The sequence below is a fragment of the Enhydra lutris genome, unplaced genomic scaffold (assembly GCF_002288905.1).
Source record: "Enhydra lutris kenyoni isolate GAN:26980312 unplaced genomic scaffold, ASM228890v2 scaffoldscaffold21, whole genome shotgun sequence".
NCBI lineage: Eukaryota > Metazoa > Chordata > Mammalia > Carnivora > Mustelidae > Enhydra > Enhydra lutris.
In genome coordinates this window covers 57,690,819-57,762,907 of record NW_019154105.1, presented here as the reverse complement: position 1 = coordinate 57,762,907, position 72,089 = coordinate 57,690,819, and the positions used below count along the sequence as shown (strand labels likewise).

Here is a 72,089-nt window from a genome sequence, read left to right as displayed (position 1 = left end):
ATTCTATGGGACGCATCACGAAAACATCTATCACATAGAACGTCAGGTAACCTTAACCTGCTCCATCCACCAGAAACAATGTGGATCCAATTGTTCTTTTATTTTTTTGAATTTTTGAAAAAGACTTTATTTATTTAAGGGAGCTGAGTGGGCATGAGCAGGGGTAGGAGCAGAGGGAGAGAGAGAAGCAGATCCCCCCACTGAGCGGGGAGCCTGATGCAGGACTCCACCGGGCCCCTGGGATCGTGACCTGAACCAAAGGCAGATGCTTAACTGACTGAGCCACCCAGGAGCCCTCCAACTGTCCTTTTACAAACTGATGAGCCTTATAGTATTGCACACGTCTCACGGCTAAAATTTTATTTTTTTGAATTTATTTTATCTTATTTTTATTTATTTAAAAGATTTTATTTATTTATTTGACACACATACACACACACAGAGAGAGAGAGGGAACACAAGCAGGGGGACTGGGAGAAGGAGAAGCAGGCTTCCCACTGAGCAGGGAGCGAGATGTGGGGCTCGATCCCAGGACCCTGAGATCATGTCCTGAGCATTAGGCAGACTCTTAATGACCAAGCCACTCAGATACCCTAAAACTTTAGAATGAAAACTGTAAGATCTCTTTTTGTGTCTGCGTGGTTTATATATATTTCTATATGTATGTTAGAGATGTGTGGTATTTTTCTGCCTCTGGATGGTATTACCAGTTCTTGTCTGTTTTGTTTTCCAGATTAAGGAAATTTTTTTTTTCTCTTTTCTCTCAAGCTATCTATAACTTACCTTAAGTTGGCAAATCACACTTCTGTAAACAGAAACAGAAAGTAGAAAAGTGGTTGCCAGGGGCCACAGGTTAAAAGGGTATAAACTTTCAGTTTTGAGATGAATGAGGTCTGAAGACCTAAAAAATACATGGTGAGTATAGTCCTTAATATTGTATTCTACAACTGAAATTTTCCAAGAGAGTAGACTTAAATGTTCTCACGCACAAAATAGGTAACTATGTGAGGTGATGGGGTGTTAATTCGCTTGATTGGGGAATCGTCACAATGTATCTGTGTATCCAAGCAACACCTGTATACTTTAAATGCCTTATGATGTGTCAGTTATATCTCTATAAAGCTGACCACAAAATCACAAGACAATCTTACCAATGGGGGAAAACACTGACTTAAATCTGCATCGCAAACTTTGCTCTTATTTACTGTGCTTTCCCTGGTAACTTTCCATCCCTGGCCTCCTCCCTCCCCTTTCCCTATTCAGGTAGTATTTAATACTGAATTTTGAGTCCCCTTAGGGAGTTACTCTTTTTTTCTTTCCCCTGGGAATCTCCCATGTCCTTATGGAGGTATACATGTTAATACATCTGTTTATTTTTCTCTCTTTTATTACAGGGACCTCAGTCAAAAACTCAGAAGGGTAGAGGAAAACTGTTTTCCCTTCACTGTACTAGCCTTTAGAGAGAGCCCTACGTTGGTTTAGCCAGAATGCCCCCTTGCCCTTGATGTCGCTCTTAGTAATCTTCTACTCACTGACCTCCCCGCTGTTCTTCCTTGGCTGTGAATCCCCACTCGTCCATGCTCTATTGGAACTGAAGCTCAGGTCTACACTCAGGGCTCCTGTTCTCCTATTATAGTAGTTCATAAATGAAATTTGCTGTCACCTCTTTACCCTGTGTCTGATTCTGGTTTTCTTTGACACCAATAACATCTGGAAGTACTTGCTTTCCTTCTTGCCAAGATCTGCTAACCATCTCTTTTTTCCCCTGAATTTGTTTATTTGACTCCTTGTATTTCCTTTCACTCATTCAGCAAATATTGTCCATTGGGAGGAAGAGAATCCATTCCTCCAAAGGTAGGTAGTGTGGGTCCAGGAAGATGGTGGGGGATGGTGGGCACCAGAATAATACACTTCCGAGACACTTGCTCTTCCTTAAACAGGTCACTTTCCTGTCCTTGTCTCTCTTCATCACAGCGAATCAACTCTACTATTTCTTCTTTTTCCTACATTGTACAAGTTTCTCTTTTTTTTTTTTTTTTAAAGATTTTATTTATTTATTTGACAGACAGAGATCACAAGTAGGCAGAGAGGCAGGCAGAGAGGGAGGTGGAGGCAGGCTCCCTGCGGAGCAGAGAGCCCGATGCGGGGCTCGATCCCAGGACCCTGGGATCATGACCTGAGCCGAAGGCAGTGGCTTAACCCACTGAGCCACCCAGGCGCCCCACAAGTTTCTCTTTTATAATAACTCATGGTAATGGGGGAAGTTGGCTTGTGTAAGACCAGAAAGTGAATTACTGCCAGTCTGTAAATATGCTGAAGGAGCTTTAGTTTTGTCCTTAGAGCAATGGGGAGCTATTGACTGAAACACTCTGACAAGAGAGATGCGTGGTCACATTTCTGCTTCAGTCTCGAAGTCATTCAACAAATATCACATGTCTATGTGTCTTATGTTCTAAGCACTGGGATTCCTTCAGTGAAGGGACGGAAGTCTGTGCCTTCTTGGAACACACACACTGGTGGGTGGTGGAGAGAAGCAATATGCAACTGGTATAAAGTAGGAAATTGTGTTTTGGAAGGTGGTGGGGAAAATATGGGAAAAATACAGCAGGGAAGTGCAGAGAAAGCGTTGGGCTGGGCTGTGGTTCGAAATAGCAAGGTCAGCAAAGCGTTCATAGATGATGCTTGAGCAAAGATTCCAAATTGTGGAGGGACCCAGCCGTGCTGATATCTGTGGATATCAGGCATTTAGGTAGAAGAAACAAAAGCAAAGGCCCTGTTGTGGCCACATGGCTGAATTATTCAGCAGTAGCTAGGAGGCCAGGCCAGCAGGATCACTGAGGGGAGGGAAGAGGCCATTTCACAGTCTGTGACTGAGCACATCAACCAAATATAAGTCACCAGGAAGGTAAGGTGCTATCCTGTTAGCATTGCATCCGGTAACAGGTGAAACTCCTCTATATTCAAACTATACCACACCGTACTCTTCTTTTAATAGTCAGACTGTCTCTGGGGCTCAGGTAAGTCTGGGTGGATGGCATGGGGGCTTCCAGAAGTTCATTTGTGGGAGGAAAGGTCAGATAACAAAGGAGTTCTTGAAAGCGGAGAAGAATGAAATGGTCATCATGTCTAGTAGAGACTGGTCTCCGTGTGCACGTGCGTGTGTGCACGTGTGAAGGCCCAACTTCCTTGTTGACCCACAACTGTGGCAATCGGTGTCCTTTGCTCTGGTGTGATTATTGGTAGCATCTGTCTCTGTGAGAGAGGGCCCCAGAGAGAGAGAGAGCTCAGTGAGACCCAGAGCCATGGATGGCATTGTGGGGGGACCCAGCTCTCAAAAAGTGACCTAGCCATGGCAGAGCTGAAGATTCCCAGCGAAGGTAGCCACCAAAGGCAATGATGGGACAAAATCAAACTGCCTTGTGGAAGGACCAGTCCATATCATTTAGGGTCCTAGGAGGACACAGAGGACACGCTCAGATTAGGATACTTTGAGGAGCGCTAAAGCAGGGACCCTTTACAAAGGCATTGAAGGTTTGCAGAGCACACCAAGTCTTGAAGGAATGAGCAGATGGAGTGGCTATAGGGATCTGGAGGGAAAGGGTCCCATGGAGAGACCACCTGGAGAGGAGCAGTGCCCTCTGTCAATGAACCCGCAAGAGTGAGGCAACCTAGCACAGGGGAGCCAGCTGGGGAAATGTTATGGTCTGAATGTTTGTGAATGCCACCCCAAATGAATATCTTGAACTCCTAACTCCTGAAGACAGTGGTGTTGAGACGTGGGCTTGTGAGAGGGGCTTCAGTCTTGAGGGTGGTACCTTATGAATGGGTCTGGTACCTTGTAAAAGAGATTCCTCAGATATCTCTCACTCCTTCCACCTTGTGAACTCACAGCCAGGAGGCCCTGGTTGTGAACCAGGAAGAGGGCCCTCATCAGAACGTGACTGCGCTGGTGCCTTGATCTCAGTCTTCTCAGCCTCCAGAACTGTGGGAAAGGAATTTCAATTGTTTCTAAGCCACTCGATCTTTGGTATTTTGTGATAGCAGCTCTAATGGACCCACTGTCTGTCATCCCTCTGGGAGAGACTGCCGGGGCAGAGAGTCAGATGAAGATAGGTGAAGAATCTAGAAGGCTAGGGGGCGCCTGGTTGGCTCAGTTGGTAGAGCATGCAACTCTTGATCTTAGGGTCATAGGTTTGAGCCCCATGTTGGGTATAGAGATTACTTAAAAAAAAAGAAGAAGAAGAATCTAGAAGCCCAAATGGAAGGTGTCCAGCATGTGGCCTCTTCAGCCTAGTCACCAGTTGTGATAGAACGGGAAAGGAAAATTGTGATGGACACCACAGGGCTGTGTGAGCAGAGAAGAAACATGCCCCATGAGGACCTGCAGAAATAGTGAAGGGGGCCTCTTTGGAAGGGGCCGATGCTCTCCAGACAAGTGGGGGTTTCAAAAGCCACTGAAATGGAGTTTTTTGGAGTCACTGTGACCCCACTGCGAAGGCTCTAAAAGGACCCAGGGAAATGGGGATGTTTATCTGGGAAACATTTCTGAATTTCCAAATAGTCTTCTCTTGGGCATATACATATTCATAAGCGCTCCTCTCTTGGGACCTTATAAATTTTTCACTTCCTGTCTGGAGGCTCCATTCTCAGAGCCACTGGCGGGGGGGCCGCAGTCGGGTCAAGGCATAGAGGAAGGATGTCTTCATTAGCTTTGTGTGGTTTTGAATCATATGAAGAAACAAGGATGCAGCTGCACACAACACTGGGTTCTGTTGATTTCTCCACGGGAGGTGTTTTGATAAGCATGCCTGATAAGATGTGAAATCTCCGTCGTCCCCAGTTGTTCATTTTTGTAATATAAATAGTTATCTTTATTTTAAATGCTATTTGGTGACTTTTATATTATTCCTGAAAAGGCCATATATACCCATAGTTCAGAACTGAAAACAATGTAAAAAGCCTCATTTCCCCTCTGCCATCTTTCTGTTCCCTACCCTTCACACTGATAATCACTTCTTTTCTTTGCTGAACTACAGCACTTGCAAATAAATATTATGACCCTGCCCCCCGTCTTTCCTTACACAAAAGGGAGTATTCAATACACAACACTTCATATCTTGTTCTTTTTCTACTTACTAATATATCCTAGAGATTGCTTCATATCAACACATAGAGAGATTCTCACTTTTCTTTTTCTTTTTTTTTTTATTTTTTAAAGATTTTTATTTATTTATTTGACAGACAGAGATCACGAGTAGGCAGAGAGGCAGGCAGAGAGAGAGAAGGAGAAGCAGGCTCCCCGCTTGAGCAGAGAGCCCAATGCGGGGCTCGATCCCAGGACCCTGAGATCATGACCTGAGCCGAAGGCAGAGGCTTTAACCCACCGAGCCACCCAGGCACCCCCCCCCACTTTTTTTTTCAAGATTTTATTTATTTATTTGACAGAGAGAGACACAGCGAGAGAGGGAACACAAGCAGGGAGAGTGGGAGAGGGAGAAGCAGGCTTCCAGCCAAGCAGGCAGTCAGATGCAGGTTTTAATCCCAGGACCCCAGGATCAGAACCTGAGCCAAAGGCAGACACCTATCTACTGGGCCACCCAAGCACTCCCTAACTTTTTTTTTTTAATAGCTACATAATATTCTGGGGGAAAGATGTTACATAATTGATTTAGCCCACCCCTGTCTAAAAATTCAAGGCCCACTGCATTAAGTTTACAAATCTGTGAAATGAGTGTTGTAGTAGTACCTACCTCTGGGGGGAGGAGGGTTGGTTTTAGGATTTAATAACATGATACATCTCAGAGCCCAGTGGCGTGTTGGGCACCTGCTTAATGCTCAGTTAATATTTCCTCTTCCCCTGTCCCTTTCTTCCTCTTTCTCTTCTCCTTTGCTTTCTTTTATTTTTTAAAAATAATTTATTTATATGAGAGAGAGTGAGTGAGAGAGAACGCTCAGGGTCAGAGGCAGAGGGAGAGGGAGACACAGACTTCCCGCGGAGCAGGGAGATCTACGCAGGGCTGGATCCCAGGACCCTGAGATCATGACTTGAGATGAAAACAGATGTTTAACTGGCAGAGCTATGCAGGTGCCCCTCCTCTACTTCCTTTTAAGCCTCCTTTTCTCCTTTCTCCTTCCCTCATTCTCCTCCTAAGAGCAGGGAAAAGCAGCATATGAACAGTTCTGCCCATGAAAACAATTTTCCCTGTTTCCAGGTCCTGGAGGAGTTATGGAGAACTGTGCCAAAAAGCCACCACAATGTTGGATAGTAACATAAACTAATACATGCTAAATACACCTCTTTCCCCTTGTCTCTTTTTTCCTCTTGGTTTTTTTCCCCTGTGGCATCAAATATGAAATGGGCTGTCTTCATATCAGATCCAGGAGAAATGGGACAGAGTAGCAACTAGATAATGTAAGCTCCATGAGGGCAGGAATTTTATTTTATTTTTTTAATTTTTAAAGAAGATTTTATTTATTTATTTGAGAGAGAGTAAGAGAGTGAATGAGAGAGAGCATGAGTCGGGGAGAGGAGGAGCAGGGTTGGGCAGAGGGAGAGGGAGAAACACACTCCCTGCTTAGCAGGGAGCCTGATGTGGGGCTCGATCCCAGGACCCTGAGATCATGACCTGAGCTGAAGGCAGTTGCTTAACCAACTGAGGCACCCAGGCCCCCCCAAGTGCAGGAATTTTTAGAACATTTCTATTGAGATATAATTCACGTACCATGAAATTTGTCTTTTTAAAGTATATGATTCAATGGTTTTTGGCATACTCAGCTTGGCAACCACCACACAATCCAAATTTAGGACATTTGAATCAACCCCAAAAGAAACCCCATGCCCATTTGTCCTCACTCCTCATGCCCCCAAAATGCAGCCATAGACAACCAGTAATCTACTTTTTGTCTTGATAGATTTGTCAGTTCTAGGCATTTCGTATAAATGGAACTATACAATATATGGTCTTTTGTGATTGACTTTTTTCACTTAGCATAATGTGTGCTGATTATTCATTTTAATATTAACAATGAATTATTAACCAACTATAAATTATTAATAAATCCAACCAACCAAATACCAACCATCTATTAATCAATTTAATTATTAACAATAAATGATCAATTGATAACAGATTAGTAATTAATTAAATAATTATAGGCAGTAATATAATTAATGCATATCCATAAAATGTTATTACATTATTAATATTAATGCAATTTGCTTCTGAGTGATGAAGTTGTGAGTGATGTAATTTTCTTCTTCATACTCTTAGTTTTCTTTTTTTAAAATTATATATATATATAGAGAGAGAGAAAGTGTGTGTGGGATTGAGGTGGGGTGGGAGGAGCATGGAGGGGAAGAGGGAGAGGGAGAATTTTAAGCAGATTCCCCACTCAGGGCAGAGCCAATCCCCAAGCTCCATCTCATGACCCTGAGATCATGACCTGAGCCTACGTCAAGAGTTAGACACTTAACCAACCGAGACACCCAGGTGCCCCATACTCTTAATTTTCAAAATTACATCTGAGCACGTGACTGTTATTATAACTTGAAAAAAGTATGTGTAGAGCTGTCACTTTGCAAGAAGGGCTATCTTTCTAAAATAAATGTTTGGATTTTACTCTGACTACTAATTACTTAGTAAAATTAGCAGAATTTTAAAACTCCTCAGGTTGAAAAAAATCTCGTTTCAGAAAATGCAACAAAATAACCAAAATGTTCTTTAGTAAGTGAATGGATAAGTATACTTCAGTACCTCCAGACAATGGAATATTATTCAGTGCTAAAATGAGCTGTTAAGCCATGAAAAGACATGGTGAAAACTTAGATGCATATTACTGAGAGAAAGAAGCCAATCAAAAGGCTGCACATTGTAGGATTCTAACTATAGGACATTCTGGAAAAGGCAAAATCATGGGGACAGTATAAAGATCAGTGGTTGCCAGAGTTAGGGGGAAGGAGGGATAAAAAGAGGGGCACAGGATTATTTTGGGCGGTGAAACTGTTCTATGCGACACTGTATTGGTGGCTCTACATTCCATTGTCAAAATCCGTGCGATGTACAACACTAAGGGTGAACTCTAAGTGAACTATGGGCTTTGGGTGATCATGATGAATCGATGAATCGATGTCAGTGCACCTATTGTAACAAGTGTATCAGTTCAGGGGGATGTTGATAGTGGGGAGGCTGTGCACGTTGAGGGAAAGTGGGCTTATGGGCACTTTGCATTTTCTGCTTAATTTTGCTGTGAACCTAAAACTGCTCTAAAAGTTAAGTTTATTTAAAAAAAATCAAAATATAAAAGTCAGTGAATAATATTTAGCACCCTTACTTTCAATGAATAACATGTAGGGCTTTGAGCTTTTCGTTTGTTTTGTTTCGAGCCTGCTCTGAAGCACACTCAGTCGGAAAAACATTGCAGTTGGCTCTCAGATGCTCAAGAATGTGTTCCTCCTCCCAGCTGAGCTATTTGACTTTTAGCCTCTTTGTGTGGAATGTTAGAATGGAGAACACAAGAGTCCCAGGAAATCAAAATAAATATCCAGTAAGAAAATCTGTTGAGAAATTTGTGGCATGAATTTTGGGGTTTTCTGGGTGGTTTGAAAAGCATATGTGACTCATCTATAAACTGCTCAAGTTGTTAGGAGTGGGCTACTTCTGACATCAGTCAGTATGCTTTTCTTGTTTTTGAAATTTGGGAACTTTTCAGTTTTCTTCTGGTAAGATAGCCTGACTTTCTTCTGGGGAATGTCCCCTACTCCACTCAGCCCACGTGAGGCTCCAGCCCTACTCAGGTCAGGCAGCAGAACCCTCTGACTTAATCTAATCAGAGTGCGCCAAGACACAGGCAGCAGTGACTGGCTCAGAGCTAAAGGCAGGGTTTTCTTAAGTGACTGGCGTGATGTGGGGTGTGTGTGTTTGCTTGGCTAACAGGTGGCCTGAGGTAGAGGGGCATGCATTCTGGAGTCCACTGTGCAGGTTTAAATCCCACCTCTCCAGTCCCACCACCTACTCACCAGTCACCTTGGGTAAGTCACTCATCCTCTCTGGGCCTCAATTTTACTCTGTAAACTGGGACCAGGTATCTACTCCCAGCCTCGTGCTGATGTTGCTGGGATAGAATGAGTATGATCTGTAAGACCCGAGACAGTCCTTGCCTCCTCATTTTCTCCTGGGTATGTAGTAGGCATCTCAGACTGAACATGCCCCATACGAACTCTCTTTCATTTACTCTTCCTCAACTCAGTTAATGACAACTCCCTCCTTCCAGTTGTCTCAAGCCCACGTCCTTAAAGTTTCCTTTGACCTCTCTTACTGTCTTACAAATTCTCCCAGTTCTGCCTTCGAAATATATCCAGAATTCAACCACATCCACTGATGCCAACCTGGTCCAAACCACTGTCATCTCTTGTCTGGATCATGGCATCATTGCTTCCTGAGCGGTCTCCCTGCTTCTGCCATTGTCCCACTTCGGTTTCTTCTCAACAAGGAAGGAGAGCAAGTCTGAGAAAATGCAAATCAGAAAATGTCATTTCCTGCTGCTGCATCTCTGACCTCAGCTACTTCTTTTCTCCTTGCTCCTCCTGCACCAGCATCCCTTCTTTGACCTTTGCTCCTCTTCCAACACACCAGATTTTCAGCACTTGCTCTTTTTCTCCCTCTCTACTGGAAATGTAGACTCTCTCTCTACTGGAACCGCATGACTGTTTCCAGATGTCATGTGGTTAGGTTACCTCACCTTCCTCAGATCTTTCCTCAGATGCCACCTTCTCAGTGAGAATATCCTGGCCCTCCATCCAATGTTATCACCCTCTCCCCAGTCCTTATCCCATTCCCTCCAGTTTCATTTCTTAGCTCTCATCTCCACCTCACATATACTATGATTTACTTTTTTTATCTTGTCCATTATAGGTCTGTCCACCCTCCCCATATGAGCTCTGTAAGGACTGAATTTTTTTTAAGTTGTTTCATTTTTTGTAGTAATCTCTACACTCAATGTGAGACTCATACCTACGACCCCAAGATCAAGAGTCACTCTCTCTTCTGAAGGAGACAGCCAGTTGCCCCAGGACTGACTTTTTGTAAGCTACTGTATCCCCTGTACCCAAAACAGTCCACAGAACATAGAAGGTGCTTAGTGAACGTGTATGCATGCCTGGAAAAATAAGTGAATGAGAGGAAAAGACTTACGTTAAAGTCTGATATTCATCAACACACAGTTTTCCCGGGTCTACTAGGTACTAGGGACTTGCTAGTCATTGGAATCATTCTCAAGATAAAGACTGTTAAAAACTGTTTCAGAGTCCATGTAGAGGCCGTGTGGAGCAAAAGATGAGGAAGCTATCCAAATCCAAAAATAAAATCAGGAAGTATACAGTGTATGAAAACCTTAGGGAAGGGGCGCCTGGGTGGCTCAGTGGGTTAAAGCCTCTGCCTTTGGCTCAGGTCATGATCTCAGGGTGCTGGGATCGAGCCCTGCATCGGGCTTTCTGCTTAGCGGGGAGCCTGCTCCCACCCCCACTTCTCTGCCTGCCTCTCTGCCTACTTGTGATCTCTGTCAAATAAATGAAAAAAATCTTTAAAAAAAAAAGAAAGAAAACCTCAGGAAAGATAACAAGGAGAACGCTTATAAAAATGTTCAAGGCATGAAGTATCTAAGCTGTTCTCTGGAAGTTCAGGAGGAGCAAGTAAAGGTGAAGAGGTGAGGGGTGAAGAGACAGTAGGGTGGAGAGAGCCAAGAAGTCACTGAATCTGTGAGGCTGAGGTTAGCCCCAACTGGAGGAGCCACTGAGAAGTTGACTTCTGCACTAGAGCCTCCACCCAGATTAAATAAACAAACCAGTGGCTTCCAGTGACGCCCAAGTGAATGAAAAGCATTTCAAGGCATTCTGCAGAGTCCTACTAATTCTTGTGTCATTGAAAATGTAGAATAAAGAGTGAATACAAGGTTCAGCTCTGCTCAGTTTCTGGATGTAGGAGGAGAAATCATGCAGCTTTCCTTTTCACAAGACTGCTAGAAAAAAAAACAGATCACGGGCTACATCAGTGAGTGTGATTTTCTGTTGTTTTGATATTCAGCATTTATTCACCCTTTTTCTGGTGAAGGTTCTTTGAGAGGTATAAAACATGTTGAGACGATAAACACCTTTCTAGGAGAACAGGCCCACTCCAAGCTTTTCAGTGATGCTCAGAACTTCATGGTTGCCACCGACCCACGCCCAAGACCACGTTTCTAGAAGTTTCCACCATAGATCACAAAACCTCATCCAGAACACATAGAGTCTGCCAACTCTGAGCCTGCTCATTGTGGGTGTCCATTAACTATCTGTTGCCTAATCATGTAGAGGTCGCGTTTGACGAACAGACTTTAAAAGAGATTGTCTGGGTTCAAAACCCTTCTTGACTAACTTAATTTTGTCCAAATTGCTTACCTTTTTAAACCTCCATTTCCCTGTTTGTAATATGGAAATGATAAACTACTTCTATGATGGCAATGTTGCAGGGAATTTGTCAAGTGCTTTGTCAAACACTCAGTGATGTTAGCAATTATTGTTGAAGGAGGAAAAAGAAGAATTATGTAATTAATTGTAGCCTCTCCCCTCTTTCCCCCTCAACACTGTACTTCACTAGTCAGCAGATGAGCACCAGGTGCTGGTGGATGAATTTTAGCTGGTAAATCTGTTGAAGACCCTGGACCTATTAGTTTCTCTATCTCTGATGGGTGATCAGTCTGTTGTCACTGGGTTCACACTGTGGGAGAGGGAGTTTGGCAGGCATTGCTTGAATGCATACCAGGCATTGTTCTGGTGGTAGGGGCTCCATGGTGGAGAGATGGGGACTGGCCCTGCTCTCTTGGAGCTGACCTTCTAGCGGGAAGTGTGAAGAGAGGAAGAAGCACCATTACTAAGAGACTATGTCAGGTCTGTTCTTTACTGGTTCTTACAGGTAGCCTGAGACACAGGGAGATTATAGGATAAGATACTCAGCTCAAAGCTGCCACTGGGTACAGACCTGGGATTTGAGCCCAACTCAATGTTTTAGGAGAGGAGACTTGGCCTGGCAAGAACCATGTATGCACAGTGAAGTGGAAAGAGCAAAAATTTAAAAATGTATATATGTATATATAAAATATTAAATAGTATAAAGTATAACTACTTTAAAGCCATCAAAGATCAGAATAAAGGCTGGAAGGAAAGATAACAAATTGTTAGGTAGTGAGGTCAGGATTTTGGAATAAGGGGGGGGCATTTTTCTTCTTTTCCCTTTCCAATTTGTAAAATGTGATTGTATTACTTGAATGATTTAAAAATATCTAAGGAAGTTGACCAAGGAAGGAAGACAACTCGAGAAACTCACATGCTAGGACCCACACTTCCATGAACCAGCTATATATATGGCCCAGAGGTGGTCTCTCCTATGCTGCCTCATATGTCCCAATATCCACCCTGCAGTGTTCCCTACAATTCTGTTTGAATGCCTCCCCCCCACTTTTGTTTGCCCTTCAACAGCCTGATCTAGTGTCACTGTCTTTTAAAAGCCTTCCTAGAATCTACTGACTCTCATTGGGATCTCTCTAGTTTGCACACAACCATCCCAGTACTAGTCAAGTGGTCCCCACTTATCCACAGTTTTACTTTCCATAGTTTCAATTACCAGTGGTCAACTATGGTCTGGAGGGAGATGCTGCTCCTTCTGACAGATGGCCTAAAGGCCAATAGTAGACTAGGGCTATATCACAATGCCTGCATGATTCACCTCTCTTCATCTCTGATCTCAAGCATTTTTATCATTTGTTATCATCATCATCATAAGAAGGGTAAGTTCAGGGGAAACCTCTTACACTGTTGGTGGGAAGGCAAGTTGGTACAGTCACTTTGGAAAAGAGTGTGGAGGTTCCTCAAAAAATTAAAAATTGGGGCACCTGGGTGGCTCAGTGGGTTAAGCCTCTGCCTTTGGCTCAGGTCATGATCTCAGGGTCCTGGGATCAAGCTCCACGTCTGGCTCTCTGCTTGGTGGGGAGCCTACATTCCCCCCGCCCACCACCTGCCTCTCTGCCTACTTGTGATCTCACTCTGTCAAATAAATTAAAAAAAATTAAAAATAAAGCTACCTATGACCCAGCAATTGCACTACTGGGTATTTACCTCAAAGATACAGATGTAGTGAAAAGAGGGGGCCTATGCTTCCCAATGTTCATAGCAGCAATGGCCACAGTTGCCAAGATGCTCTTCAACAGACAGATGGATAAAGAAGATATGGTCCACGCACAACGCAATATTACTCACCGATCAGAAAGGATGAATACCCAACTTTTGCAGCAGCATGGTGGGACTGGGGGAGATTATGCTGAGTGAAATAAGTCAAGCAGAGAAAGTCAGTTATCATATGGTTTCACTTATTTGTGGAACATAAAGAATAGCATGGAGGACATTAGGAGACGGAAGGGAAAAGTGAAGTGGGGGAAACCGGAGTGGAAGATGAACCATGAGAAACTATGGACTCTGGGAAACAAACAGGGTTTTAGAAGGGAGGCGGGGTGAGGGGATGGGTGAGCCTAGTGATGGGTATCAAGGAAGACACAGATTGCATGGAACACTGGGTATTACTCAGAATGAGTCATGGAACACTACATCAAAAACTAATGACATACTGTATGGTGACTACCATTACATAGTAAAAATTAAAAAAAAAAAGAAGGTTAAGTTCAGTATAATATATTGTGAGAGAGAGATCATATTCACATAACTTTTATTACAGTGTGTCATTATAATTATTTTATTATTAATTATTGTTGGTAGTCTCTGACTATGCCTAATTTATAAATTAAATGTTATCATAGGGTCTGTATGTATAGGAACAAACACAGTATATGTAGAATTTGTTGCTAACAGCATCCACTGTGGGTCTTGGAAGGTATGTCCTGTGGTTAAGGAGGGGGGGCACTTAGCTGAGTGCTAAACGTCTGCTAAATGACACTCAGCTAAGTGTCACCTAATTCAATCCTCAAAAGAATTCAATGACACCCGCAGGTATTTTCTTCAGAGAAGTTTTGTTACTTGCCCAAGTGGCACAGCCCACTCAGGTCTACCTGGCCAGAAAGGTTCTTTTCTTGCTGCTCTACTCAGGTATTCCTCATGGTCAGTTTATTTCTGTGCCTTCAGCAAGCTACCATGGTGCCCGGCACATGGTCATTAATGTTGGTTGAATGAACGAAGGTCAGAATATGCCATTTTTGGAGTTTCAGTGTATTGTAACTGTGTACAAATAGGTCCACAACAATACTACCATGTGTTGACTGCTGTACTGTCCTAGGTGTGTCTATTAGCCCAGTTAATTCCCACTTTAACCTGACAAATAGGCATTACACTGTGTCCATTTTGCAGAGATGAAAACTGAAATTGATAAGGTCAACTTGCCTGGAGTGCCTAAGTTAAGTGTCTGACTTCAGCTGAGGTCATGATCTTAGGGTTCTGGGATTGAGCCCCGTGTCTGGCTCTGTGCTCAGTGGGAGTGGGAGTCTGCTTGTCCCTCTCCCTCTCCCATTGCCCCTCTCCCTGCTCATGCTCTCTCTGTCTCTCTCCCAAATAAATAAATAAAATCTTAAAAAAAAAAAAAAGTGCAACTTGCCCCAAATCATAGCACATTTAGATGATGTACTGGGAGAGTGTTCATTTCTTCAGGCATTTGTGATCTTCCCCAAGGGCATACCAGAATGTTTGACATTTGTAGCTAATACAAAGTGAGAGAGTTCACAAACCAAATAACTTTGCAGGAGCAAAGGATTACAGGGTCCTTCTAGATTTTATTTTCCAAGTGTTCATTTTCCAGGCACTCATTACATTTAACAGAAAGAGACACTAAAAGCTGAAGGGCTCCCAAATCAGTCCTGATGAATAATTAGAAATTAAGACAAAGCAAATCTGAAAGTGTAACTCTGTGGATGGGAAAAAAAAAAAACCTCTCTTGGTCACTGTTGTGTAAGTGCCAATTGGCATAACCTCTGATTGTGAGCAAAATTCTAAATGTGTAAGCCCTTTGACACAGGAAACCCATTTTTAGGGCTGTGTATACTTGGAATGTGAAAAAACTTGCTGACACAAAAATATTTATCCCAAAATTTAATGTCATAACAAAGGAGTAGAAAATCTACGTGCCTATTGATCAAGTCTAGTTAAACAAACTTTAGTAGACTATACAATGGAATATAGAAGTCATTTAATGGAATTAAGTAGAGCAATGTGTGGTGATGGAAAATGTCTTCAACATATATCATGATGTGAAGGAAGCCAGGTGTACAACAGGGCATAAAGGATGCTATAATTTTTATGCAACAGTGAAAACTTACTTCTTTCAATGTACAAGTATGAATGCTGCCTGCTCCTTACTATAGTAAGAGGAGAGTCCAGGAAAGGAGAAAGAATGATTTTCTACACATATTACTTTGTTCTATTTGACTTTTATTCCACATATATTTGTTGTATTTATTATCAAAAAATAAATACCCATTTTAAAGGGGTTGTTTTATGGCAGGTCTTTGATGTTTTACCAGCCAGAATAATACCAGTCTGTTCAGTTGGGTAAGGAATGGGTGCCAAGCTCTGTTACACGTTAGGTGATTTTGGACCTTGCACAATATTCAATATAAGAGAAAGTTTGTGCCCAGGATGAGAGGGTGGAGAAAGACCCAAGAAGGTCAGAGAGCAGATAAATGAACCCCTAGCAAAACCAACATTTCTCATCCCATTTCCACATAATTTTGTTTAGATCTGGGATTGTGAGAACAATTCGATGAATTCAGTTTGGAAAGGGTGGAATTTGAATAATGGGTGTCAGAAATAAAACTTCAGTTGGTCATTCATTCATTTATTCATTCAACAACCACTTGTGGATGCCACTTTGAGTCCTGGGATACTAAGAGAATAAACTTCAATTCCTGCCAACCTAGCATCCTAGTCTAGTTGGAAGAGGACATGTAGAAAAAATTTTAGAGGATGTGTTCCAGGGCTGGGCCAGCCAGACCAGAGCTTTTGGGATCCGTATTGTCCTAGGAGATCTACTGGCATCTGTGTTATTCTGCTAGGAAAGTGTTCCGTTTGGAGATTAAACCCAGTTTGGTAGCTACATGGGATCAAAAAAGGCTTCTTTCCTGAAGATGTCACATAGAAGGAGATCTGCAGGAGTTAGGACAGGGAGGAATGACATCTCTGAAGGCCCTATACCAGGGAAGACCTTGGGCTAGTTGGGGTCAGAGATGCCAGGAGGTCTGATGTGCTTTAGGGTTGGGGAGAGACGTGCAGACTTGGGGAGTAGCCAGGAGCTTACATGCTTGCTTGCTAAGTCTAGAGCAAGGGGAGAGGTGAGGTAATCAGAATTCTGTTTCAAAATTTGCTTCTTTACAAAGGTTGGTTTAAAAGGAAACTACCACCCTGTCTGGAGTGGAAAGAATGGATGGAGGAGGTAGGGAGGGTGGATTTGGAGATAATGCTTGGAAACTCTTCATAGGTGAGAAAGAGGGTAGACTTTCTCTTGGACTAAGTCAGTGGTAGTGGAGATGAGCAGAGTGGATACTTAATAAATAATTTTTAGGCAGAAGGAACCAACTTCTAGGTGGATGTGTGAGACGAGGGAGAGGGAAGGAACACAGAAGACTCAGACTCTCTTTGTTTGAACAATGGGATAGATTACAAAAGATTTACCAGATTTCAAAAGATCAGAAAAGAAGGGGTCCTTGGACGGTTCCATCAGTAGAGCATGAGACTTTTGATCTCAGGGTCATGACTTCCAACCCCACACTGGACACAGAGTTTACTAAAACAAATGAACAAAGAGAAAACAAGCTGGTTTGAAGGAGGAAGATTAACAGTTGAGTTTTGGATGGAATGATATTTAAGTGGAGATGTTCCCTCCTCTAGCAATGATCTGGTGAGATGGGTTCTCATCTTTTCAGTGTCTCAGATCCTCCCTCTGCCCTTCCTTTAGTTTGTGTGGGACTTTGGTGTGATGGTCCATTATTAAAATCTCATCTTTGCTTCCTTCCTTCCTTTTCCCTTACTCCATTGTACTTACCAGGTGTGTTGGGCTGAATATTGTCCCCTCCCCCATTCATATGTTGAAGTCCTCACCCCTAGTACTTCAGAATGTGACCAGATTTGGAGACAGGGCCTTAAAAGAGGTAATTCAGTTCCAATGAGGTCATTAGGGTGGGCCTATTCTGATAAAGCTAGTGTCCTTATAAGAAGAAGAAATTGAAATGGAGATATGTGGACACACAAAAGGAAGACCATGTGAGGACACAGAGAGAAGGTAGCCATCTACAAGCCAAGGAGAGAGGACTCAGAGGATATCAGCCCCTTGGATATCTTGATGTCAGCTTCCAGAACTGGGAGACAATAAATTTCTGTTGGCTGAGCCACAACAGAATGTATGGCTTTATTATGTCGGCCCTGGCAAATCCAGCAAACCCCAACCTCCTCAAATCCCACTATCTGCCTACTTTTGCCCTTTTTCCTAGGCAGTGGGGAGTAGCCAGACAAAAGAGCACCCCCTCATTGACTGGCCTTTGTTTAAATTCCTGACTACTTCATGATACCCTGAGAAGCTCTCTGGTTTCCCTGCTTTGTCCACTCTGCTGGAATTCTACCAGCCCTCATCCTCTCTCAGTAGATGGATGACCTCATTTCACTGACAAGCAGTCAAAAGAGGATGCCCATATGTCACTGTCTGCCAACCCACTAACATAACGCCCAAAACTATGGTCTCCACCTTCCTTCTGTGAGGTAGCAGAGCTTCCACACACACATCCCGGTGCCTTGGTTCCCTCTTACCTACACATGAGCTCTTCACAAGTTTTAAGTTTTTTTCCAGCAATTTCCCCCTCTTCTGCATTATCAGCTATTGCCTTTCTCTTGGGCTTTCCAGTCATCCTACAGACATAATGCTATAGGTCTCTCCTAAGAGAGAGAGACTACAAGTTGTCCTCTTGCTATATCCTCATTTCTCTACTCTTTTGACCGAAAACTCTTCAAAACAAGTCATCTCTCTTAAGGACACCAGTCTCTTCATATACACTCTCATGAACCTACTTCATCAGGCTTTGTCCTCCATATTCCTCCAAAAACTGTTCTTGTCAAGAGCACCAATAACTCCCTGTCTGGTCTCAGTTTCTTGTCTCAGGGGTCACTCTGGCCAGGTCCCTTTGCTGGAGCTCTTCTCAACCCTCTGACCTCTGCTACAGGCTCACACCCCCGGTTGAGTCTCTGAAACTGTTGTTTCTGCACACACTCTCTATGTGATCTTATTTATCCTCTTGGCTTTAAAAACTATCTGCATGATAAAGCCTCCCATATTTATGTTTCCAGCACTGACCCCTTGGATTCCAGATATTTATACCCAAGTAGCTACTTGATATCTCCTCCTGGGAGTGTAATAGGCATCCTAAACTTGCCTCCCAAACCAAATTTTTGTTTGGTGACTTTTCTACCAAACCAAATCTTCATTCCCCGGTCTTTCCATCACTCTAAATGGCAATGCTGTCTTTCCTTTGGTCAGTTACTCAGACCAAAATTCTTGGAGTCCTCTTCGACTCCTCTTTCTTGCAAACCCCACATCCAACTCATCAGCAAATCTTGTTGCTTCTATTTTCAAAATGTTTTCAGAATCCAACTGCTTGTTTTCTTTGCCACTTTTGTAACTACTTCCTTTTTAAAGTCACCATAAGTGGTCTCGGCCTTTCCATCCTTGCTTTCTTACAATTTATTCTCAATGCAGAAGCCAGATGGAGCTTATAAAATGTCATGCTTGATCACCTAGTGACCTTGAATAGGTTAAAAATAAAATTTCCTGTCCAAAAAGTCCTTATCCTGTCCTACAGGGCCGTTAGTGATCTGGCCCTCTGCTACCCTCAGAACTTTCCTGTTCTGCCTCCCTTAACCCTGAATTCCAGTTCCAATGGCCTCCTTGCTACTCCTGAAACTGGCCAAGGGCTTTTCTTTCTTTCTCTTCCCATCTTTCTTTCTTTCTTTCCTTCCTTCCTTCCTTTCTTCTTTTCTTTTTCCTTCCTTCCTTCCTTCTCTCCTCTCCTCTCCTTTCCTTCTCTCTCTCCCTCCCTCCTCCCTTCCTCCCTCCTTCCCTTTTTTCCTTTCTTCCTCCTCTCCTCTTCTTTTCTTTCTTTCTTTTTTCCTTCCTTCCTTTCTTTCTTTCTCTCTCTCTCTCTTTTTCTTTCTTTCTTTCTTTCATTTTCTTTCCTTCTCCTTCCTTCTTGCTCTCACTTTCCATTTCTTTCTCCCCAGAGTTTTTTGTTTTGTTTTGTTTTGCCTCAACCATGATTTCTGCTATTCCTTCTATCTGGAAAACTTTTGCCCCAGGAAGTCCTGTGGCTTGATTTTTCACTTTCTTTAGGTCTCTGTTGAATGTCACAGAGAGTCCTAGTGCTAAGGAAACTTGAAGAGAGTGCAGGGGATGTCTGAGACTAGCCACTGGATTATTTATTGAACCATCACTTAGAGTGCTTGCTGCATTCCAGACACTTTTCCAAGCATATCCCATGGATTCTAGAATTACATCTCTAGCCTCACAGAGCAGGTAGTAGTAGCTAATATTTGTTGAATACTTAGCATGTGCCAGGCGTTGTGCTAAACACATTGTAAATATGACCTCTCTTAATCCTTATCATACCCCATGAAATAAGTAGTGCTATGATCCCTGCTTTACAGCTAAAGCACAGAGACGTCAAGTAACTTGCCCCGTATCACTCTGGTAGTGGGTAGTGGAGCTGGGTTTGAACCCAGGCTTAACTACTGATGTCACTTGAGTTAAGGGGTAAGGGGTGAGGCTTGAGTGGAGCTTTTGAAGGGGGCTGAGCAGGAATTTGTCAAGGCTAAGAAGTAGCAGTAGAGATCTTTTCCCAGGCAGCAGACACTGCTTGTAGGCAGATGCCCAGGTAGCCAGCCTTGACACTCTCCAGGATCAGCGGTGGCTAAAGTGTAAAGTACAAGGCTGATAAAGGGAGCTGGCGGAGAAGTACAAAGAAATATTGTCGGTTTTCCCAACACCTGCAGAGAACCTTAAGGCAGCACCTTTTCCCTGGAAATGCAAAGTATGGTCTTTGATTAGGAAGCTGGAAGTGAGCGGCTGTATTAGTAGAGGTCTTTCAAGTTTTTTAAGTCCTTATTGGTCCGGCTGGCCAGGGAACTTTGCAGGAGGGGGTGGGGGGTGGGAAAGGAAGCGGAGAAACGGCAAGTCCAGAAAGGGGAAGTGCAGTTAACGAACCCGGCTAATTCTTTTCTCTCTGCCTGAGCGGCGTCTGGCGGGTCTCTCCTCCAACTTCGCCGGGCCGACCTCCTCAGTGGACCCCAATGGCCAACCACAGATTCAGTTCAGTGTCTGAGGAGGAACCCTGCTGCGACATTTCCAAGAAAACCAAGATCTGTCTCTGCGTCTTTTTTGGTCTCCTGATCGCGGTGATCATCGCGGTGCCGGTCGGTATCCTGATGTGGCGCCATCCGCTCAAGGAGTGGAAGGGGAAGGGCACCACTGCCCATTTTTACGAGATCCTCCTGGGACGGTGCTACACCTATACTCAAATCGTGCGACCTGAGCTGGGGTGAGTCGGCGTCCGTGGCGCGCGGCTGGGCGCGGCTGGGCACAGCTGGGCACAGCTGGGCACAGCTGGGCACCGCGCGCGAAACAAAGCATCTTCTATTCCGGGTCAGCAGAGAGCCCGCTGGCCAGCGCTGTGCAGGGAGTGCTGGCCTTGCGACTCCGTGCCACTCGCCAGAGCGCCTGGCGTTGGCCCCGAACGAGCGAGCGAGCGAGCGAGCGAGCGGATGGGGAGCGCGGGGCTCGCTGGCCCAGCCGGCTCAGCGGCAGAACCCCAGCGGAGATGCCCGCCTCTGCGCAAGGTGCACGGAGTCGGGCGGGTCCCGAGCTACCCGCGCGAAGGTAACTGGTAGGGGTGTGTGTGTGTGCGTGTGTGTGTGTGTGTCTGTCCTGGGGGATCGCTAGCGTTTTCTACTTTGAATGGGTTTTCTGTTCGCTGTCTTGGCCCCAAAGTGCCCGGACTGACACCTGGTTAAGTGGCTTGCGGAGGCTGCAGGGGGTGGGGGAGCTTCAGGGGGGCCAGACCATTAAAGTGCGGTTTTTTTTTCGTGAGTATAAAACAGTACTTCTTGCGCGCCCAGAGATATAGCGGACCAGAGAACCCAGTAACAAAACCAAAACAATAACAACTTTTTAAAATTGAGATAAAATTCACACTGTAAGGTGCATCCCTTTGATGGATCTGTACAGACCCTGAAAAGTCTGTGGAAACTTTCAGGACGATTCCTCGTTCCTCCTGCCAGCTAGTTCCTAATCTCCGCCAAAGGGGACCGCTCGCTTTCTTGACTCCAGTCGCAGGGTTTGGTTTCACCCAGAGAACTCACTTTTGAAGTTGTTCATAAAGTAGAACCAGCCAGAAGTAAGACCTATTCCCCAGACTGCCCAAGGCGAGCACTGGGAGCCACCGCTCGTGCTGTGAGTTTGAAATTGCACAATTAATTCCGGTTGCGAACACGGGATATTCAGGATAAACCCGCATTCCCCCGCCCTCCCCTCCGTCCGGCGCGTTCTCAGCCCACCGATCCTAAGGAAGATAGCGGAGGTCTCGCGTGCACATTTTTCAAGGCCAAAGATTGCCAGGGTAGCTTAAGTGCTTTGTTTCCGAGTAATTAAATAGTTAATTGAGAAACTAGAAGTTGAGCCGTTCCTTCAGGTTGCACTTAAAAGTAGCAATAAAATCGAGCGCTGTCCGATCTGACATGTAATGATAAATGCCGTCTTTTAATTTTCATCTTAGTGTAACAGTTCTACAATTTTTGTTGTTGCTCAGTCATCTTTGGTGAATTTACACCGTTGGTGAGATTACCACCACGGACTAGCAAACCAGATGCACCACAGAAGCCACATGGCTTGCTAGTGTTTGTCAGGGCACTCGCTCAGTATTAAGCACACACACGCACACACAAATATATATATATATATATAAATACAGATCTCAGCATACACACACAGGTATATCGACATGTACATACATATGTATTTGTGTGTATGTTCAAAAATAACAGAAGAGGATATCTGTTGTTAATATTTCTTGAACATCCTTCCAGATATCTCACAATACATGTACATACACGCACTGTATAAATGGGTTAGTAGTTAATACGTCCTGCATGCCAGGCGCTTAAGAAATACCCAGTCATTGAATCCTTCCACAACTCTTTGAGGCACTTAACTAGGGCCATCCCAACTACGGCCATCCCTATTTTACATATGAGCAAACTGAGGGGGATAGTGTGAGTAAATTGCCCAGATTTGGGCTCCAGAGACTGAACTCAGCTTCTACACTATGCCTGTGCTGCTTATAGATGGTCTGTAAGTAGAGTGACCATCAAATGTATTGACCATGCGTGGGACTTTTTGAAAAGAAAGGGGATGCTGTTAATTATACGGACTCAGTAGACTTAAACTAGAATATGTGATCACTTTATCCTTGGGTGGTTTAAGAGCACAAACTAGGAGTCCTTCTGCTTGGATTTAAAACTTGGCTCTGTCAGAGTGTAATTTTGGGCAGATTATTTACTTTCTCTGTGCTGCACTGCTCTCAGCTGTAAAATGGAATGAAGGTACCCACCACATGTGGGAATTCTGAAGATCAGGAGGGACAATCCTGATAATGTAGTGAGTCATAATGCTATTGTTTTCAGAACTGCAGTATCACAGACATCTTTCAACAGTGATAAATATAGATCAAGGCCAACATCAAAATGGATAGCTAGTATTAAATTTATTGAAATCACAATCCAGTAAATCAGTCCTCCAGTGATGGAATTTATGTTGTTTCTAATTTCCTTTTAACTGATCTTTTTTTTTCCTTTTTTTAAAATAATTTTTTTATTAACATACAATGTATTATTAACCACAGAGGTACAGGTCTGTGAATCACCAGGTTTACACACTTCACAGCTCTCACCATAGCACACACCTTCCCCAAAGTCCATAACCCCACCACCCTTTCCCTACCCCTGCCCCCAGCAACCCTGTTTGTTTTGTGAGATTAAGTGCCTCTTACGGTTTGTCTCCCTCCTGATCCCATCTTGTTTCATTTATTCTTTTCCTACTTTTCCTAACCCCCACATTGCCTCTCAACTTCCTCATATCAGGGAGATCATATGATAATTGTCTTTCTGATTGACTTACTTCGCTAAGCATAATACCCTCTAGTTGAATCCATGTTGTCGCAAATGGCAAGATTTCATTTCTTTTGATGGCTGCATGGTATTCCATTGTATATATATACTACATTTTCTTTATCCATTCAACTGATCTTGTTTTTTAATTAAGCACATGGCCTTGGAGATCTTACAGTGTTAGTACATGTAGATTTACCACATTATTTTTAACAGCTCATGGTATCCCACCAGGTAGAGGTAACTGTTTGGACAGAAAATTAGTTAACAATTTTCAGTCCTGTTCATTCATTCAGCAGATACTTGCTGAGTGTCTACTAAGTGCCAGGCAGCGAGCTACTACCGACAACGCAGGAGTGGAAGACAAACTTCCCACTCAGGAAACTTTCATTCCCGTTGGGAGTCACGTGCTTCAGTGAACGTCTTTGTATATATATTTTTGTGCACTTACAGGAGTGTTTTTGTAGGATAGGTTTTTGGTGGTGGAATGGCTGGATCAAAGGACGGATCGTGCATATTTTAAATTTTGATAAGAATTTCTAAATCCCTCCAATATAACAGTGCCATTTTAGGCTTCCATTATCATCTATCACAGGACATGCTTTCCATTGCTCAAAAGTATCAACTTTTTTTTTTTTTTTTTTTTTTTTTGCTTATGAGAAAAATAGCTCCTAATTGTTCTCTGATTATCAGAGGGTCTCAGCATGTTGTATATAGTAACTGGTCACTTATATTTTTATCTGTGAATTTTCTGTTCAGACCCCTGCTAATTTCCACTGAGTTGCTTATTTATTTCTTTTTAGGGCAGTTTGTTATATATTGAAGATCCTATATATGGTATTTTCTTCTTCTCTGGTCACTGTCCTTGGAACCCTTGTGATTTCTGTTGTGCAAACCGCACCCTGCCCCAGACTTGAACTTCAAGGTTATGACTCTTTGATCAATAATCTGTTTCCTTCCATATTGTTGCAAGTCTGGCATGCTAATGTTTTCTCTTCTAGTCATACCCTCTTCACATCAGAAATCTTTTCTCTGGGGCACCTGGGTGGCTCAGTTGGTTAAGCTTTCCACTCTTGATTTCGGCTCAGGTCATGATCTCAGGGTCCTGGGATGAGCCTCCTGAGTCGGGCTCCATGCTCAGCAGGGAGTCTGCTTGAGTTGCTCTCTCTCCTGCCTCCACCCCTCCCTTTGCACTTGTGCACGCACACACTCTCTCTCTCAAATAAATAAAAATCTAAAAAATAATAATAATAACAGTAACAATGTCCTCCATGCCTGTCCAGCCTTCATGAATAGTCTCCTTGAGGTATTTCTGAGCTCAGCCTGCCACTCACTTCCAATCCTGATGCCACATTGTGGTAGCCAGGGCTCTCCAGGGAGACACAGAGAGGTGGGGAGGGGCAGAGATGGGGGAAGAGGACAGGTTTATTTTAAGGCATTGGCTCCCATGCTTGCGGTGGTCAACAGGTCCGAAATCTGAAGGGTTGGGCAGACAGGCTAGAGACCTACGGAAGAGTTGATGTTGCAGCTTGTGTCTGAAGGTTATTTGCAGACAGAAGTCTCTTTTCCTTTGGAGAGGTCAGTCTTTTCTTAAAGGCATACATACGGCTGATGAATGGGAACCATCGTTATGGAGGGTAACATGCCTTAAATCAGAGTCCATTTATTTAAATATGACATGCACACATGTGTGTGACCAAATATGTGGGTACCTTACGTCCTGCCAAGTTGACATGGAGAATGAACCATCGTGCAGATGTTTTAGGTTCTCCAGACAAAACATGTCACTTCCAGATACCACTTTCTGTGTTGGTTCTTGATTGCTGATAAACTACCCTAAACTGTGGTGATGGAAAACGACAGCCATTTAATATCTTTTACAATCGTGTGTTGTCTAAGATCAGTTGGAAGGTCTTTTCACTGATGTCAGCTGTATTCATTCATCTGGGGGGTTGACTTGACTGGAACCCCCCAAATGTTGTACTTATGTAATGGGGCCTGGGTTTTGTGGAGATGGCTAGGCTTCTTTTTCTGGGTCCTCTCAGGGCCTCGCCTCAATTTCTTCAGAGTTCATAACTCTTTAAAGTGAAGTCTGGCAGGCCTTCTTTAAAAAAAAAAAAAAAAAATCCATGCAATTAATTAACATATAATGTATTATTTGTTTTGGAGGTAGAGTTCAGTGATTCATCAGTCATATGTAACATCCAGTGCTCATCACATCCTGTGTCCTCCTGAATGCCCATCCCCCAGTTACCCCATCCCCCACTACTCTCCCTTCCAGCACCCCTCAGTTTGTTTCCTAGGATTAAGAGTCTCTTATGGTTTGTCTCCCTCTCTGACTTCATCTTGTTTTATTTTGTCCGGTCTTCCCCTATGAGCCTCTCTTTTGTTTCTTAAATGCCACATATGAATGGGATCATATGATAATTCTCTTTCTCTGATTCTGGAGGGGCTTTCTCAAAGTTAGCTAGCACCCATAGCTAACACAGCATCCCTTCTCCCACATTCTAAAGGTTAGAACAGTCATCAGGCCTGTCCAGCTTCAAGACAGAAAACAAGCCCTACCCCGTGATGAGAAGAGTAACAAAAATTTTGTGGGTGGCTTTAACCGTGTGTCTTTACATTAGCTTTTAAATGTTTATTTCCTTCTTGTCTCTTTTGTTCTTCTGTTACATCTATTGTTCTTTGCACATTATTATCTTTTATTAACTACATTTAATAATGATAGAAATCTGATACATGCCTCCTTGAATATAAGCTCATTGAGTGTAGAAATTTTTTGTTGAGCGATAGACGTCGAGGACCTAAAATGGTGCCTGCAATATAATAAGCAAAAATAGTTCTTTGAATTAAATGAATGGTATAGAAGCCAGTATATTACAAATAATAAACAAACAAAGCTATAATAAATAAACTTCTCCAACAAACTTTTCCATACCATTACTCCCAAATCCATCAATCTCTATTTTGGCTTTTAAGGTGTTGATTTTTCTTTTATGTAAATAGCTTCTCAGTATTTCTTTGTAGATCTTAGGACTCTATTTTCATATATTCCTTTTCCTTCGTTTTCCTTTTCCAAAGCCTCTGACCCCCACTAGAAGTCACTTTTTGCCAGTCTTTGAGTGTGAGTTGGCGAGCATTGAAACTTGTCCCTGCTTGTTGAGCTGGGACTTTCTTAAGTTCAGCCAGGAGCATTAAATGCAGATGACACATGGTTCTGATGTCTCAAGATCACATTCAGGAGCTGCAGTCCATCCTGAGATGGCCCTCGGCTTGTGAGACCTGAGAGACATGCAGCCAAGACTCCCCAGAGTGTTAGCAGATGCCTAGTGCTCTTGATACTGTGGGAGAGTGTCACCTGTCTGGGCAATAGTTGGGAGCCAGGGGATGTGGGAAGGTGGGACACAGTTTGCAGGAGGAAATGGAGAGCCACCACATCCAGAGATGGACTGGGCTCAGAGAGGCCCTCGAAGGTACATTACAGTTCCAGGAAGCTTTTTGCCTTGGGGAATGCCAGCCCTCCCCGTAAATTTTGGCCATCAGTGACAGCTGCTGGCTGTTGAGGGACAGGAGTGGGCATTCCTCAGACAGCTCTCTTCATCCCTGCTCCATACAAGTGGGGTTCCCAAAGAGAGAGACACTTTTATTCACCCCTGCACCCCTGTCATTGGGACATTGCTCATCACATTATAGTCCCTTAGTAGATGCTTGTTTAGCTGGACTCAGTCAGATCCCCGTCATGCTGGTGGAAGCATAAACATACACTGTGAGACACTTCATAGAGAACATTCTTCATCCATTTTATTCTGCTTGCTGTTGATCACAGACAGCTGCATCATCTACACTGGGCCTGTACTGACTGTCATTTCTGATTCTTTTTCTTCACTTCTCAATTTCCTTTTGCTTCTCCTTCCTCTTCAAAATTTCTAGCAAGATTTTTCAGGGGCCAGTTCTTCATTTTTACTACCCCAGGCCTCCCATCGCAATGACTTTAGCGTTTTATTCATGTCTACTCAGTAAAATTCGTGAGTTCAAAACATACAAGATAGCAAATTCCTGCAAACACATAGTAGAGACTCGCTGTGTGCCTGGTGCTAGGGCCACTGTGGGATGCGGGGTGGGGTGCTTCAGAGAGGATGAAAACACCAGTCCTGCTGCCCAGGGTCCTGCAGGGAGGTCTGGGATGACTGGCCTGGAGACAGCATTGTGCAGGGCAGGTGATCTGTAATGGCACATGGCTGTGTCCATGGGCAAGAGAGGGGCCCTGTGGAGGGCAGAGTGGTTTCTGTTCTTTAAGACCTTTGCTAGATTCTGTAGGGGGGTATAAGAGGTACTCAGATACCCATCAAACAAGAAAATATTTGAATTGCTGTGAGCCAAGTTCCTGCACTACACCACAGAGATTCAGAAATGAGCACTACCTGCCTGATGGAGCAGAGTCAAGGAATGACCCCACAAGAGAAATAGCATATGAGGTCTTCCTTTGATGACGGAATTTCACAAAGGGTTTTCTGAACAGTGTGTGTTAACCTATTGAATGAATCTGGGAGACAGATAAGCTGCTACTCCTGGGGAAAGACTGGCCAATGGTTGGATCAAAACTCTTTAAAGAGTATAGGACTTTGACAAGACCCTGCTGGTGAGAGGGTGAGGACCTCATGTTAGCCCACCCACAATGTGGACCTTCTCAGTGTATGAGAGAGTATAAGCATGACCATATTTGAACAGGACAGGATTGTGTAGCATATTTTCCCTGTGGGTGGTGGAATGACTTCCTGCTCAATGTCTGTATTTCCAGTGAGACCCTGAACCTCATTAGGGTGGAGTCAAGTTGACGGCCTCATATTCACCTGTGTGTCCTAAGTGCTTAGGACTATGGTTGTCAGGCTTCCTTTAACCCCATCTTTCATGCTGGTGTTCTAAGGCACATTAGTGGCCAGAGTCTTAGATGCACCTGACTGAATGGGGAGGGTCAAATAGGGAAAGCGAAACTGGTTTTCCAAGGGTGGGACATGGATGTAGCTGTGATTGTATATGGGGAAGTCGGACCACAGGGCTAAATTATCTTTGGAAGGAAGGGTGGAGTACACAGGCAAGTAAATAGCATTTGGGAACTTCAAGGCTTGAGATGCTATCGGGACACCTGAGAGAATGTAGCTGTGGGGTAGAATCTTCTAGAAGGAAAGGCTACTTCAAAGACCTGGGAACACCCCAGATGGCTGAGTGGGGGAAAGCAGAGATGAGAGGAGACAGAAAAGGAAAGATGCTACTTCTGTGTTTCACTTCAGAAGTTCCTAGAAAGGTCAGGAGTGCGCACTGCTAATGTCACGCCCATGCTTCTGGTTCTGGTATCATTATTAACAGCTGAGGGAAGTGGTGGTGGTCTGCCTGGAGAAAACTTTTGTTCTTTATCACAACAAACACTCAGGACTTCTCTGCTTCCGCCTTTCCTCTTTGGAGAGAAAGCCCTTGGAAAATTGTTGCCAAAAGTCCGTTTAGAAATTTTGAAGAGAGAAAGGTTGAGAATCAATGTTTATGGGTTGTTGGCAATGTACTCGGAGCCTTACAAAGTTGGTTCTGTTATCAGAATCCTGTCAGAAAATTCTCAGGACACATCCTGTGGTGGAGGAAATGAAGCCTGAGAGAGGTTAAATAATTTTGCTTCTCCTGCAGTTGGTCAGAGCAGGCTGGGTAATTTGTGGGGCCCAGTGAAAATGAAAATGTGGGACTCATTGTTCAAAAAGCAGGAAAAAGCTTTTACTTTCCTCTGAGGTCTTGTCACCAGCTGGATGGTTTTCACTTGATATTTAATGTTAAGTCCCCTTGGGCACCAGGAGTCCTGCAGGGACACAGCTGACCCTCACAAGTGCCTGGAGCTGCTCTCCACAACTTGGGACATGGGGAAGGTGCCCCTGATCCCACCCAGCTGCCCTCAGGCTCCAGCTGTGGGTGGGGTGTGGCAGCCTGAGAACCCATCCCAGGGACATGTGAGCCAAGGCCTCAAGCCCCCAGCACAGGCTCCAGCATTCCATTGGCCTTGTCTCACAAGACACAAAACAAAGATAAATTTATTAAGAATTTCTGGACAGCAACTGCAGAACATTACACTCCTTGACCTGAGCCCAGGACCCCATGTGACTGCATTGGTCAGAGGCCTGTGAAGTTGGCTTTGTAGTTAGTAAGTAGCAGAAACCCATCTCTTTCCATTCTTGGCGTCATCAGATCCATTAGATTGATGAGAAAACTGAGGCATGCAGTGATTTTTGTTGTTGTTTTTGTTGTTCCTAAGGACCAGAGCTGGTAAGTGGTAGAGGTGGTTTTTGAACTGACTGATGACACTGCCTACAGCCATCCCATCATAAGGTTCCAAAAGAGTGTGTTCTCAGCACGTCTCATGGCCTGAGGCAACCCATTCCAAAGATAGGAGCATTTGTAAAGTCTCCAGATGGAGGTATCTGTTACTTTCTCTGTCTCAAAGATGAGTCATGAGGCTGCATTGTGAGGTCCTTGGGCTCCTCCTTTTAGGGAAGCAAGGTCCCAGAGCCCAGAGCTTTGTCTCTGTACTCCAGAAGCTATTATGGACTGCTCAGGTAAAGCAGCCGAATGCCCAGTCTTGCCTGGTGGCCAAGCCATTTTCTTTGTGACTTATCTCTCCTGTTGAACCATCGCCTTCCAGAGCTTGGTCAGGAAAGATGTAGGGCACACTCTGCACTCCTAATCCTGTGCCTGTAGAAGGCCTTGCTGATTGATCACACTTCACTGGGTGGGCCTGGCCCAGCCTCAACATTGTCTACACAGCAGGCCAGGTAGATGCTATCCGTTTGTTGGAGCTGTTCTAAGAGATGACATCTGTTTGATAGTCTGTGTCAGAATCATGTTGCTTGTCAGCCTAGATACATAAGTGTAAGTACTTTTATTTATTTATTTTTTTAAGTAGGCTCCATATTGGGGCCTGAACTTATGACCTGAGATCAAGACCTGAGCTGACATCAAGAGTTGGGTGCTTAACTGATTGAGCCACTCGAGAGCCCCTGTAAAGTACTTTTTATCCCACCTGGGGATAGTCACTATCATCCTATCCATTTTCAGTCCTGGGTGCTTAAGTTCAAAGGTGACTAACAAATGAAGAGGTCATAAGGAAGGGGCAGCAGAAGGAGAAGCTGGATCACAAAGTTCAAGGGGCTTGGGCAGCTTGGCTTGGAGGAATTTGATGGGACAGAGTATTGGTGACCAAGTGGTCTCTACTGGTCAAGGGATAGTCCTGATCCCTGGGTGTGTGTTGTGTTTCTCTCTCTGTAAGGCGGACTCAAAGCCTCAGATATCAAAAAGTCAAGAATAATGGCCAATAGTTGCACAGTTCATCACAATTTGAGTTCATTTGTTAAGAGTAGAAGTTTCAAAAAGTTAAGAGCTTGACTTTCATTAACATACAAAATCAGCGCATGCCAAAGATTTATTTACTCCTTTATGGAGGAATCAATGAAATGATAAAGTCAGTATAAAGAACACCTTGGGAGCACTAAGTATTTATACATATTCAAAATAGAATATTAGAATTAGGCTGATAGGTTAGATATAAAACTGGTTAATGTTGCACAAGTTAATTAAAGGCCATAACCTTTGGGGTATATCTTTTCTATCAGACAGAAATTATTTGCATCTTTAACCAACCACATGTATATTGTTAGCATCTAACTTCATAAACTTTGATAGTAAATAGGAAAGGCAAATTCTGCTACACGATGAAATATTTCTAGGGGCAACCTGTTACTGTTTTTGTAAGATACTGAAAGGACATTCTGCCCACCTTTTTGCCTTATTTCCAGATGGTAAGTGTTTTTGTAACACATTTATTCAGTGTTTCTCAAACTCCTTTTATGTCACACAAACTCTTCTAGATCCTGGGCATATAACAGTGAACAAAACAGACTAGGTTCTTGTTTACATGGATCTTTTATTCTAGTGGGATTGGAGTATAGTGGATAAAACAGGAAAATACATAGTATGGCAGATGGTGGAAAGTGCTAAAAAGAGAGCTTAGCAGTAGTCTTAAGGTGTTAAGTACAATAATAAATAAGAAAGGCTTCCCTGAAAGCTGACATTTTAGCAAAGATCTGAATAAAGAGGGAGAGCAAACCTAGAAACATCTGGGAGAGCCTTCTGGGCAAAAGGAAGAACAAAGACAAAGGCAAAGAACGCTATGATTGGATCTTCTCTTAGGGAAATACTTTAAAAAATGCAAAACTAGACAAAATAGTTAACCCATTGTCGATAATTAACATTCTGCTCTTAATTTCATCTATCTCCTCACTTCTTCCTCCTAAAGAACTTCATTTATTTAAACCATTTTATTTTTAAGATTTATTTATTTATTTGAGAGAAAGAAACAATCTGGCAGGGAGGGGCAGAGAGAGAGGAAGAGAGAATCTTTTTTTTTTTTAATTAACATATAATGTTTTATCTGCCCCAGGGGTACAGGTCTTTGAATTATCAGGCTTACACATTTCATAGCATTTACCATAGCACATACCCTCCCCAATGTCTATAACCCAGCCACCCTATCCCTACCCGCAACCCCCTGCCCCGCCCCCTGCAGCAGCCCTCAGTCTGTTTTGTGAGATTGAGTCTCTTATGGTTTGTCTCCCTCCCAATCCTGTCTTGCTTCATTTGGGGAAGAGAGGATGTTTAAGCAGATTCTGCATCCAGCTCCAGGCCAATCCCATGACCCTGAGGTCATGACTTGAGTTGAAACCAAGAGTTATATGCTTCACCAACTGTGCCACCCAGGCACCCCTATTTACTTATTTATTTTTAAAGCAGGCTCCACACACAGTATGGAGCCCAGTGTGGGTCTTGAACTCATGGCCCGAGATCAAGACCTGAGCTAAGATCAAGAGTCAGGTGCTCAACCAGGTGCCCCTCCCCTAAAGTACTTTAAAGCAATTTCCTGACTTCATATCATTTTGTCTGTCAATTCTTCAGTTTGTATCTCTAACAAAAAATAACATAAAAAAACTAGTTGACATACCATTGTCACACCTGACAAAACTGAGACTAATTCTTCAATATTACCTGTATCCACCCTGTTTATTTTTTCATGAGTTTCTTAAAAGTGCAGTTTTATGATGGATTTGTTCAAATAAAAATCCATACGTTGCATGAGGCTACTCTATTCTTTAAGTAATATCTTAAAGGATATCTTAAGCATCCTTTTAAAAAAAAAATCTTATTTTTATGTATTCTCTGCACTCAACATAGGGCTCATGTTGAACTCATGACCTCAAGAGCAGGAGTCATATGCTCCACTGACTGAGCCAGCCAGGTGCCCCTCTTAAGCATCCTTTAACTCCTAGCCATTTTTCCTTCTCCATTTTTTAATGCCTGTTAATTTTGAAGAGACTGCGGAGACAGATTGGATTTGAGGGTAAGCAGGAATGCATTACAGAAGGAACCATGGATTTCTTTGGGTATCAGTCGCAGCAGGAGGGACATAATGTCACAGCACCCCACATTTAGGGGGTTAACAGAATTGGGTATTATCTGCTTGATTCATCTATTATAAAGTTCTTCGACAACTTTTCATTTAATTAGTTTGTCACAATTCGGGAATTATTGCCAAGATCGATTATGTCCATAGGGGCTATACAATGGATATTTTATAATTTTAAGACACCTTCTGCATTTATTTACTCTGATTCATCTAAACAGAAGCCTTTCTCTCATCCACCACTTGGATGCCTTGAAATACAGTCCATAAAAGAAAGGCAGGATAGATGCTTGATTCTTTTTCCTTATTGATCAGTTTACAGAATAATGGGTTAATGCCCTGTCAATGTCTAGAGATGACCAACGAGTTTCTTTTTGGTTTCAAGTCTGTAACATTTTTTTTTTAAATTTTTTTATTAACATATGGGCACTTGGGTGGCTCAGTTGGTTAAGTGACTGCCTTTAACTCTGGTCATGATCCTGGAGTCCCGGGATCAAGTCACACATAGGGCTCCTAGCTCCACGAGGAGTCTGCTTCTCCCTCTGACCTTCTCCTCGCTCATGCTCTCTCTCACTGTCTCTCTCTCAAATAAATAAATAAATAAAATATTGGGGTGCCTGGGTGGCTCAGTGGGTTAAGCCTCTGCCTTCGGCTCAGGTCGTGATCCCAGGGTCCTGGGATGGAGCCCCGCATGGGGCTCTCTGGTCGGCGGGGAGCCTGCTTCCCCCTCTCTCTCTGCCTGCCTCTCTGCCTACCTCTCTGCCTACTTGTGATCTTTCTGTCAAATAAATAAAATCTTTTTTTTTAAAGATTTATTTATTTATTTGACAGAGATCACAAGTAGGCAGAGAGGCAGGCAGAGAGGGATGGGGGGAAGCAGGCTCCCCACCGAGCAGAGAGCCCGATGTGGGGCTCGATCCCAGGACCCCGGGATCATGACTCAAGCTGAAGGCAGAGGCTTCAACCCACACTGAACCACCCAGGCGCCCCGACAAATAAATAAAATCTTAAAAATAAATAAATAAATAACTAAATAAAATATTACAAAAGATTTTTTAAATTAACATATAATGTATTATTAGCCCCAGGGGTACAGGTCTGTAAAGCGCCAGGTTTACACACTTCACAGCACTCATCGTAGTCAGGCCTGTAACATTTAAAAAATAAATCACCTATGGTCATTTTTACCAAGCCATTCAACTTGGTTTTCATAGTTTTTTTTTGAAAGGTTTTTCTTGTTGCACTTACCCATTTTAAGTACAATTTAAATTATATAATTAAAACAACAGGTATAAGCATATTTACAAGTAGATAAATAAACAACCAAGTTGGGTGTGGTAGACAGCAGCCTATTAATTATGCAGAGAGAATGGATACTGTTGGTGCCTACAGGGGGTCACGGAGATAGGGGTCAGGTAAGAGTTTTGCAATAAAAGTGAATTGAGATGTGGTCAGGTTTTCTTTTCTTGTCATTAAGGAACAGAAAATTACCAAGACAAAGTTTTTTGTTTTTTGTTTTTTTAAGTAGGCTCCACGCCCAAGGTGGGGCTCAAACCCACCACCCTGAGGTGAAGAGTTGGATGCTCTACTGACTGAGCCAGCTGGCTGCCCCAAGACAGAACAGAACAGGAAAGTGAATGAGATAAAATCAAGAGTTGATTTTGTGCACGTGCGTGCGTGTATGTGCGTGCACGCGTGGGTATTTAAAAAATTCAGGGTTTGCTAGGGGAGGTAGAATTATGTTTGTGGATTTTTGTAGTTGATGTGAGTGGGGATCGTCTTTTTTCAACAAAATCTCCCCAGTAAGGAACTACTGTGGAGAGTGGGGATGATGAGACTCTTGTTTTGGAGACAAAAACGTGAAAGCCGAGGTCAGAAATTTGACGAATAAATGGAGCAAGAAAATATCTTTTTATTTTCCCTTTGCAGTGACTCTTACTTTTTCTAATTACAAAAATAAAACAAGCCATTGGAGGACATTGAGAAAAATACAAAAATAGAAGAATACAAAATCACTTGACCCCCAAAGTGGAATTCTAAGTAGTGAGGAATGCCACAATTGCCCTCCCCCGCCAAGATAGTAGATTCACAAAAGGAAGATACAGAGCTGTTTAAATGGATGGTTTCAGTATATGTAATTAAAAAAAAAATTACTTGACAGAGATTAGGTGCACATGCAGGGGGAGCAGGAGAGGGAGAAGCAGGATCCCTGGTGAGCAAGGAGCCCGATGTGGGGCTCGATCCCAGGACCCTCAACATATACATTTTATAGATACAATTCAAATGTCTTTTATAATATGACATTTAGGAAGATCATTAAGCTTGGTTTTCTACTTCTTAGTAGAATGTATCAAACATGATGCATCTACATGGTAGAAAGTTATCTAGGTCTTTGGTCCTTGGATGTTTTGAAGCAGTAAAGTCTAATTTGAAGGGACATGAGTAATTCCCCAAGACATATTTTTACTTGGCCTCCATCCGTACTTGCCTCAATACCATTCAAATGTTACTTTTATTATGACTATCCAGCAAATACTATGGAGCCATTGCTGTGTTTGGCACCTCATAGTTTTATTGAAAAAATCATAATAAACATACTTTCCTCATTATCTCAGTTCTTGGGCGTAAGAGTTTGTTGATGAATTAACTTAACACAGAGCAGTGTCAAAGTTAGTAATTATATCTCCTTGGGAATTCTTCAAGAGCAAAGAAAGACTGAAAACAAACTGTGAGAGATTTAAAATTACAAAGGAAAGTTTGAGACTTGGATCAAAGACAGTGGATCACATTTTGGGGAACTTCCTTCCTGTTTTAGCACTTCTCTCTAGATTCAATTTTTTCAAGGGGACTTTTGAACCTCTGGATGGGAACACATCAGTTTTCCACTGAGAACTGTCATCTTTGTATTTGCCATGTCATTTTCCTTCTTCAATATTCCTTATTCTCATGTCAGTATCTCCTCTCAATTTGTTTTTTTTTTTTAACTGAAGATGTTAAATTATGAACATTTTGAACACACTGAAATGTCTAGGGAATAATATTACAGATACCTATCTACTCATCATATAGAGTTAAGAGGTGTAACATGTTTGCTTTAGATCTTTTTTCCTAGGGTTTTTTTTTTTTGTTTTTTTTTTTGCTTGTTTGTTTGCTTTTGAGTTTGAGACTTGTTGAGTTTGAACTTGGAACCCTGAGATCCTGAGATCAAGACCTGAGCTGAGATCAAGGGTCGGATGCTCACCAGACTGAGCCACCCAGGTGCCCCTTTTGTAGTTTTTACAGAAATAACACATGACACTTAAAATCAAAGTCTCTGTCTCCACAATTCCCCTTTCTTCTTTCTTTGGAAAGGAGGCTTGTAAACTGAGTATTTGATATTTTCGATCAATGTGATAGGAGTCATGCTTTGCCAAGAGGGAAGAAGAGCGAGGAAAGTCTATTTGGGTTGGGAACCAAGTGTCTGACACATTATGTTTGCCCAAACTAGTCTCCAAATTTGTGGTGTCAACTTACTTTTCAGAAAAGGAATCTGAAGGTCCTTGTTTCTAGGCATCCTTACCATGGCTTGGAACAATTTTTGCCTATCTCTTTGTGGCTTTAATTTTTGTTTCCCTGATTACTAACACAATTAACCATTTTTTATGTGTTCATTGGCCATTCTGGTTTCTTCTGTGAAGTGCCTATTTTTGGTTTTTGCTTGTTTTTATGCTGAATTGTATGTCTTCTATATACATTCAAGATTTTAATTATTTTGGTCAGTTACACGGATGGCAAATATGTCCTCAGTCTGTGTCTTTTTTTTTTTTTTAAAGATTTTATTTATTTATTTGACAGACAGAGAGAGATTACAAGTAGGCAGAGAGGCAGGCCGAGAGAGAGGGGAAAAAAGGCTCCCCGTTCAGCAGAGAGCCCGATGTGGGGCTCGATCCCAGGACCCTGAGATCATGACCTAAGCTGAAGGCAGAGGCTTAACCCACTGAGCCACCCAGGTGCCCCCCAGTCTGTGTCTTGATTCTTGACTTTATTGGATCCCTTGTATTGCTGATGATTTTAATGTGATTACATTAATGTGATTAGTGTGTTTCTTTTATAGCTGTGCGTTTTGTACCTTATTTAAGAACTTACTATTTTTTTAATCAGAGGTCACAATAAAGGTCACATATATTCCAAAATTTTTGAACTTTTGCCTTTTGCAATGAACTTTTTTTTTATCCATTTGGAATTTGTCTCTGTGTGTGGTGTAAGGTAGAGACTGAATTTCATTTTTTCCTCACAGATGGATAATCAGTTGAGTGAATACTATATATCAAATAATCCATCCTTTACCAGAGGCTTTGTAATGCCACTTCTGTTGCACCTCAAATTCATTAGTTGGTTATGGGATTCCCTAATCTGCTTTATAATCTGTTTATCCCTAAATAATTACCACATTGTTTAAATTACTAATGTCTTGATATCCAGCAGGGATGGCCCAATTTCTGTTGCTAGACATTAGTTTACATATTTTGGAAGTACTTAGAGAAACAGAATCATAGGGCGCCTGGGTGGCTCAGTTGGTTGAGGTCTGCCTTCATGATCTCAGGCTCCCGCCTCTAGCTCCCTGCTTGGCAGGGAGCCTGCTTCTCCCTCTTTCTCTACCCCGCACTTGTGCTTGCTCTCTCTCTCTCTCTAATATAAATAAATAAAATCTTTCTTAGAAAAGAAACAGAATCATATGCCCTGTACTCTTTTGTGTCTGGCTTCTTTAATGGCTTTGCCTTGATGTTTTTGAAATCCATCCCTGTCGTGAGTGTCTGCTGTAAACTATTCCTTTTTATTGCTGCATAGTAGTCCATTGTGTGGCTGTGTACCCCAGTTTGTTTCTCCATTCATCTTTTGATGGACATGTGGCTTGAATCCCCTTTTGGATATTACCAATAAAGCTCCCATGGACAAGGTTATTGTGTGAATACTGTGTTTCATTTCTCTTCGTTGAATACCCAGAATTGAAGTAGCAGAGCCACAAGCTTAAAAAGCTAATGAAGAAACTATTAAATGGTTTACAAGGTAATCGTGTGGTTTTACATATTTATGGTCAGTGTACGAATATTCTAGTTGCTATACATTCTTACTGACACTTGATATCGTCAGATTTTTATACCTTAGCCATTTTAATGGGTTTGTAGTGGTATTTTTATAGTGTTTTTAATTTTTCATTTCCCTCATGACTAATGATGATGTTGAACATCATCTCATAGGCTTATTGAATTAGGTTTTCACCCTACCAAGCAGGGAGCCTGATGCAGGACTATCCCAGGACCCTGGGATCATGACCTGAGCTGAAGACAGATGCTTAACCGACTGAGCCCCCCAGGTGCCCCTGGCTCCTTAGTAAGTCTTCAAGTCAGGTAATGTAAGTCTTCCAGCTTTTCTCCTTTTGATTACTTTGGCGAGGTTGTTTGTATTTTCACATAAATTTTAGAATCATTTTTTGAATCACCGTTTGCATCCACATGGATGGAACTGGAGGGGATTATGTTAAGTGAAGTAAGTCAAGCAGAAAAAGATAATTATCATATGGTTTCACTCATGTGTGGAACATAAGCAGTAGCACGGAGTTCCACAGGGGAAGGGAGGGAAATCCAAAGAGGGAGAAATCAGAGAGGGAGCTGAACCATGAGAAACTCTGGACCCTGAGAAACAATCTGGGGGTTTTGGAGGAAAGAAAGGTGGGGGAGGGGTAACAGGGTGATGGGTATTGAGGACAGCATGTGCTGCGATGAGCACTGGGTTTTATACTTAACTAATGAATCATTGAACACTGCATTAAGGACGAATTATGTACTATACAGTGGCTGACTAAACATAATAAAAAATAAAAATGAATAAAAATAAAAAGTGGGTAAAATTATTTTAGAATTCTTTTGTCAATATTAACAAAGTATGCTAAAATTTTGATTGTGATCTGTGAAATCTACAGATACATTTTAGCGATAGTTAACATCTTGATAGGGAGCTTTCCAAGCCATGAATAGGGTACACTTTTGTTTCTTCAGGAATTTTAAAATTTCTCTCAGCAATATTTTGTTTTCAGACCACTAATCTTGCATATATTTTGTTAAATTTATGACTCAATAGTTTCTATTTTGGGACTGTTACCGCTTTATTGCTATTCCATCAAAGTAGAATATATATGTGTGCTTATATAGTAAGTATATATGTGTATATACATACATATATATATATATATAATTTGAAAAATCTTTTCTTAAAATTTTTTTTTTATTTTTAAGCCTTTATTATACAGTTTTCACACATTCCCAAAGACAGAGCAAATAATGCAACAACCTCCCTTGTGCACATCACCCAGCTATGACAGGTATCACCTGATGTCCAGCTTCCCACATCCTAGGTTCTACTGACTACAACCCTGGGTGTCAGTTAACATTTTTGAAAAATGTTTTCCAGTGGTTCAAGTTTTGAATGTTGGTATTGTATCCACAATTTTTAGACAGCAACAAGTTTGACATGTTTGAGAAATCGAACAGTTTTGGCACCTAGCAGATGCAGGGCAGAAGTGAACACTTTTAGGTCAGAGGTAGTCAGAGATGACACAGTTATAAAGGTACAGGCATTTGACATTTTTTCTTAAATATTGTCCAGAAAGATCCAACCTTACACAAGAGCAAGTCCTAAAGTGATACATTTCCCTAGTGACCACACATTTCATTTATCGTTATCTCCTGTTTAATAACTAATTCCCTATGGACCAAAAGCTTTGGAGGTTAGGAGTGCTGTGTGTCTTGTTCCCTGCTATTTTCTAAGAGTATAACTAATACTCTTTGTGGTGCTCTGTATTAACTGGTCAAAAGAATACAAAGTAGAAATAATGTTTAATAGGAGTATCTTTTAAGTTCATGTTTATAACATTTGGATATTACAGTAATGATAATAGATCTTGATGAGTCCAAAAATTTAAGCTAAGGGATTACAAGAAGTGACTATCACAGAATGACTCAAACCTCAACATTAACTCTATTTTCTAATCTGCTTTGCTTTATAGTTTTAGGAAAATTGTCATTCCAACAGGTGATTGATTAGTAAGGAACTGGCTTGCTTAAAATTCTAGGAGAAGTAGCTCTTTCTGCCCACAGGTCCTTCCTGTGCTTTAATAAAACCACCTTTTTGCACTTAAAAAAAAAATTCTAGGAGAAGACATGCTCAGACTTGAGATGGGCATGAAGGGTGAGCACATAGAAAGATAGATTCAGGGATATTGCTTTCTTAACAATACATGTATAAAATATTTAGATATAGGCAGTATTTTCCAAGATCGTCCCCCAAATAAAGTCACAAAATACATGATTTGACATAAAGGCAGAAAACCAAAATCAAAGCCCAAAACAAATCTAGGAAGCAAAAACAAAAAGATGAGCACTCCCAGGCCCCCATTGGTTTGGAAATTAAAACAGCCCTTCTTTGGTGATGATTCAGACAATCAGTTCTCAGTCTTCATATGCCTGGACCAGTAGAGAGCATCTGACAGAGTTTCTCACTTCCTCCAACTTAGTATACTTTCTTCTCTTGGCTTCCAGAATACCCCATTCTCCTGCTTTTTGTCCCACATTCCAGTCTGTTGGTTTTTTTCTCCCAACCTCTTCTGTTGGATTGCCTCAAGGATGAATCATCTCTTCTTTGTCTCTTGGGTGCTGATCTCAGATCGGTTCATGGCTTCGATTCTCCTGAACTTTAGACTCATACATCCCTCTGATTATTCTGTAGCTTCACTGCATGTCTCATAGAAATTTCAAATCCGGCGTATTCAGAACTGAGCTGGTCAGTGCCACCTCCACCTAAGCCTTCTCCATCCCAGTTCTGGGCAACCCCATCCCTCCAGGGGCTCAGGCTACAAACCTTGGAATTACGATTGACTCCTTCTTTTTTTTAACACCACACATCTAATCCGTTAGGAAGTGTAAGGCGAATTGGAATTTATCACTATTCACCATCTTTGCTGGACCACCCTGGTGCAGATCACTGCTGGTACTTGCCCAGATTCCTGGTCTATGTGCCTCCACTCTTTCCCTCATTTGGGCTGTTCTCAATGAGGCAGTCAGAGAAATCCTTTGAAACTTAAAGTAATATCATGTGCTTCCTGTACTCCGGATCCTCGGTGGCTCCTTAGTTCTGCATGAGTGGAAGCTAAATTCTGGGCAATGGTTTGGGAAACTCCCCGAGTCAGCCCTCACCTCTGTCTACTATCCACCTGGCTTTCTGCAGCCATGAGCCACACCGGCTTCTTTGCTGTTTCTTGAACATATCAGGCAATAGGGCCAGATTCATGGGATTAGTGACTTCTGAACTTTCTTGATCCTGACTCTGAGATCAAGCGTCCTATGCCCTACCCACTGAGCCAGCCAGGCACCCCAAGAATCTTCTGCCTTCAAGATCCTACTTGGAAAATCCTGACTTCCTCAGCGAATCTCGCCGGTTGCTCTCTTTGCCCACAAGGTGGCAGTGTCCACCTTCAATTACAGGTTCTCCCAGCCTTAAATTTGAGACTAAACCTACTTGTTTTCCTTGGGCCCAGACAACGTGCGCTGCAGGACTTGACAGCGGGAAAATTCATGGAATGAGTGTAATTACCACTTGTGATCCAAGTGCTTTTAGGGATGAGGATTTAGGGTGTGAGAGCTTTCCCTGGGGGAGGAACACATGAAGAAGCTGATGTTGCCTTTGCGGGGCAGAGGGACACTTTGAAATAAAACTTATTCGTGGGAAGGGTGGGAGTGCATCCTGGGAGGTGACAGCACAGACTTATGAAGCATAAAGTAGGCTGACAACATGCGGATTTCACCACCAGGTGTACCTGTTTTTCACCTTGGCATAGGACTTTAACTCTCTGCCCATCCCCCGGATCCCACGGCTGTATCCCATCACCTGGGAAACACATGCTCTGTTCTGGTCCTCAGCTTCTTGTGGGATCTAGGGAAAGGACAACCCCTCTGTGGTCGTAGGTCCTCATTTCTGTTAGAAGCAACTTTGTTTCCTGTGGGAGGAAGCATTGTTTCGGAGGAAGAGCCTCGTTTGGAATGTCAGGCAGCTCTGCTCCTCCCTCATTGTTTGGTTTTAGTCCTTCCTACTGGAAGGAGCAGAGTGGTAGGAAGGGGGGAGGACGTACTGTTGACCTTGAATCCTGACTTTTGTGCCCAGCCTGGTTGGCACAGAGCCTCCAGATCACCAGTTAAGGAGGCAAACAGAGAAACTGTCATGGCTAAGATGCAAGTCAACATGCAGACTTTCTTAGCAGATCGGGTCTTCCAGAAACTGCTCCTAGAGCTGCTGCCAAGCATAAACCCTGCTTAAGGCGCTCTGGTTTTCCCAGGCCTTTCGATTCTTTAATATCCCACTCAAGACTGCAGGTTCCTGTCAATGTCCCCCAGCCCAAGACCACCGGGAATACAGAGCAGTTGAACAAGATGGGTTTCATGGCTCTTTGCAAGGGTGAGCGCTCATTACAGGACCCATGGGGGCAGGGGAGCACTCAGTGTGAGGATGTTAGCAAGGATTTATAGAGCTGGAGCTTGTTTGATGACGTTTAGGGTAAGTGTCAGAGAGTCTGGCTTCGCCTGGATGCTGCCCGGAATGAGGGTCATTCTTGGATGGGGTTTGTTAATCTTGTCAGCTGGAAGAATGAAGCAAAGCCGAAGCAGTCACTGTTAAAGAAGGAGCAGTCACTGGTATTCGCGACGATACAAGGATATTTGGTCTTTCTGTGTGTGTGAGTGTATTAGCTGGAACTCCAGGTAGATGGGCTAAACGTTTGTGCTAGAATGAAGAGAACTATCTCTTAAATGCCCTTAACAGGATGTCCTTGGTTAAAGGATTACTTAGAGAAAATAACTTCATAATCTCTGAGGCATGAGTCCCTCGAAAATCATTTAAGCTGTGGAGCTCTCTGGGGAACAAGATGGAGCTGTTTCATCATTTCAATCCTTCCGGTTGTGTGACTGACCATACAGAACCCAAAAAGGTCAGTCAGTGGCATGATCCATGATTCTGGGTGAACAAGTGTGTGTCCCATACAGGAGAGCAGGCAGGCAGGATCTGGGAGGCTATGCAGGAAGCACTATCCTCCCCTCTCTCTGTCTGAGCCTCCAAATTGCTTGTCTCCTCGGTAGTACTCATAAACTTTGACTCTTAGTATGATCTGTGATGAAGAGTGATTTGACAATCCAGTCTTGCTTAAGGAGGCAAGGAAGTCTTAAAAGTGGAAAGAAAGCTCCATTGGAGAAAGTCTGTGGCCCTAACCTGTACCTCTCCTCATATTTTCACCTCACTGGGCCTCGAGAAGTGGGGTTGGGGCACTGAGTCTTGCCTGATTATGTGCTTTTGTCTTCTTTTTTATTGGGGGGGGTGGGATAGGGTGGCTGGGTGATGGACATTGGAGAGGGTTTGTGCTATGGTGAGTGCTGTGAAGTGTGTAAGACTGATGATTCAAGACCTGTACCCCTGAAACAAATAATACATTATATGTTAATAAAATAAAATAAAAAAAGATTTATTTATTTATTTGAAAGAGAGAGAGAAAGAGTGGTGGAGAGGAGGGGCAGAGGGAGAGAGAACATCTCCAGCAGACTCCTTGCTAAGTGCAGAGCCCTCCCTACTCAGGGCTCGATCACATGACCCTGAGATCATGACCTGAGCCGAAGCCAAGAGCAGGACACCTAACTAACTAACTGAGCCACCCAGGTGCCCCACATGCTATTGTCTTTAACTGGAGGAGAGATGAGAAAAAAACATCGTAGCTGAGAGAAATGGGGGAGGGCACAAAAACGATGGGGGGTGACCAGGTGGCGATCCATGTTCATCTCTGCTGGACACTGGAATTCCTAAAGCTGTGTGTTTTCTTTCAACCCAGGTCCTAGGACTTTCCAAGATTCTCAAACGTTTGGTCTAATTGCTCAAGTGACTCTAAACAGAAAATGAAAGTTTTATTATGACCTCCATTGTAATACATGTTTATTCTAGGAAAATTCGAAGTATAAGGAAGGGAGGATGACAAAGCAGAGCAACACTTATACGCCGCGCAACCAGACATAACTATTTTTATAGCACAGTTTAATTATTGCGAGCCTTTTTCTCCCCTTCAGTTTCTAAAGATCAGTTGTGATTGTACTATATCTCTGCATTAAAAAATTGACTTCCCCAACTCCTTTTTATGTCTGTCTGTCTGTCTGTATGTATTTATATTTAAATTCAAGTTAGTTAACATATAGTGTGTTATCAGGTTCAGGGTAGAGTTTAGTGATTGATCAGTTACATCACAAGTGCCCCATCCCCCAGTGACCCCATCCCTCCCCCACCTCCCCTCCAGGAACCCTCAGTTTGTTCCCTAGAGTTAAGAGTCTCATGGTTTGACTTTGTCTATTTTTACCTTGATTTTTTTTTCCTTCCCTTCCCTTATGTTCATCTGTTTTATTTCTTAAATTCAACATGAGTGAAATCGTATGGGGATTATCTTTCTCCGACCGACTTATTTTGCTTAGCATGAAGCCCTGTAGTTGCACCCAGTTTGTTGCAAATGGCAAGATTTCATCCTTTCTGATGGCTGAGGCATATTCCATTGTAGATATACACCACATCTTCTTTATCCATTTATCTGTCGATGGACATCTGGGCTCTTTCCATAGTTTGGCTGTTGTGGACATTGCTGCTGTAAACATTGGGGTGCACGTGCCTCTTCAAGTCACTATGTTTGTATCCTTTGGATAAATACCCAGTAGTGCAATTGTTGGGTTGTAGAGTAGCTCTATTTTTAACTTTTTGAGGAAATGCTACACTGTTTTCCAGAGTGGCAGCACCATCTTGCATTCCCACCACCAGTGTAAGAGAGTTCTAACACCCTCCCATAGTTTAGGTAGCTTGGATAATACATGAATCCATTTTCACTGTAAGCCAGTAATACAGAAAATATGGGGTGAAGGCAGAAATCTGCCTTTATTTTTCTTCTGAGAGACAACCCCAGTTGCCAGTTTGATGCGCATCTTCTTTCTGTTTTCTAGAAGATGAGGTCTACTGTCATCACTTAAGTAAAATAAACATCCCCGAAGAGATTCCAAGCTCTTTATAAATATAATGTTCAAAGGCTAATTTATATTCCACGGAGCACAGACACCTTTTGAATCTATCCCCTTCTATCGTCTGCGCCCCTCTGATCTCTCCAGAACCCATCAAAGGAAGCAAAGCCACAACACAGGCAGATAGAGACCCACAGTGGTTATGAATGCAGTTAGATTTTGCATGTCACAACACCTGGGGGAGCACACAAAGAAACATCACTTTCAAAATGAGGATACTGATTCATACTTAATCAGTGAGTGAGTGGTTTTGTTTTTTTGTTCTGTTTCTGTCTTTTGTAGCAAAAAATTAGAGAACTTTATACAATTTATTGGGTTTTTAAGTTTTAGTGCCTTTGACAAGTCACCAGCGCCCTGATTGTAATTTGTTCTGCTCCTTCTCAGCCTTGTACCATGATATGGCTCTCGGTAGGACCTAGATAAGAATTTATGGACTGAAAGAGTGGATGAATGAACGGATAAACAGGATGAGGGTTAAACCTACAATGAAATGTTACTTGGTCTTAAAGGGGCAGGGGATTCTGACACCTGCTACAACACGGATGAGCTGTGAGGACAGTTGTGTTGGGTGAAATCAGCCAGTGAGGGAAAGACAAACAGGGCGATTCCGCTAACGCAGTTTCTAATTCCCTGGTTTGGAAAGTGGGAGGGCAATTTCCAGGGGCTGGGAGGAGTGGGGAATGGGAAGCTCTTGAAAAATTCTTGCTTTAGCCTTTTCCACTTTTCCCATTCTGACTTGGTCGGCCTGGAGTCAGGCACCGTACCTTTTCCCAAACTCTGGAAGCTCTGGTTACTGGAACACTGGTCAGCTCTGGTTACTGGAACACTGGTCAAGGGTGGTGGGAGCTGAAAGCCATAGGGCCAGATGACTTCCAACTGCCCGTCTGGTTTAAGCACAGACCACCCTCGGGAACAGCCCCAGGGGTGACAATCACCACATCATATTCTCCAGCACAAGCATCAGGTCTACCTGGAAGTATCACCATTTTGGGACAGATGAGCCATTTAAAAAAAAAATTTTTTTTTGAACTTCCAGAAACGGCTCATATTCTTTCCATGCTGCTGCTTTGGTCAGAGTTCCACCTCCGTCTCTGCTGGACACAGGAATTCCCAGCCCTTCTGATTCTCTGTACCAGGTATCTGACTGAGAACAGCTTTCATTGGCTGCTGTTGGGGACAAAAGCGAAGCCTGGGGACTTTGGCAAAGAAGCTGCACTTGTGACTTTGAGGCTCTTTCCTGCAATGACCTGTATAAAAGAGTTGGGCAGACGACTCTGGACGGTGTCATCCTAATGCCTTTTTATTTCTTTATATTTATGCCAGTAAAAATGCTGACCTGCACATTTAGGGTGAAATGTTTACTTTTGAATTCAAGGATCAAAAATAGCTTCATAAAGTCTGCCTCCAGACTTCTCTCTGCCCCTCCTCATTTTTCTCTAACTTCGGGGCACTTGGAGGCTGTGGTCACGGAGACAGAGATAGGGAAGGCAGCTGAGTCATAAACTCTTCCAAGGTCTATTTCAACTCTAATGTTCTGTCACTCTGCCCTTTCTAAACAAGGATCTCTGTGAAATTTTTAGCCTGGGACTCTTGAGCCCAGAAAGTAGTGTTCTTGAATTGGATCTATATGCCTAAGAAATGTAAAAATAATTTTGGAGGTTTGTGAGTTCTGTAGGAAACTCCACCGAGTCTTTGGTGATTACATAAGAATACATTCATGAAAGCATCTGGCATATAGTGGGGACTCAGTACACATCCCTTTCTCTTTCCTGCCAGATTTTTTGTAGTGGAAAATTCTCTTGCTTTTCATCTTAGGAAGACATCTCTCCTCCTTCAGCCTTTGTCTGTCTCAAGTCCCACAGATGCTGCTAGGGCCAAAGGTAGAAGAATTATAGGAGGGAGTTGGAATCTGGAACTGCACATTTCTGAGAAGGCCACTGCATTAGATTAATGGAACTAAAGCACGATTCCCATGAACACCGTCAGGTGCCCCATAAATTTTGATTGACATTGAAGTACATAATGCAATAACCTTTTTTCCTTTAAATGTATGATGCATGGAGAAAACCCGGTGGAAAATAGTTTCCTGGCACAGCTTTTGAAGGGCAGCTGAGATGCAGTTAAAATGTCCTGTGCAGATTGGGGAACGGAGGGACCTCGGCATGAGAGACCCTCGTCCCCAACTCCGGAAGCCAGACACATGTGGTGTGGTAGCTCATGGAGTCCTCACAGACCTTCATGAGTGAGGTGTTACTACTTCCCTTTTACAGATGGGGAATCTGAGGCTGGAGCACTTTGCTGTGGTAGTGAGGTAGGAGCCTGACCTTCAGGACTCATCTGGCTTTCCCGTGACCTCGATGCTTTGCTTAAGTTCACAGCCATCAAAAGTCCTCATCTGTAAAATGGGACAATGGTGGTATCTCCCTGTGCAGAGACTCTTTCTTCTCTAGAATTGAAACAATGATTTTAGATGGGCAAAGGCCATCGCGGTGAAAGGTTGCATTTCTCACCTTCACTTGCAGCCAGGTGTGGTCTGTGACATTTTAGCAAATGAAATGAGAGCAAATAGAAAGAACGTCTTCTAAGTACCTGTCCTTAGGAGGCAGCCCACATGCCCATCACTGTTGCTGTTTTCCTCTCCTCTTCCTTCTTTTTCTTCCTCTTTCTTTCCCCTACTGTTTGGTGCTGGCTGGAATGTAGTCATGATGGCTGGAACTGAAGCAGCCATTTTGGACCAAGCAGATGGGTCTCTGGTATGTGGAATGTCATAGAAATCCCAGATACTGGCCTTGAGATTGAGATATGTAAGAGAAATAAAGCTTTCTCTTCAGTCCCTGCAATTTTAGATCTTATTAACCCAAGTCAAATCCTGATACATTTGCTAATAGAAATGTTTTGAGGTTAAATGAGGTACATATGTAAAATATTTATTAAGCCCCCAGTAAGTGCTATGTCTTATTGTTATTGTTTTATTACTGTTATTATTACTATTACTACTATTATTATTATCTCAGCCCACCTTGGGTGGGCTGGATGACTGATCTGGAATTCCGTCCTTTCGTTGTTTTATATCAAAACTATTATATTTTTTTATAGGCTGATTCTTACTAAGGTGAGGGTGGATGCCATGCCCATCCAAAGCTGAGAGAGAAAGGAGACAATCATATTGCCTGTGGCCAAGGGGATAGGCTGTGCTGTTACCCTCTGGGTTGTGTTTGTACCCTAGATCTGACTCCTAGTAGCTGGTGGTGTTCTCACCACCCCAGGTATGGACATACTGACTCTCTGTGCCCCTCCACAACCTGTGAGCATGAGCTCCAGTCCTAAATTAGCTGGGGAGGTATGGGCCACACCTGCTTCTGTTGGCTGCAGATGACTGCTTATAGCCAGGAAGGTCTGAGCAAGGGGCAGGAAAAGAAAGATAAGAAATAGAATGCTGATGTTGAATGAGTTTTACTCTGTGCTGGGCACTGTTCTGAAAGGTTTTACCATGTGCTTTATTTAAGCCCAGAACATCTGTATTAGGTAGATACTTTACAGATGAGGAAACAGAGGCAGAGGGAGGCTGAGTGACTTTCCCAAGGAACAGCACAGGTAGGCAGCCCAACTCAAGGGCTTTCCTCCTTGTCCTAAACAAAGGGGTTTTCCGATGTTTCCTTTTCCAGAAAGAACTGGTGGGAAGGTGGCTTCTGTGTCAAAAGGCCAGTGCCTCACTAATGTTTTCTGATTCCTTGGCTTATTAGGGGAAAGCCAGTCTGAGCTGGGAAAGCAGAAGACCCTCTGGAGTGGAAAAGAAGCTCAGAAGGGAATGGGAAACTGGGGTTCTTTATTTTCCCTGGAGGCAAGTTGCCTGACTTGGTACTGTCCCTAAGATCCCCACTGCAAAGGCAAGAGTTTATCCAGATAATGATAACTGAGTGCTCCCAGGGGAGTGCTCCCACTTCTTTGTCCTAAGGAAATGATGGGTTTCCACGTACCTGTTACCAGAAACACAAGAAGAGTTCTAGTTTCTGTCTTCTCCAGCACCCTTAGGTCCCCTCATTCCTCCAGCCCCTCTTCCCTGCCAGCATTCTCCCCGCCAGGGGTTGTCTGGGGGGAAAATGGACTTGGAAATCTGTTTCAGAGACTTTTCTCCTTCTTTGGGCGAGCTTAGAATTTTCCAGTGATGGCTCGAAAAGAAAAAAAAATCCGATGAGACCACATTAAAAAAAGAAAAAGATTTTATTTATCTATTTGAGAAAAAGAGAGAGAGCATGGGCGGGGAGCGGGGCGGGGAGAAGCAGGCTCCCAACTGAGTAGGGAGTTCAACGTGGGGCTCAATTCCAGGACCCAGGATCATGACCTGAGTGAAGGCAGATGCTTAACTGACTAAGCTACCCAGGCGCCCCAAGATGAGACAACTTTCATGCTTAAAACCATCCAATGGCTTTCCACTGGAATTAGAACAAAATCTGAAATCGTTTCTTTGGTCCAAAGAGACTAAATGTTCTACCGCTTGATTATTGTTTCTGACCTGATTTCTTAACCCTTCTCTTGTTTGTTTCTGCTGCAGCTGTGCTGTGTGCCACAGGGCCTTTGTATCTGCAGTACCCTCTGTCTGGAATGGTCTCTTCATCATTCAGTCTCAACTTAAAGACCTCTTAGCTCTCCTGGCCAGCCTCCCCAATCAGTCATTGCTTCAGTAAGCAATGCTGCCCCTCCCCATTGATTTTTCTGAATACTTAGAATAATTCGTACTTATTTTGTTAGCTGATTTGCTTGTTTGTGTACTGTCTCTCTAACCAGAGTGATTTCTAGGAGAGGCAGGAGCCTCGCAGTATAGGGAGGGTAATGCTCATCTCCTAAAAAATACTACACGATTGGATGAGACAATGCTTCTGAAACTACTTGGCACACAGCTAGGGGTTCCCAAGTGACAGTGGGAATTGTCAGTGACATTGGAAGTGACAGTGTTCCCAAGTGACACTGGGTAATTATGCTCCAGAAATATGTTTGAGATCTAACCTTCCGTGCTTTGTTTTATTTTCCGTGTTTTATCTCGCAGACATAAAGACTGCCAAAAGATAGGGAAGGCGTTCACAACTGCGTTTCTTTCTAAGGACCCTTGCAGCTGCACGGAACAGGACTACCAGCCCCTCCTGGAGCTGACCGCTCAAACCGTCCCTTGCAACAAGGTAACAGGAGCAGACTCTTGGTTTTTAAAACAGAGGATAAAAGCCAAAGGAAGGGGCCATAGGACCACATTTTGACCAGAGGGAAGAAGAACATCTGGAGATTCGAATGTATGAGTGGTTGGCCGAGATGGAGTTTGTGGGGTTTTTGGGGGACCAGGATCTCATCAGGATTTAGGACGTCTGGGGAAGGATGGTAAGAGAGAGAAATGGGAATGGGGAAAGAGGAGGGAGATGTGGCCAAAAATCAGGCAAAAACGAGCCTTCCTGAAACCCAACCCAACCCAACCCAAGCAAAAATGACCTAACCTTACATAATGGCCAAACTCTCCCCTGACTCTGATGATGATGATGTTGATGACAGCTTACCGTCACCCTGCAAAACAAACAGGTCAAGAATCAAGACCCCCATTTTACCAGTGAGAAAACCTAGGCTTGGTGAGGTCAGGGGTCAGTGAGGGCTCAAGTCTGAAGACCTCCAGAGTGACCAGCTGAAATGTTAATAGTGTAGCATTAGGAGCTGGAGTGGCCTGGGTTTTATACATTGATTGTTCCAGAGATTGTTCAAAGATGGGTACATCTTTCCTGAAGTCTGCATTTAAGATGAGAATTCAGTGTACGCCCATCATCTTTGTGAAGCCCCCAAGCCAGCCCCATGTTACAGCCACTCATCCCAGCGTGGAGAGCCAGGAACAGGAAAGAGCTCTTGCCTGAGCAGGGAGGGTCTGCTTGGTAAACGAGCCCCCGGTGACAAGCATCGAGGCCACAGATGTGAGACTAAGCACTTTATTTGCAATTGTCTCATTGTATCTCCTCATGCCCCTGAGTTCCTTATGTTTATTACCCGTACCATTTTATAGTCAGGGAAAGTGAGGTGTAGCAAGTTTTTGGCTGCCTGGGGTCAGATAGCTGTAAGGGCTGGGCAGGAGGGACTTCCTGGGGCGGCAGGCCTCTGGGGCCCACACTTCCAGCCATACCCTCCACTGCCTCCTGTCAAGAAGGAGTTAGACCCATGGGCTCAAGATTGTTCTGAAATTTGACCTTCTGCACTTTTACAAGGGACCCCCCCCCACCAAAATTCACAATATTTGTCTTTTTATTTTCCTTTCTTTTCTCTTTGTGGGGGTAGGAAAGAGTTTGGGAAAGCAGCAGAGATTATGGAGCACGTGAAGAATCAAAGAGCACTTTTCCCAGAAAATAGCATGGAGACAAAATGGTTTTGCAGATAACTTTAGGAATTTCCTAATGCCTGCTCCAGATGTGTTCTGGTTCTGTGTTCATTGTTAAGATTGTGATCGGTGGTTTTCAGACTTTTGTTTACTGTCACCAAAAATAACAAGGCATTTTGTATTATGACCTAGAACACACACACACACACACACACACACACACACACACACACTCCCCATGCTCTCAGAATCACACACAGAAAGCAGTGATTACTCTATGTGATTTTCTCTGATATTCTGTTTTTCTTTCATTTAAAAAGATGTGGAGGTTTTTTTTTTTTTTTTTTGTGACTTACTGAATTGCTGTTGATGACAGGTTGTGTTTTCCTTTCCTAGACCCTCTTTTGGAGCAAATCCAGCGAGCTGGCCCATGACTACACGCGTGTCCAGGGAGACCTGTTCACCCTAGAGGACACACTGCTGGGCTACATGGCGGATGGCCTCAAGTGGTGTGGAGACCCACGCTCTTCAGGTGAGGATCAGGGCCTTTTGGGGTTGCCCAGGGACGTGTTGGGTAAAGGAGCCCCCGGGCTCTGCAAGGGGTCTTGGCAGGTACCTGCCTCGATGCCATTTCCAGCCTTAATGATGATCCAGGCTCATGTAAAAGACTGTTCTTTCTTTTCTTTTTCTTTCTTTCGTTCTTTCTTTCTTTCTTTCTTTCTTTCTTCGACAGAGAGAGATCACAAGTAGGCAGAGAGGCAGGCAGAGAGTGAGGGGGAAGCAGGCCTTTTAGGGGCCCCCAGGTACCCCGAAAAGACTGTTCTTTATATCAACTCAGTTTTCTGGAAAAACTGACTTCTGAGTTTGGGGTTGTCTGTGTTTCCTGATTCCCTTCTTTCTTTCTTTTTTTGAAAATATTTTATTTATTTATTTGACAGAGAGAGAGAGATCACAAGCAGGCAGAGAGGAAGGCAGAGAGAGAGGAGGAAGCAGGCTCCCTGCTGACCAGAGAGCCCGATTTGGGGCTCGATCCAGGACCCTGAGATCATGACCTGAGACAAGGGCAGAGGCTTTAACCCACTGAGCCACCCAGGTGCCCCCGATTCCTCCTTTCTGAGAGCAAGTGTAGCTGCTTCTAGATTGGCAGTGTTTTGCTTTCTATCAGGCCAGTATTCAGGACTAAAGAGTGCTAGAGCTGGATGTAGTCTGAGAGGGAGCCAGGCCAAAGCCCTTCCTCCCCAGAGCCACCACAGCCACAGCCACAGCCATGGCACCAGAAGGCTGGGCTCCTCTGTGTCTCAGGCCAGTGTAGGGCTTTGCTGTTATTTTTTAGAGGCCGCCATATCTTGCCCAGAAAGACCCAGAACACTGCACTGAGGGAAGATTATTTCTAATCAGAAAATCCTATTGAGCCTGTTTTCACTTCTTTTCTTTCTCTTTTTATTTATACTGAGTGTATTTTTACTTTATGTTGTTTTATTATTTCTTTAAGAATAAAAATTAAAAATGAAAAAAATTTTTAAAAAAAGATTTATTTATTTGCAATAGAGAGAGAGAGGGAGAGCATGAGGTGAGGAGGAACAGAGAGAGAGAGAGAGAGAGAGAACTCTCAGGCAGACTCCTTGCTAAGGGTTGGAGCCCATAATGGGTTTTGATCCCAGGACCCCGAGATATGACCTGAGCTGAAATCAACAGTCAGATGCTTACCCAACTGAGCCATCTTGGTGCCCCGCTTTTGACTATTTTAAAAAGTAAGCACTTAAAGACTTACTATAAAACTTCTTCATTGCAGGTTTACATTGTTTCTTATTACAACAATGATGCATGCTTATTTGCAAAGTACTTGCATATTATGGAAATGTATAAAAGTAAAAAATGAGGGCTTCTGGGTGGCTCAGTGTGTTAAGCCTCTGCCCTCAGCTCGGGTCATGATCTCAGGGTCTTGGGATCAAGTCCCACATCAGGCTCTCTGCTTAGTGGGGAGACTGCTTCCCCCCGCCACCCCTCCCCCTGCCCTGCCTGCCTCTCTGCCTACTTGTGATCTCTCTGTCAAATAAATAAACAAAATCTTAAAAAAAAAAAAAAAGTAAAAAAAATGAAGGTAACCCTGTACCTTCCCCACTCCTAGCTTTATATCATTTCTCAGAAGGGGATTGTTGTCAATAGTTCGGTACATAGCCTTCCCACACATGGCCCCTCACTCACATAAACATATATATTAAAATGTACACACACTCTTTTGCAACTTTGCTTTATTCATCTGTAGATAGAAATACAGCCATATTGGGGAGCCTGGGTGTCCCAGTTGGTGGAGCACTGGACTCTTGGTTTTGGCGCCGGTCATGATCTCAGAGTTGGGAGATTGAGGTCCTGGTCAGGCTCCGTGCTCAGTGCAGAGTCAGCTTGGATTTCTCTCTGCCTCTCCCTCTGCCCCTCCCTTCTCTGCTCTCTCTCTCTCTCAAATAAATAAATAAAAATCTTTCTAAAAAAGATTTTGTTTATGTATTTGACAGAGAGATACAGTGAGAGTAGGAACATGAGCAGGGGAACTGGCAAAGAGAGAGCAAGCCTCCCGCCAAGAAGGGAGCCTGATGCGGGGCTTGATCCCAGGACCCTCATGACCTGAGCTGAAGGCAGATGCCTCATGACAGAGCCACCCAGGCACCCCTGAATCAATAAAATCTTAAGAAAAAAAAGAGATACAGCCATATTTTTTTAAAAAGCCCTCATTTGTCTCCTTTATGGATGTTAGCATAACTTATCTAATGAATTTCTGGCTGATGGACATTTAGGTGGAGATAATGCTATTGCCAGTGTTGCAAGGATCACTGTGTACAACACGCACAGACACACGTACAGATACCATGGGCACATGCACATCTAGCTGCTTAGGGAAGTGCTTTGGAAAGATAAATTTCTACAAATGAAATTTCAGTGGGGAACAAATTGCAGTAGGAGCTGATACTGTCATTCAAAAGGTGGTAATCAGAGACTCATCAGAATATGGGAGGTCACTTGTTTGCTCATCCCTCCCGCCAGTACTGGTTCATACTTAGAAAAATGTCTTGGCCAATTTGATAAGGAAATAATACCTTGACTTGTTTTGCTTTGCTCTGATTGTGAGGCTGATCATATTTATGTCATTTAATGGTAGATATTTCTATTTCTTTTATAAACTGGCAGTTCGTGTATCTCAGCTGTTTTTATTGGGATGCCTGTTATTTTCTTACTTACAGATGTTCTTTATAAATTCAGAATATTAGCTAATACTTACTGCTCAGTTATAAAAATCCCAGCCATTGGGGCGCCTGGGTAGCTGTCGATTAAGCGACCAACCCTCAATTTTGGCTCAGGTCATGATCTCCGGGTTGAACCCTGGGAAGGAGCCTTTTGACTGAGCTGGGCACCGAGCTCCATGCTCAATGCAGAGTCTGCTTGTCCCTCTCCCTCTGCTCCTCCCCCCATTCATGATCTCTCTCAAACATATAAAATCTTAAAAAAAAAAAAAAAAAAAAAAAGAGAAGTGCCTGGGTGGCTCTGTCAGTTAAGCATCTGCTTTCGGCTCAGGTCATGATCCGAAGGTTTGTGGGATGGAGCCCTGCTTCAGGTTCCCTGCTCAGTGCAAAGCCTACTTCTCCCTCTCCCTCTGCTCCCTCCTCTACCCCCACTTGTATGCTCTCTCTCTCAAATAAATAAATAAAATCTTAAAAAAAAAAAAGTCACATGTTCTACCAACTGAGCCAGCCAGGAGGCCCTAAATTTTATAGTTTTTGCCATGTTTCTTGCTTTCCATTTTAAATTTCCCATTTTGCAGGTCAGCTTTTCTTAGTCATTCATTTATTTCTTTTAGGTTTTAAATTTGTTTGCTGTAAAACCTTCTCCCTTTGGCTTTACTTTTCAATTCTAGATCATGTTTCTGAAAACAGGGCTTCTGTCTGGTTCATTTCTTTCTCCTCAGGACCTAACACTCAATTAATGTTTGTGTAGTCAAGTGGGTGAAAAGAGCAAAAGTAGGTGCACATATACACACATGATAGACTATTATTCATTCTTTCTTCAAAAAGAAAATCCTGCCATTTGCAATAATAGATAAATCTGAGGGCATTGTGCAAAGTGAAATAAGGCAGACAGAGAAAGACAAGTAGTGCATGAAATCGCTTACATGTGGAATCTTAAAAGAAGAAAAACTCCTCAAACTCCTAGAAACAGAGAAAAGTGGTTGCCAGGGGCTGGGAGGTAGGGGAATGAGGGGGAGGTTGGTAAAAGGGCATAAACTTTCAGTTATAAGATGAATAAGGTCTGAGGTTCTAATGTACAGCATGATGATTATATTTGCTAACATTATTATATAATTGAAATTTGCTAAGAGAGCAGAACTTAAATGTTCTCTTATACACATAAAAAGATCAATACAGGAGATGATAAATGTGTTAAATTAACTCCATATGTGGGGGAATCTTTGCACAATCTCTCTCTCTCACATATATATATGTGTGTGTGTATATATCCTCACATTGTACACTTTAAATATCTTACAATTTTTTCAGTTATATCTCAAAAGATAATTTAAACCATTTTTGTGCACTAGACGGATATGCCTGGGAGAAGTACCGTAGAAATGATGTATTTGTGCTCTATATCTGCTGAATCTCACTGACTCCTGAGCCTGTCTTCTTGGGGGAGAGTGAGCATAGAAGGACTCAGAGGCTCTCTGAACCCAGGGTGTGGGGACTGAGGCAGGTCAGGGAGAAAGACTGTCAGCAAGAGAGAATTGGCAGGAAGTGGAGGAGTAGTTGGCAAGAGTGGCCCCTGAGGGTCCAATTTTATCCCTGGTTTTTCCTGGAAGAGGGGATCTTGGAAGAGGGCTTGTTTCTGCCAGATGAACTTTTGCTGTAATTTCCCAGAATGATGACTCAGAGCTGGTCACTGTGTTCCTGTCTGGAATTTGGAGGATAAGGTAAGGACTTGGAAGGGACACAGGGGCATTTAGTTAAATTGGGTCCAGATGAGTCCATTCTCCCTCCTCCATCTTGGCAGTAGTGGCCATTGGAATACGGCCCTGCTGTGATCGAATAGCCCGGCAAAAACAGAGCTTAATTACACTCTTACTTTTCTACTTTAATTATTTTCTAAAACCTATGTCTTTTAGAAATGAACTATCAATCTTGTCCAGACCGGAGGGAAGACTGCAGCAACAACTCTTTTTCTGTATTCTGGAATGCAGTGTCCAAAAGGGTAAGTACTAAAAGGAAATCTTAGAATTTTAGAGACCAGAGAACTTTAGAGATCATCCAGTCAGGGGTTGGTTTTAATCCTTTTTTACACCACAAATCCTTTAGGAAAAAAAGTTTAGGATTCTTTCTTGAGAATAACGTATCTAAGCACGTAACAGTAGATTTTCACATACAATTTTAGGGCTTTCATGGATGGTCCGTGGGCTCTAGTTGGTGAATCCCTGCTCCTACCCAGGTTTTGGCTTTGGTTGCCAGGAACCTCCAGCTTGGTTTAATCCTCTGATCTAGGCATTGGCCTAACTTAGATCCCTGATCAGTCTGAATGATCAACGTTTGGAGACCATGTGCCAGGCGAGGCCTCATGAGTATGTTGAGTCCCTACTAAACACTGTATACTCATACAGAGGCGCTATATAACTTGTTTTTGTTTGCTTGCTTGCGGTTTCTGAGAAAGGTTCCTGCTTATTTTCTTACTCTCTGATATGTCTTGGGAACAGTGCTGGTGTGAACAACTCTTAAAACAAGCCACATTTCATATGTGTCAAGCACGAGCTTGGAGCTAGGAGCACATTGAAAGTGATGTAAGGTGCCCTACCGTGGTGAGCTACCCTGGGGCTGCAGCTTTATTTTGGCTAAATGTTCATAGATGTACCAAGACAAGTTTGTTTTGATCCAATGAGATCCTTTCTTTTTCTGACGAGAGAGGCAGAGCTCTTTGGGGTTTGAATCCCCCTTGCACTTCCTTGCTTCCAAGTGATGTGACCTTGGGGCAAATTGACCCAGCGCTTACTTCCTGGGGGCTCTTGAGAATCATAGACGGCAGCTCAGCACTTGGCCCCAGAAGCACTCTACTGACTTAGGCCTTGTGATGGGTAGAAATCGGGCCCCTGTCCTCTGTTCGTCACACCCAGCCAAAAGACAGAAGCTGCGCTGGACTCTTACAATTTGGTTTCAGATGGTTCAGTGGTGTCTTATCACCTGCAGAATAAAGGCCAGATGCCTTGGCCAAGCATTCACGGCCCTCTGTGAACTCACTTTGCTACCCAACTTCTGCACCTACTAAGGTTTTCACCAAAACCACCGTTTTCTCAAACCCCTAGGCTTTTCTGTTTGCACCTGCCTCAGCCCTTCCTGGGTGAGATCCTACCTGTCCTGTAGGACCTAGCTTTCGTTGCCCTCTGCCATGCCTTTTCTATTTCTTTCCTAATCACCATCACTGACTATTTAGACTTCTTCTCTTTCCTTCCCTTCCTCCTTCCCTCTTTTCCCTCCATAGATTTTCTCTGGGTGCCCACTCTGTGCCATAAACCAGCTCCAGGCTTCAGGGCTGTGGTGCATAGAAGAGCCAGGCTCTCAAAGAACACTCAGTATTGGCAGCTAACCCCACAAGGATCTCATCTTCCCAGTACGACATAGTAGTGAACCTGAGCTGAACCTGAGCTGGTCCCAGGGGGCCTGGGGACCTCTTGAAGGGAACATGTAGATTGCTTTGCTTTGTTCATTTTGTTTTTCCCAGTGCCTAGCAAAGATTCTAGCTGAGTATTCATTGCACGAAGAAATAAAACTCCTTGCTCAGTGATTCCTTCCTTCCTTTGTTCTTTTGTTCCTTCCTTCCCTATTTGTGCCCGTGCAAACCTGTGTCCCCTTCTCTCCTCAGTTTCCCCTTTCTTCCTGTCCCTTTTCCCTTGCCCTTGAATTGTCCACCCTGCTCCCACTAAATGAAACGTGCAGTGTCTACGGCACATGACACCAAAAAAGTGCTTTTATCTTCCTCCTCCAGCAATGTTTTTCTTAATCTCTGGACTTTCAGCTTCTGAACCATCAATCTAGCAACCTTGTGAACAGTGATGTTGACCTCCGTTGTTCAAACACAGATTGGAGCAACCGCTTCCAGAATTCTTATTTGAAGCATAATCCTGTCAATGTCTTAGGTTGCAAATTACATACACCTGGCAATACTGAGAGAGCCCTGTACGGGCTCTTCCCTCTTTAACCTGCTGATGCTGAGTTGTTTCAGAAGGAGCTGCTGGGATGTGGCAATTAAGTTTGCATGCTGAGGAACGGTGGGCTTTTTTTTTTTTCTTTTAAGTTTGCAGAAGACGCCTGTGGTGTGGTCCATGTGGTGCTCAATGGGTCCATCAGTAACACCTTTGATGAAAGAAGGTACTGGTTTCTTTGCAACCTATTTGCAAGTGTTAGTGCAGCTTCCTGTTACATATTTCATCCCTAGAAGAATATGCTTTTTGTGGTTAGGTCAGAACTGAAGATTTGGGCTAAATAGGTGGAATGTTTTCTACGGAGAGATTTATCTAAGTCAGAGTATTTGTCTGGTGTCTCCTTTGTTTAAAAATACTTTAAATGTCCCATTGGCCCTTGCTCTGTGGCCAGCTCCTCCCCTTGGCTTTTCAAGGCCTGGTGTCATTTTCTGAGCTCTCCCAACTTCCTGCCTTTATTCATGCTGTTCCCTCTGCCCAGCCACCCTTCCCGCACCCACCTGTTTAATCCTCACCATCCGTGAAGATCTGGCCTGGCTCCTCTGTCCTCCATGAAGAGTGTACATCTCAGTCAAGATGTCAAACCACTACTGTGCTGGGCTCTTGGCCTTCACTATCTCATTCTAGGCATTACCCATCATTAATTGTAGTGGTTGAAAGCAGGGGCTCCCGTCATTTCATATTACCCGTATGACCATCGGCTGGGCACCTAACCTCAGGGGCCCCTGAAGTATGTACCAGGAGAGGTGGTGGTGGTGACTTGAAGACTAACTGAGCTCTGTGCCTCACAACAGAGAGAGGGCTCAGTGGGTATCAGCTGTTGCTCCTCATTTAACCCACAGCTCTGAATCTGACCACACCAACGCCCTTCTTCTCTGACCTCCTTCTATACTTAGTTTTTAGCACGTTGGATGCTTTCTCAGCCTTTGTTCTCTAGTCTTTCCCTGGAAAAGGCTGGATTGAGAAGAGAGGCAGATACTGGTGGGCTGCTCCAGGCTCTCTGGATGCCCCAAATGAATTTTCCTTCTCTCCTGTTTTAATATTTAATTCTGCAAAGAAGCATTTGCCCTTTTGTCTTCTTTTGACCCTAAGCTGGCAGGGTTTCAGGTGAAAGTGTTAACACTCCATAATTTTATAATCTGATACTCCGTGTCCAGCTATGTGCAACAGGAATGGTGGCTGTCAGAGACCAACGGGGAAGAGTTGAGGGCTGGCGTCCGGGCAGGGCCCCAGGGGCTCTCAGAGCAGCACCTCTCCAGCCTCATTGAGTGCGGGTCATCTGGGGGTGGTTCGGCTGCTGGTGGGCTGAGATTCTGCAGGTCCAACTATCTCTCAGGCAGTGCTCATTATGGCGGTGCAAGGCCCCCTCTTTGAATAGCAAGTATTTAAAGAATCACCATCAAGTTACCAAGTAAGAATCTTATTTTGAGAATCGTATTCAATGAGGGTCACAATGCATGAGATTGGCTGTTTCTAGTGCAATTCACCGGTCAATCCCAAAGGGCAGGTTCTAACCAGTGGTTCCCAGCCTGCTTGCTCTTGACAAGGCCTGGGGATGGCTGAACAATTCAGTTTGGGCTTAACAATATTCACTGCCTCTTCTATCGTAGCACTTTTGGACGTGTGGAAGTCTTTAATTTGCGTCCAGAGAAGGTTCATCAACTACAGGCCTGGGTGATGCATGACATTGGAAGTGTTCACAGGTATATGTTCCCACTTTGTGCATATGTATTCTCAGGGTAATTTTTGGAATTGGTCCCTGCAATCACAGGAATGCATCGAGAACAGAGTGACTGAGGAAATTACTGGGGCCTCCCTGGACATTCAGCCCATCCCCAAAACCTCTCAGTTTCATATCCACAATAAGTATCTATGCAGTTCACACCTTCAGCTCCCCTGCTGCCCTGTTAGCTCTTAAAAACAGCTTCTGCCCCATTTCATCCCAAGCTCTGGCCCAGAGCTTGCTACCTAGAAGAAACCAAGATCGGGAAGTGTTTGCAAGAAACTTATCACTTAACTCTTTTTTATTTCTTTCTTTCTTTCCCAGTGACTCATGCTCGAGTTCCTCCGTAAATAATCTGAAACGGATTCTAAAGGAAAGGAGTATTGCATTTTCTTGCCAGAATAATTACGGGTAATTGACTTCTTAAAAAAGCAATGGCTGTCTTGCCGACTGTGGGTATTTTCCTCTCCTTGGCCTCCTCTGAGCCAGGAGGGCTGTGGAAATCCCTCTTGGGCCTTGTTGGTGATCCGGGATGGTGACCTATGGTGTGCGTTCCTGCCCTCCGGGCCACCCTTCGAGCTATTTCCAGCCAGGGTCCTTCTGTTGACCACCTTTCCCCCATCTTCCTCTTCTTTCTTCTCCACCTGTCCCTGATCATTGATTTGCCTCTGAAGCGGACCAAGCCTTTGAGAATGTATTTTCTGGTTTCCCACATGAGACGCCTGACCCAGGGCTTGCAAACCATTGGCTTTCAGGGGAGTGGAAGCATGTTTTGTCCAATGCAAAGGATTTGTAAAATCCTTGTGACACAGTGGTGTTTTGCATGTGAGGTTTCTTTAGTTGGATCTCGGTGTAGATCCCTAACGCTTGATAAGTTGATACATGGATGTCTACCAAACTTTATCTTTTATAAATTAGGCAATGTAAGTAAGATCTAATTTCTTTTTTTGCAGTAGTACACGTTCATTGGGGAAAAGTTTAAATTTACAGATGGTATATATTTTTAAAGTCATCTGCAACTCTGTTATCCAAGCTGGGACCCTCACTCACTTTTAAGTAGTTGTAGCAGGGACTCCTTGCTAGAAGCATCTTTGGAGATTTACCTGTAAATGATGGCTTAGAAGAAGGATATGGACAGAAAAAATTTTCTCAAAGAACACGGAGCCTGGAATTCAAGAATCCTTTTCCTGTCTCTTTCTGTCACCACCTTCTCCCACCAACCCTATCGGAAAGGCAGAAGGACAGAGTCCAGGAACATTCACTGAGGGCTTTTGTCTCAAAATGACCTGAATTCCCCCTCAGTCAGCTGGCTTCTCTCTGGAAACTGCCAGAAATAACACAAGCTTTCTACCGCAGTTAGATGGGAAAACAAGCCGAACAAAGGAGCAAGAATAACTAGAAAGGAAGCATTGCAGACTGCAGACATCTGACCAGTCTGAGTTATTCAAAGATACCTCGTGTTGGGAAAAGAGAACACTAAACACCTAGGAGAAGACTGGGGAATGTACATGGGTCTTATCCTCAACCCCCCACCCCGCCCCGCTTTTTTTTCTCATTTTAATCATTCTCCTCTCTTTCATTAATGGCCGTCAGTCAGCCTCATTCATGCTGACCACAGGTTCCAGATGAGCTCACTTCTTCTCTACCTGGGAAGACTGTGAAAGCATATCTTCCATCTGGACTTGAACAGTGGTCCATGTTGAAGGAAGTGATTTGTAAGACAATAACACCTGTCATTCTGAGCCTCAGCTCATGTAACCTTAAATTTGGGGATCATACTTGAAATCACTAGGCCTTTTCCCCAACCATGAGGTTGTAATATATTCAACATGATTCTTTAAATTACCAGCTTTTCAGGGCCCCTTGTTGTATCTTTAAGAGTTCTATGGCTTTGTAGGAAAGCTGCTTGTCCCCACAGGAGCCTAAAGTGAATGTCAGGGATATCGATGTAGAATAAAGGTGAAATCACTCCATGCCAAACACACTTTCAATTTAGCAAACTTTTGTCCCGCTGTTTTGGTGTGATTGTTTAATAGGCAAACAGAAGTGTAAATACATTTATATAGGTTAGACTTTCTGCTGATTCTGAGGTTAATCCCTTAGAAATCCCTACCTGGAGACAAATGCTATTAACATTTGGCTGTATATCCTTCAAGTCCTTTTCCTTTTTCCCATATACATGCTCATACTCCCGATGAAATATATACAGAATCTCATCACATGTGTTCTAACCAGTGGAATGAACAGAGAGTAACAGTCCTCTTTTCCATGACCTTAAAAATGTAGCATTTTTTTTCTCATTAGTGCCCCCTTGTGACATATTTATTAAAAACCTAAAGGTGCACTTCCTCTGTTACTTTGAAATACACTCCCTCTCTCTCTGTGTATTATCCAACATACCCAAAGTGTGTCCATTTTATTGTAACATTGGATATTAATATTTACATATCTGTGGAGAGAGATCATCTTAACAGCATAATTGCTGTTAATAATTGCTTTCCCCTGGAAAGTGTTCATGTGGGGGATCCCAGGCTACCATATTGGTGTGGATGGAGTGAGTCCACATTTAGAACCATTGTGCCCAGCTGGTCATGATAGTTGGCTAGAAATGAGCCTGAGATAGCCCATTCCAGAAGCCCAGGGGTGCAGGTAGCTGCTTCTAAGGATTTCTCTCTTTCTTGACTCAACATAGCAAAACCAGATTCAGCTACAATTTAATGAACCACATTCCTTACTATCCATCCTTTTCTACAGACCAGCCACTCCCATTGGACCCTGTGGCTTTCTTATCTCATTTTTACTCAGCAGGGAGTCATTCACTGGCTAGATTCTTATCTAGGATTTGTTCTGTGCAAAGGACTTCTGGTCCTCCTGCTGATGGCCACCAGCCTTCCCCCAGAGAGTCTCCACCCTCTCTCAACCCTCTCTCAGGAAGCTTCTGAAGAGAAGAGAGCAAATCACCAGCAGAAAATACGGAGGTCCCTCCTCTCAGGTTGCTGCCTCTGCATGTCTTGATCACCAGCTGACATTCATAGCATGTATTTGTGACATGTTTGAGCCAGACATTTGTTTCATCTCCACACATTATCATCAAACATCCCTTCTCACTATTTATTTCAATGGCTTTTTTTTTTTTTTAAAGATTTTATTTATATATTTGAGAGAGAGCCCACGCTGGGTAAGGAGCAGAGGGAGAAGCAGACCTGAGTGGGGTGAGGGGCAGAGAGACAGAGAGGGAGAAGCAGACTCTCCACTGAGCAGGGAGCCCACTGATACTGGGACTCTGGGATCATGACCTGAGCTGAAGGCAGATGCTTAACCTACGGAGCAACCCAGGTGCCCATATTTCTGTGGCTGTACAAGTGAAATGAAACCAAACCAGCCATACTTTAAGTTGTTCATTCCCGGAGTTGACCTTCCTCTGTGTTGTCACTGCAGGAAAAGAAGCTGAGTGCCCCATGCATACTTTTGTTGCTAATGAAGGAGCTACTTGCTTTGGGCAGTTGAACCATAGATGTATTGTACTGCCAACTGATCCTCTCTCTCTTTTTTTCTTTCTTGTCGTAGGCCTATCAGGCTTCTCCAGTGTGTGAAAAGTCCTGAGCCTTCATCTTGCAGATTTTATGTATGAGCCAGTTAGCATGGTCGTTTCGGATCTCTGAGCCTTACATACCCATCGCACGTGTGACTCGGGAGACACGCTGTTGGGAAGCTGAGGACTTGGGGGGATCTTCTGTCATAATGCCAACACTAGAGTTGGAAGCCTTTCCCCCAAAGTTTTAAAATAACATGTTGTTGCCATAGTGTTTATTTTGATTTCCTAATAACAAAAAAATTATGGTATAAAATTAGAATGAAAATTTTATATTAAGTTATTTCATTTTAATTTTCATAGGTGCTTTTATGTGGTTTATATGTTAGTAGCATCCTTTCTATTGAAAATGACTATACCAAACCTCTCTTACTGGTGCAGATAATTAAGGGATGGTAAATGCTCATGAATGACCTTGTCTCAGGATCTATTTTTGTACCCTTTCTACAAATAAAGTATAAATGCTATAGTTATGGGTCATGCTGGATAAAGAATTCTGTAGGATATAAGCTACCTACCTGCTTTATCTCCCACTCTTCCAACAGCTCTGTGAGGTAGGTACTGTTATCTCCCATTTGTTAGATAAGAAATGGAGAGTTTATATAATTTGGAGAGGTTATATAATTTGCCTAAAGTCATACATTTAGTTCAAGGTAGAGGCTGGATTTCAATTCAGCTCTCTCTAACTCCAGTGTATATATGCTCTCTTTCTAGGCCTATAATACCAGCTGAAATGCTTTATGTTCCCTTCTAATAAATGCATGTTAGATTAAATTGAATATAATAGAATCCGAACTGGGTAGCTTTTCTGGATAGCTTCAAAAACAGATACACTTTTTTTCCTATTCATTCTCTTCCTCTTCTTCATGCTCAGTGTCTTACATATATCATAGGCCGTTAAAATACCTATCTGTTCCCGATACTGGCAATTTTTCTCCTTTTTTTCTTGATTAGTCTTGCTTGGGGATTTGTCACTTTTATTACTCTTTCAAAGAACTAACCTTTGTTTTCTCTTTCTATTTAATTGGTTTGCACTCTTCTCTTTATTTTTAGGGATATAAAAATTCCTTTTAATTTCCTTGAGTTTCCTTAATCAGCTTCTTAAGATCGAAGCTTAGATCATTGATTTTTGAGCACACTTTCTTTTTTTTAATATATCACTTAGTACTATCAATTTTCCTCTCAGTGCTGCTTTAGCTACAGATCTTAAGTTTGGTGTGTCTCTTTTTATTACCATTCAGTTAGAAATATTTTCTAATTGTTATTTAGAAATGTGTTGCCTAGAGCAACCCCCTCAGGTCCCCTCCCTCCTTGGGAGCTTCCTACTATCATTTTGTTATCACTCAATAAACCTTGCTTTGCTGCGGAAAGAAAGAAAGAGAAATGTGTTGCCTAATTTTCAAACATCTGGAGATTTTCTAGATTTTTTTTTCTAAATGTAGATTTGTTGAAGAATAAACTAATTTGAGGATCTTTCAGGGAACCCATTAGGTTTGTTGAAAACAGCATAAATTTGGGAGTCAGCTGTTTCTGGGTTCATATTTTGGCACTGCTCTGTAATCTTGAATGAAATAGTTAATCTCTTTGAACTTTGATTTCCTTGCCACTCAAATAAGGATCATCATTTACTCCCCCGAAGGTGTGGTGGGACTAAAAGATGACAACAATGAACAGTATAGCTTTGTGCCTTGTAGGTAAGCAAGCATTCCACCAAGGCAGCAAGGTTGGACCCTTTCTCCTGGCCCCTGGGTGGCAATCCAGTTTCCTTTTTTTTTTTTTTTTTTTCAAGATTTCATTTATTTATTTGACAGAGAGAGCCAGAGAGCACAAGTAGAGGGAATGGCAGAGGGAGAAGGAGAAGCAGGCAGGTTCTGCCCTGAGCAGGGAGCCTGATGCGGGGCTTGATCCCTGGACCCTGGAATCGTGACCTGAGCTGAAGGAATGTGCTTAACCATCTAAGCCACCCGGGCATCCCAACAATCCAGTTTCCTCCAGGAGCCATGGCAGCTGTAGCCAGTGTGGCCAGCCCACAGATTCTTCACTGGCCCCCATGTCCACCTAGGCACATCCTCACAGGCTTTTAGTTTGGGCTGGACAGGAAAATGGATGCTCAGTACTAGTTCTGATTCAAATTCGGGATTGCCCCAGGGTTCAGTGAAATCCACCTGCAGAATGTCTTCAGTGATAGGTCCTTGCTGACCCCCTGGATGACCTGGGTGCTTTCCTCTCAGGACACTTTCTGCCTTACGGTTGAGCTTGCTTGCTGATTTCTGGATTCTCTAATGTATCTTTCTTCTTGACCAGGATACCCCTTGAAGTGTCAGAAAAATTTGGTTCTTTACACCCCCTTCCACAGATGAAACAGATAGAGTTAGCAGTCAGTTTGCAAGAGGCTTTCCCTAAGAAGACTTATTTGAGTGTTTAAGTTAAAGCTGGTGGAGACTAAAAGGAGGCTGGTCCCAAGGTTTTCACACTGTGCACAGAGCAATCCCGTGAGCTCTGGGGGTATTGGGGCAGGGGCACTCTTTCCTTGTATGTCATCTCTGTATCTTCATTCCCGTGATGTCCAGCCCTGCCTGTCTCTCTGCAGCTTTGGGTATCTTTGCATGACCATGACCATGCAGCCATCTCTAGTCCTAAGGACTTTTCTGCCCTACATACACGAATACATCCTTCATATCCCTCTTCTTATAAGTGACATCCTCACTGAATTACTGACTGCTCACAGCGTCATATTTTGCTCACCAACCTGCTGCTCCCTGTCTCCCCACTCCATTCGTGCTTGCTCTAGAATATGCTCTTACCATCCCAACTTGTACCACCACCATCATACATAACTCGAAGGCTGTGACCCAGGACCCAAGATCCCCCTTCTCACTTCCGAAGGCTCACTGTTTTCCTTCTACAGTGTTTCTTGACCTTTCAATATTTGAGACACTCTTTCAAATACAGTTCTGAAATTTTAGCTTGAATACTTGAAAGAAGACACATACCTAAACACATGCATATATATAAAACTCTTGCTGGAAACAAGCTCAACCCGTGTCTGCACACTGCTTGATAACCAGCAGCAACAGTGTTTGATTTACTTCCTGGCATCTCATTTCTCCTTAAAACAATTCCCAAGACTGTCACTTGAGTTTCTCAGGTAGGATCCATACTACTCAGAAGGTTGATTTTTTTAAAGCCAAGGATAAATGTTACGCATGGCAAATGAAAATTGTATGACATTTATAGAATGTTAAAGTCAACCTAGAGTATGCTCTAACTTTGAAAGGCATTATGTGAATGCAGTGCTAACCCAGGCATTTTCCCACAGGTTTTTTTTTTCTAAAATAATAAAGCAGTTATTTTATTTATCCTAGTAAGAGTTGTCATTTTTAACATACATCTTTTGAAACAACTTATCAGGAACTCAGTAGCTGGGTGTGCTGCCCCGAGAGGCAGCGGTTGGCTGGCTTTCAGCTCACATGCACAAAACATAGAAGACTTTTTTTTTTTTTTTTTTTTTTTTTTTTAAAACATAGAAGACTTTGAACTGGTATCTGACAAGGCATTTATCCTCGAACTTGATTCGCATAGATGCACAGTGCCATTCATCCTCTGATCGAAGGGCAGACAGCCCAAGGTAGTGGAAATGATGGAATTAACACACAGTGACCCACTGGGCATATTCATGGCTTCTGTGAATCTCAGGTTCAAAATATACCTAAAATAGACATAAATTACACAAACAATAAAAGAATAATAAAAGACTTTGTGGAATCATTTTTTAAAAAAGTTACCTCTGCAAATACCAGATGATTGCATGTATATATGAAATCTAAAATAAAGTCAGACTCACAATAATGGAGAACAGAGTGGTGGTTTCCCGGGGCTGGAGGTAGGAGAAAAAGGGAGACAAACTTGGTCAGGGGTCTCAACTTTTAGTTATAGAAGAAATATGTTTCGGAGACCTAATGTACAGCATGGTGACTACAGTTAATAATGCTGTATTGTGTACTTGAAATTTGCTAAGAGAGTAGATCTCGAGTGTTCATATCACACACACATCCACACGACTATGTGAGGTGATATGTTAATTAGCTTAATTGTAATTGTTTCACAGTGCATATGTATATCAAAATATCAGATGTATACCTTAAATGCATATAATTTTTTTAAAGATAGTATTTATTCATTTAGGGGGAAGAGAGCACAAGGAGGGAGGAGGGGCAGAAGGAGAGGGAGAAGCAGCCTCCCGCTGAGCAGGGAACCTGATATGGGGCTTGATCCTAGGACCCTGAGATCATGACCTGAGCCAAAGGCAATTGCTTAACTGACTGAGCCACGCAGGTGCCCCTATATACAATTTTTTTTTTTTTTTTTTTTTGCTAATCATACCTCAATAAAGCTGGACAAAACCTCACAGTCACTTCTGGGTTTGAAGAGAGAATCAAGTAAGTGATGCACCGCCAAAGGCATTAAGTGCTCTCATGCACCCCATCCCACGACCAGAGGAGCTGGGCAGCTGGAAACAGGATGTATCATCATCCTGAGTGTGTCTTTTTTTTTTTTTAAGGACTTTTTTAATTTATTTGACATACAGAGATCACAAGTAGACAGAGAGGCAGGCAGAGAGAGAGGAGGAAGCAAGCTCCCTGCTGAGCAGAGAGCCGGATGTGGGGCTCGATCCCAGGACCCTGGGATCATGACCTGAGCTAAAGGCAGAGGCTTTAACCCACTGAGGCACCCAGGCACCCCGTTTTTTTTTTTGTTTGTTTTTTTAAGATTTTATTTACTGAGTGTGTCCTGTAGGAGAGGGAGGTGGGAATAGATGCCCAGAATGGTCTGAACTTACATTCTGTTGAAAAGCCAAGTCTTCATTCACGCATCTTTATCCTTGGAGATCTTGAGGAAGGAATAGTGGTTTGTTTTCCAGCAAGAGTCTCTGCTTTGAGAAACACCTTTGTTCTTTATGAAGAAAACTTACCTTGAGACCTGCCAGGAGTTTAATGTGATAACATAGTGCACTGTGTGATTCTTAATGAGGTACACAGATATGAAACACCATTTAAAGGCTTGATGCACAATGCAGACCTGCAGAGAAGAGAAAACTAACGTGTGTTGTATCAGGCACTTCTTTAGCCAGTGATCTCAGCCACAAAAACAGATGCAACTCTGGCTGGAAATAAATTTCTAGACAATGTCAGCAGCTTATAGGTTCTTCATGAGGGCAAGAAAACTGGAAGCTGCTTAGCCAAGAACAACACCCAGAATTACTCCACAGACTGGTCAGATAGAGGAGGAGTTCTTGCCCTGAGGACACTTCACTGTCCCTTTGTCAGTGCCAGTTCTGCTTTTGGGAATAGCAGTATAGTAGGCTCTCCACCCTTCTCTGTGAGGGATATGTTCCAAGACCCCCAGTGGATGCCTGAGATTGTGGATAATACTGAGCCCTATGTCCATTATGTTTTTCCTACATGTACCTATGGTACAGTTTATAAATTCAGGGCAGTAAGAGATTAACAACAATAACTATGAATAAAATAGAATAATTATAAATATACTGTAATGAAAGTTATGTGAATATGGTCTCTCTTTCAAAATGCCTTATTATATTGTACTCGCACCTGTCGCGATGATGTGAGATGACAAGATGCCTGTGTAATGAGATGAAGTGAGGTCTATTATTGACCTTCTGATAATAGGTCAGGAAGAGGATCACTTGCTTCAGGACTGTGGTCAACTAGAGTGACTGAAACCATGGATAAGGGGGTTCTGCTGTAACCAGAGGGTGTGATGGATAGCATATGGTGGATGACATGGTGGATGACATGGTGGGTGGCTCATGGTGGATGGCTTATGGTGGGTGGCATGTCAAGTGCAGCACCTGCCTCCTTGGCTCACTAGACTCAGGTTCATGGCTGTGCAGATCCCTCTGTGGTATGGTCTGATCCATGTAAAATGCTTAGAACAGAGCTCAGTTTCTCTACCTATAAAGTGAGGGAATAATAGTGCCTATCTCTTTGGGTTGTTTTGAGCATTGAACAAGATGATAGGTGTACAACTCTCAGAATAGTGCTTAACATATAGTAAGAGCTCTCTATTAAGGTTATTTTTTTTTAAAGATTTTATTTATTTATTTGACAGAGATCACAAGTAGGCAGAGAGAGAGGGGGAAGCAGGCTCCCTGCTGAGCAGAGAGCCCGACTCAGGGCTCGATCCCAGGACCCTGGGATTATGACCTGAGCTAAAGGCAGAGGCTTTAACCCACTGAGCCACCCAGGCGCCCGTAGTTTTTTTTTTTTTTTTTTTTAATTAAAGAAAAGACTGGAACTGCTTTTATTCTGGAGGAAATTCCTTGACAAGCCTACTTGGTTTAGAAGCTGAGATGCCAGAGAAAATGGAGAAGAGGGTAGGGATGGCCCTCTTTCCAACCAGCAGGGTTCTCCCATCCCAAGCTGGATGTTGACTAACAATATCAACAGGAACCCCCCAACCTCCATACAACCCCAAGTCTAAGAATTTGACATTTGTAACTTTCATTTTTCAAGCTGACCAGGAGTTCACCAGGCTCCTCTGGTGTTGCCAACCCAACCTTTGCTTTCTGGTGATAATAAAGGTGTGCAGCTCTTTTTGGTAAGTGAAACCAGAAGGAAAAAGGTGCTGGAAGTAGATGCTGTCTCCTGTGTAATGAGCAAACAGAAAGAACACTGGAAAGGGTAAGACTGAGAAGAAATGGGATAGCCAACCCAAGACTTCACTTGGAATGAAATAAATCTCCCTTTGTGGATGACACAATAATCCGTCCAGCTTCCTCAGAGTTGCCTTCCAGGAATTTCCCTGAATGGGTAGAATAAGATCCACATTGGCTGTTGGAGGGAGAAAAGCCCCTTTGGGAGCAATTAAGTCTCAGATTACTCTGTGTTGCCCAGTGTCCTGACTTTGTCTGGCTCATGGCCATGGAAGTTGGAAACTTCTTCAGGCACTGCTTGGTTGGACTGGTGAGGGGGGAAGAAGGAAGCTCCGTGTGGTGGTGTGTTAGGTGTCCCTTCTGTTGTCAGCTTTCTGGAACAAGGGGATGAGTCATTGAGTCTGTGCTGTCAGAATAGTAATTGTAAAGATGGGTCATTTTTTCAGTGTCACCCATGACCATTATTATGTCAAATGCTTCCACAATGAAAGTAACAAAGTAGACGTTTCTGTAATAACTTACTACAGAATCATGAAAGAATTATGGAACATTATTGCTGCGAGCAGTGAGTCTGCGCCTCTGCTTAATAAGTGAGGAAACAGTCCTTCTCCTGGGAGTCATGGCGGGTGGGTGTTGAGTTGTAGGCAGTAGCCTAGGAGTCAAGGTGGTCCTCCCTTGATGTCTCCCTTTCTTCTCACAAAGCCGAAGAACCCACAAAAGGGAATGGTGGAGATTGCTGACTGTCGTCTAGTGTCCATTATTTCCTCCTCTTTTTAAATAGTATTCTCCCACCCCCATTATTAACTGGGAACATGGTTTCTCGACCACAAAATACATTGCCAGCTGGGTCTGGGTCTGACCACTGGGATATAAATAGACATGATTAATATAATTGCCTGATCATCTTAGAGACAAAGCCACTTGCCCCAGATTTTCCATTTTACCTTCTTCCCTTTGCTGAAAGACACTGAAACTCCAGGAGCAGCCTTAGACCTAGAGATGGAAGTCACAGGCAAAGGACAACAAATCCCTTTCCCCATCCCCAACCATGTTCACCATGAATCTCATGCCAGGTTGCAAAACTTGGTCTGCTTTATCCTCAACCCTGGCATGTCATAGAAGTTCAGAAAGTGTTGGCTCCCCTCTCCCTGTATTTGCACCTGTTTGATTCTTGCTTCTGTGTCTCAGTTTCCTCTTTCAGACTTGGCTTTGCTGGCTGCTTCAGTTTCACTATTAAATAATCGATTTACTGTTTATTCACTCAGTCACCACTATTTTTAAAGTAACTATATTAGAAGAGTCTGTCTGCAGTGGGAGGCTGTGCATGTTTGGAGGTAAATATGTTTGGATAACAGATGTTTGTTATCATGCTTATTGTCCATCTAAGTACACTTTGCTCATCTGAGAACTCAGGAGAAAGACCATCAGCTCTGATATTCCTGGCACTCTGCTGTTCTGATCCCTGGTAGTCAGGAGCAATCTTGTGACTGAGAACCCAGATATATTCTTCAAGGTGTCCTCCAAAGGCTTCACCCATGTGTTTGAAATTATCAGAAGAGATCAATAAAATTGTGTTATTTCTATAAACTGGGATGTATTGGGGTAGAGAGGTCTCTGGTCATTGTGGTTTAAAATAGAATCTAATCTTTGAATTGAATAGAAATGTCAATATGTAGTTTAAAAATAGTTTATAGGAATAT

General features: G+C 43.1%; 1 protein-coding gene across 1 annotated transcript; it reads left to right on the top strand.

Moving 5' to 3' along the window:
* Positions 1–20,194: 20,194 nt before the first annotated feature.
* LOC111149296 (CD38 molecule) lies at positions 20,195–64,719 on the top strand. Its single transcript, XM_022506285.1, has 8 exons — positions 20,195–20,601; positions 49,875–50,004; positions 51,567–51,702; positions 56,320–56,405; positions 58,494–58,567; positions 60,009–60,101; positions 60,446–60,532; positions 63,689–64,719. Exons 1-8 carry the CDS (start codon positions 20,354–20,356, stop codon positions 63,750–63,752), a joined length of 918 nt encoding a protein of 305 aa, XP_022361993.1. The 5' UTR covers positions 20,195–20,353; the 3' UTR covers positions 63,753–64,719.
* Positions 64,720–72,089: the final 7,370 nt, after the last annotated feature.

Excerpts from the sequence above, each read along its gene's own strand:
- LOC111149296 (XM_022506285.1), top strand. The coding sequence starts at position 20,354 with ATGGCCAACCACAGATTCAGTTCAGTGTCTGAGGAGGAACCCTGCTGC. Across the intron at positions 51,703-56,319 it reads TGGAGACCCACGCTCTTCAG|AAATGAACTATCAATCTTGT; the intron begins GTGAGGATCAGG and ends TATGTCTTTTAG. Across the intron at positions 60,533-63,688 it reads TCTTGCCAGAATAATTACGG|GCCTATCAGGCTTCTCCAGT; the intron begins GTAATTGACTTC and ends TTCTTGTCGTAG.